Source organism: Brassica napus, chromosome C2 (genome assembly GCF_020379485.1).
Source record: "Brassica napus cultivar Da-Ae chromosome C2, Da-Ae, whole genome shotgun sequence".
NCBI lineage: Eukaryota > Viridiplantae > Streptophyta > Magnoliopsida > Brassicales > Brassicaceae > Brassica > Brassica napus.
The window spans coordinates 57,681,721-57,752,677 of record NC_063445.1 but is presented as its reverse complement, the minus strand read 5'-3'; the positions used below and the strand labels follow the sequence as shown (position 1 = coordinate 57,752,677).

General features: G+C 35.6%; 6 protein-coding genes, 3 long non-coding RNA genes, 1 other non-coding gene and 1 pseudogene across 13 annotated transcripts; 6 read left to right on the top strand and 5 right to left on the bottom strand.

Moving 5' to 3' along the window:
* Positions 1 to 299: 299 nt before the first annotated feature.
* Positions 300 to 3,270, bottom strand: LOC125581606. Its single transcript, XR_007319216.1, has 3 exons — positions 1,104 to 3,270; positions 629 to 944; positions 300 to 542 (listed from the first exon to the last, which is right to left on the bottom strand). It is a non-coding gene; the product is annotated as an uncharacterized LOC125581606 (long non-coding RNA).
* Positions 3,271 to 13,485: 10,215 nt separating this feature from the next.
* LOC106426375 (calcium uniporter protein 3, mitochondrial) lies at positions 13,486 to 15,191 on the bottom strand. Its single transcript, XM_013867095.3, has 2 exons — positions 14,521 to 15,191; positions 13,486 to 14,411 (listed from the first exon to the last, which is right to left on the bottom strand). The coding sequence occupies exons 1-2, from the start codon at positions 15,046 to 15,048 to the stop codon at positions 13,977 to 13,979; spliced, it is 963 nt and encodes a 320-aa protein (XP_013722549.2). The 5' UTR covers positions 15,049 to 15,191; the 3' UTR covers positions 13,486 to 13,976.
* Positions 15,192 to 31,061: 15,870 nt separating this feature from the next.
* Positions 31,062 to 32,169, top strand: LOC125581605 (homeobox-leucine zipper protein ATHB-53-like). Its single transcript, XM_048747345.1, has 2 exons — positions 31,062 to 31,363; positions 31,723 to 32,169. The coding sequence occupies exons 1-2, from the start codon at positions 31,112 to 31,114 to the stop codon at positions 31,966 to 31,968; spliced, it is 498 nt and encodes a 165-aa protein (XP_048603302.1). The 5' UTR covers positions 31,062 to 31,111; the 3' UTR covers positions 31,969 to 32,169.
* Positions 32,170 to 33,539: 1,370 nt separating this feature from the next.
* On the bottom strand, positions 33,540 to 36,108 carry LOC125581604 (zinc finger protein ENHYDROUS-like). Of its 2 annotated transcripts, XM_048747343.1 has the most exons (5): positions 35,485 to 36,022; positions 35,002 to 35,398; positions 34,700 to 34,920; positions 34,399 to 34,497; positions 33,540 to 34,323 (listed from the first exon to the last, which is right to left on the bottom strand). In XM_048747343.1, the coding sequence occupies exons 1-5, from the start codon at positions 35,603 to 35,605 to the stop codon at positions 33,728 to 33,730; spliced, it is 1,434 nt and encodes a 477-aa protein (XP_048603300.1). In that variant the 5' UTR covers positions 35,606 to 36,022; the 3' UTR covers positions 33,540 to 33,727. The 2 variants fall into 2 exon arrangements, with proteins under 2 accessions (XP_048603300.1, XP_048603299.1); XM_048747342.1 differs by having other exon boundaries at positions 33,540 to 34,497; positions 35,485 to 36,108.
* A 1,827-nt stretch (positions 36,109 to 37,935) lies between these two features.
* BNAC02G43970D lies at positions 37,936 to 39,621 on the top strand. The gene is made up of 3 exons (XM_013820010.3): positions 37,936 to 38,510; positions 38,607 to 38,948; positions 39,016 to 39,621. The coding sequence occupies exons 1-3, from the start codon at positions 38,223 to 38,225 to the stop codon at positions 39,493 to 39,495; spliced, it is 1,110 nt and encodes a 369-aa protein (XP_013675464.2). The 5' UTR covers positions 37,936 to 38,222; the 3' UTR covers positions 39,496 to 39,621.
* A 206-nt stretch (positions 39,622 to 39,827) lies between these two features.
* Positions 39,828 to 39,899, bottom strand: TRNAE-UUC. Its single transcript has one exon. It is a non-coding gene; the product is annotated as a tRNA-Glu (tRNA).
* Positions 39,900 to 40,031: 132 nt separating this feature from the next.
* LOC111203424 (succinate dehydrogenase [ubiquinone] flavoprotein subunit 1, mitochondrial-like) lies at positions 40,032 to 43,676 on the top strand. Of its 2 annotated transcripts, none has more exons than XM_022697311.2 (13): positions 40,032 to 40,286; positions 40,518 to 40,911; positions 40,992 to 41,132; positions 41,218 to 41,303; positions 41,382 to 41,474; positions 41,553 to 41,616; positions 41,687 to 41,830; positions 41,970 to 42,157; positions 42,264 to 42,438; positions 42,542 to 42,712; positions 42,802 to 42,871; positions 42,972 to 43,092; positions 43,184 to 43,676. In XM_022697311.2, the coding sequence occupies exons 1-13, from the start codon at positions 40,191 to 40,193 to the stop codon at positions 43,322 to 43,324; spliced, it is 1,884 nt and encodes a 627-aa protein (XP_022553032.2). In that variant the 5' UTR covers positions 40,032 to 40,190; the 3' UTR covers positions 43,325 to 43,676. The 2 variants fall into 2 exon arrangements, with proteins under 2 accessions (XP_022553032.2, XP_022553031.2); XM_022697310.2 differs by having other exon boundaries at positions 40,515 to 40,911.
* A 1,480-nt stretch (positions 43,677 to 45,156) lies between these two features.
* Positions 45,157 to 46,543, bottom strand: LOC106380206. Its single transcript, XR_001276294.3, has 3 exons — positions 45,626 to 46,543; positions 45,438 to 45,501; positions 45,157 to 45,354 (listed from the first exon to the last, which is right to left on the bottom strand). It is a non-coding gene; the product is annotated as an uncharacterized LOC106380206 (long non-coding RNA).
* Positions 46,544 to 47,069: 526 nt separating this feature from the next.
* LOC111202751 lies at positions 47,070 to 48,124 on the top strand. Of its 2 annotated transcripts, XR_002655647.2 has the most exons (3): positions 47,073 to 47,517; positions 47,645 to 47,775; positions 47,874 to 48,124. It is a non-coding gene; the product is annotated as an uncharacterized LOC111202751 (long non-coding RNA). The 2 variants fall into 2 exon arrangements; XR_007319215.1 differs by having other exon boundaries at positions 47,070 to 47,775.
* Positions 48,125 to 51,957: 3,833 nt separating this feature from the next.
* LOC106379094 (precursor of CEP5-like) lies at positions 51,958 to 54,032 on the top strand (the record flags this gene model as incomplete). The annotated part of the gene is made up of 1 exon (XM_048747341.1): positions 51,958 to 54,032. A coding segment is annotated over one exon (477 nt), but the record flags the coding sequence as incomplete, so codon positions are not given.
* Positions 54,033 to 58,865: 4,833 nt separating this feature from the next.
* On the top strand, positions 58,866 to 60,201 carry LOC106379095 (annotated as a pseudogene).
* The last annotated feature ends 10,756 nt before the right edge of the window (positions 60,202 to 70,957 follow it).

The window sequence follows — 70,957 nt, the reverse complement described above, 5'->3', positions numbered from 1 at the left end:
TTTTGTGCTGAATTTTCTAATGACATTTTAAATTTGTATTAATGTATGTGAAACTCTCTTTCATGGTATATGTGATCATTCTAATTTTTTATCAATTAATTTAGTAAAACTTCATAATACTCCCTAAATTAATTGAATAATTAATATAAAATCGTTATTCTCTTGGGAAACAGAGACAACAAAGGTTCCAAACCTCTTTGAATATCATCATATGTTAGTGTAGGATGAACTATCCATTAAAAAATATTGTCATATTTTTTGAATTTTTATCCAAATCTAGGTATCGCTATGAATATATTGAGTTTTACGTTAGACGCTCTATATATTGAAGCTTATACTTTTTAGTGTTGTATTAAAATTTCTAACCACATTCTAGATTTGTATTAATGTATTTTAAACTCTCTTTCATGGTACATGGGCATCTTTCTAATTTTTTATCAATTAATCTAGTAAAACTTCATATTGATCCCTAAATTAGTAGACTAACCATTATAAAGAGTGCATCCAATCAACACTGACAAGATTCTGGTGGGATTCAGAACCTGGAAAAAGAAAACGCATGGATATCGTGGGAAAAGATGGCTTGACCAAAGAAAAATGGCGGCCTGAGTTTCAAAAATATATCTACCTTCAATGATGCCTTACTGGCCAAGATTGGATGGAGGATTATAAAGAATCCCACATGTCTACTAGCTCGCTGTCTCCTTGGAAAGTACTGCCAAGCTGAATCTTTCCTTAAATGCCAACCCACATCATCATCCTTGCATGGCTGGAGAAGTGTCTTGATTGGTAGAGACCTCCTGGTGAAGCAACTAGGCTGGATGGTCGGAACAGGAGAGGAGATTAATGTCTGGGATGACCCATGGCTCTCACACTGTGAACAGGTCAGACCAATGGGCCCGGCCCCAGAGGCTCTTCAATCGCTAAAGGTCTCGGGCCTACTCCTGCCAGAGACAAATGAATGGGACTTAGCAAAAATCGAGCTTACTCTACCTTTCCATAAGGACCAAATCCTAAGGATTCGACCTAGCAGGGTGAAAGCAGTAGATGAACTCGTATGGCTGAAAAATACTACGGGAGAGTATTCAACTAGATCAGGTTACCTGATTCAATCGGAAGCTCACACCGCTGAAGCTCCCACAAATCAAGTTGCTGCTCCTGACTGGCTAGCGAATGTCTGGAATGTAAAAAACTTCATATAATAAACACTACACTCTATACATCATACATGCTTTCCTCTCCAAGGCACGTTTCTCAAGAGTAACCGTTAACCAAGGAACCTTCCCTGCACAGCTGCTTTAACCGCTGAGTTTTAAGCTGATTATTTCAAATTTTCCCTCTTTGGGATTATCCTTCAGTTACAAGCGAGTCTCTGCCTCTTACACGCCGGGTTCTTTCCCCGACCCGTGGTCGGAGGGACCGATGCTCCCTTCATCCTTACCGGCGACGACCCTTATGCATAGCTCATGAAACTGTTTCAACTACCATGCAGTCCAAGATCTATCTCTCTACTTGAAGAATCAGATCCTAGAAAAAGCATTTTCAAACAGCTCCCAACCCTCTTTTGTCTTGACAGGAAGAATCATCTTCTCTTACTCCACACCTGTCTATAACCATTACTCTTCTGATCCGTGTGAGAAGTTATGCATCGAAGACTCTCCTATGCAGAGAAAGGGAAAGGTCCAGTGGAGCCACCTCTTCCCCCACGAACAGCTAGAGTCAGAATCCCCTCTTTCGACACATCAGAACTTATCAGAAAGCATGCTCTTACGCTGGTGGGTAGACTAACAAACCCTAAAGTCAGCAAGTCTGGTCCCTCATACCTTCCTCTCTGACCACTGGAAGTGCGAATCTCGACCTATAGGTGCAGACTTGGGCCAAGGCTGCTTCCAATTCCAGTTTGCGTCAGAAAGAGATCTCTTGAAAGTTCTGGAAAACCAACCATATCACATTGGATGATTATCATTCAAAGATGGGAGCCCTCGTTCTCTCCAACCTTCCCAAGCCAGATCCCATTCTGGATTCAGGTACAAGGTGTGCCGTTACATCTATGGTCTGAACAAACCCTATCATGTATTGCTCGTGATATTGGTACTCTGGACTACTCAGAAATCACCAATACAGTCGCTAGAATGAGGGTATATATATTCTATTAATACATTGACTTCTATGAAGAAACTTCAAATGGAACCAAAAATTATCTTCCAGTTAATTTGATATGAGTCCATAGAAAAAGTTACCGGATGGAAGAAGTAGCGGCCATAACATAGGAGATGGTGGTACACTGAGACATTTCAACCAACACTTAAATTAAATCTGCAGTAAAACCCGTGAACCTTTATCTTGTTTATGAAAAGCCAAAAGTCACTAGTATATACATTAAACTGATGCACCCCCGAAAACAAGGACATGGTCGAATGTATCCAAAACATCATAAGGACTATAATGGAAAAAGAGAGATAAAATTCCAAATGTAACTCGCTCAACAGAAAAAAAAAAAGAATAAGGAAGAAGACAGAAAAAAACTGACCTCAAAAGAAATGAAAGTTAAAAAAAAAGGAAACACCACATTCTGGAAGAAGATGATTGCTTCTTTTTTATTTTGAGGTGCGCTTGTGACTTGTGGTCTCTTTCTTCTACTCTACTGGAGAGAGATGAGAAAAATTGACAAATGACATGTCTGGAAAATTTGTCTGTGTCTTAGAAGTCGACTTCCGTTTGTCAAAGAATCACAAGAGAGATTACCAAAATGTCTCATTTACTATTTTTGAAATGTTAACGCGTAAAACGGTCTTGCAGATTCTATTGCTAAAGCCCATCTCTTGTTGAACTCTGGGTCAAGGCCCAACTAGTTTTCACACCACCCTCTTAATGAATTTCAGTTGCCCAAAAAAAAAAAAAAAAAAAAAAATGTTAAGGCGTAAAATTTATTTTTCTTTTTCTTTTTGTATGTCTTCCTCCGAATATCAAAAAGCATACAAAGAGGTGGAGCAATATTCAACTAGTTGTTATAGAAATTATGTGTGTATATATATATAGAGACACCATTACGTACCCAACCCGGTTCTAGTTTGGAAATATATAATTTTATTCAGTTGTTTTTGATACATAAATATTTGCGATGGTTAAGTTTGGTGAGTTTATGGTAAGAAACAAAAGGGAGTATTGGTAATGCTCAACTAGTAGTATTTACTATCTCCCTCTGTTTCATAATAAGTGTCGTTCTAACATTTTTTTCTTGTTACAAAAAAAAAAATTGTTTTACAATTTTAATGCAAATTACATTTATTTTCAGCTGAAAATTAATTAAAAAATACTTTGATTTTATAACTAATTTTATTTATCTCAAATACTATTGGTTAGAGAAGTATAATTAATAACAACTTACATATATTTCTGCTACTTTCTTAATATGTGTGAAAAATGTCAAAATGACACTTATTTAGAAACGGATGAAGTAGTATTTAGTACTCCATTTGTTCCCGAAAGAAAGATTTTATAGAGTATTCACGCTTATTAAAAATATAATAAATATTTACAACTAAATTTATTGTTTATTTCACTATACATTTCCAATAACTATCAACCAATAGTATTTAATTAATTCAAATATTTTCAACTAATATTTCTTAAAAGTATACAAGTTATCAACATTAACTACTAAAAGTACCTTAAAATTCTAGAAAATCTATTATTTTGGGAAAAAAAATAACTCTAGAAAATTCTAGTTTTGGAAACGGAGGAAATAGTATTTACCACACTACTAGTCTCCTCGATTTCGGAAATACTCCATCACGTTTCATATTAAGTGTTGTTGTAGAGAAATTTTTTTTTTTTTAAACAACGTAGAAAAAAATTTTGTTACAAAATAAGTGTCGTTTTCGATTTTCAATGCAAAATTTATTAATTATATTCATCAATTTATTTTTTCTACTGGTTAAAATATGGTTAAGTGTATAAAAAATATACAAAATTAACTATTTCTTTAATCTATGTGCACAAACTCTAAACGACACAAAATAGACAGGAGTAGCGTCGGATATTTACAATATACGAGGTTTCTGTGTACTCATTTTTATCTCACGTATCTTTAGTGATCTTGAAATATGGACTTTGTTTTTAATTTTTAACGGATTGACAAAAAAAAAAAAAAAGAGTACTCGTGTGGATTGATCTTAATACAAGTACGCCAATGGAAGTTTTTGGTGTCAGACGAGTCCCGCACCCGTAATGGTCACGTGAATTGTGAAATATGGACTTTTCGAAATTTGCTTTGCCTTTTGGGTCTTGTTTCACACAGTAGACTGATGACAACATGACCCATCATCGTCATGTTGCTGGACGCACATATTCTTCTGAGAAAATGCTGAATATTGTGTTAACTGAGAAAATGCATGATCATTAAGGCATCTCCTACCCATAACATTATTTTAAGGCATCTCCTACCCATAACACTATTTTGGTGTGAAAACTATACTATTTTAGTGTCAAAAAAGATTTCATCTCCAGTCATAACACCAAATTTTACACCAAAATTTTATTTTTGGTTTTTTATATTATTTAGTTAAAAATTTTATTATTACTTAATATATATATAAATAAAATTATTATGTAATTATACTGCACAAAAATGTATAACACTAAAATATTTGTTTTAAAATAAATTATTATTATTTTTAAATATAATAATATTAAAATAATAAACTAAAATAAACTATTCCAATAACTGTAATTATTTAATTACTATATAATTATTTGTCTATTTTATATGTGTTTATCTTGCCATTGATATTTATTTAATTATATTTTATTAATAAAAGTAAGTGACTAGTGTTTGGCGTTGTGAATAGTAACGCACCAAACTTGGTGCGGTACAATAGTTTTACACTAAAATGGTAAGATTTTTGCTGTTGTGTTGAAAAAAATTTGGTATAAAAATTATACTAAAATAGTATTCTGGAGTTCGGTTGGGGATGGCCTTAGCATCAGGTCACCCAAAAATCGTTAAAGATAGTATTAACAATTTGCACGCCGAGACGTACAAAAATCATATAATGTCATTTTTCTTCTTCTTTTAAATGATTGAATCTTATGTATGGTTACCAAAAAAATCATTATATAATGAAGGTGGAGAAAGATAGAGTTGAATGTGACGTGTCTCTTCATGTTCATGTAGCTTTATTTCCAGAAAAAACAAACAAATAACTAAAGCCAAATTAACAAAAAAGAGATACAAAGAGAAATTTGCTGGTTAGTTGATCCGTCTCCGTCGCGATTAGTGACCACATAAATCGAAATCAAAGTGATTCTTAATATTAGGTCACTGGGTCATATGGCTTTTGACAAAAAAAAAAAAAAAAAAAAAACTAAAGCCATATGACCCAGTGACCTAATATTAAGAATCACTTTGATTTCGATTTATGTGGTCACTAATCGCGACGGAGACGGATCAACTAACCAGCAAATTTCTCTTTGTATCTCTTTTTGTTAATTTTTATTTGAAATAAAATTTCGCATTTTATCGTTGGAATATTTTTCTTGTTGTCGTATTCAATGATAATGTATATTGATGTATATACATTACACATGCGTCAACCCTAAGATCAAAACACACTGTTCAAGATTAAAGAATTCTATCAAAGACTCCTTCTGCCAATTCGACTGTGCCGGCTTGCATGATATTTGACCAAAACATTTCATAATCTCTCATTACACGCTATCAATTATATTTAACAGGAACAGGAACATATCGTCTGTCATTTTCAAAAGTCTATGCAATTAAAAAAATAGAGAAAAATCGATATTCAATGTCAATGAAAACGAGACAACAGTGTGATATTCGAATAAAATTTAGTTAAACTTTACACAAGGAGTTCGAATTTATTCCAAAAGCAAAGTGAAGATGGATTGAAATTACGATAGACAAAAGAAAGAAAAAAAGAGGAGTGGGTAATCTTATACATATTAGAAGAATCAGACATGGAAGCAAGAGAACAAGAGGATGAGACAAGACTTGAGCGACTTGCCAAATGAGTCACCTGTCTTCTTAAACTTGATCATCTTCTTGTTCTTGAACCACTTCCTCTGTTTCTTGGGAGACAAGTCTGCTTCCTCCTCGTAGCTTTTGAACGTGTAGCTTCTGAGATATTTCTGTCTGTTGGATTTGTAAACCTCTGGGCTTATGAATCTAACGTAATCTCCTGGTGACTGAAAGGGTTCGTCCTTGGCACTAATCTTCTCGGATCTCATGTTTTGAACATCTTTCATCATCATTTTTGTTAGGTAATGTATTCTTCTTTGTGGACTATCCTTGAAGAAGTTTTGTACCTTTTTATATATATCGTGGCCTGCTGAAAAAGAAAAAGAATATAAACTGTCCTTTTGCAGATTTAATTAGTCACTGATTAATACGACTTTGTAGTTGGTACAGCGCGCAGGATAATTGTTTTAATTCATTTTTTATTCACTTGTTTATTTCGAAATATTTTACACGTGGAGGTGTAAATGTGGTTTGAATCAGTTAGAGGGATATACGTCACTGGAATACTATAACGTAAAAATAGTCGGTGGACACAGAGATGTGGCCTAAGAGCACCATAGGAGTGCTTAAGTTGATGCTTAGGGGTGGGCCCCACCATAAGAGAGAAAGAAACGTTGCCAAAAATGCTAAATTAAACACCGAGGCTTGCACTGTTTCGCGGACTCCACTGATACGTGGCGGTCCGCGATTGGTTCGTTTTTAATTTTAAATTTTTGTAATCAGAGAAAAAATAATAATAATAACAAGCACTCCAAATGGGTTTATGGTTAAAGATGCTATAAGAGCCGAGACACATTTAATAATATTAATAAAGTACAAATTACAATAACTATTTGCATCTCGGTAATCTTCAATTATTTCTTTAAATTAACCTATTAGCCATTCGATTGTTCCTAGCCACGAAGGACCCTGAATCTGATCCCTGAGAGAGAGAGACTAAGGAGTCTGTGGATAGAAGCGAAGAGAGGCAAATAGACTAGAGGTACTAATTGAGTTTGGTTACAAGAGGAAAGAATAGTCTATGTGTTTTTTGGGCTTTTTGTGTGCAGCCCAAGGGAACGAAGTTTGTGATGATATGTTCTTGTTCTTGTGTGTCTTGAAGCTGATGTGGTAACTGAATGAAAAGTGGACAGTCTCTGATGCGGCCATCAGATCAGCAACTGAACCAGAGGTCAATCCAAAACTCTACTCAACCAGCCAAGGCGCCAGCCAGGACATACGTGCACTAAAAATGTCATATCTTACAAACTAAGAGGGTTTAAATGACAAGGCTAATTTTTATGGATTCTACATTCAAGAAGGAGTCCAGGACAATTGGAATCGGGACAAAGTATTCACGGAGAAAGAAGTTATGAATTTTACAAGTCAGAGGTTTCTCATTTCGTCCATCTGCAAGTATCCAACTTTAGAAGAAAATTCAAGCCCAATGAAGAAGCGGCCTGAAGCAAATCCCATCATAGGAGTCACGAGGAGTTTATCACCTTTTCAGAAAGCCCAAGATCAGGAGAAATGGCCACGGAATTATAAAGTTATGATCCAATCTCCAAAACCGGCCAAACCAGTTCTACACTTGCCTCAATTGGAAGCTAACCGGTTCAATCAGCTTCAAACCAGACATTGGCGACCAGGAGATCTATCTATTTCAGGAAGTCCATCCAGTGGTCCAGAAGTTCATTCCATGCACCAGCCCACATAGGATCAGGAGGATCCTCATTAACCCCAACTTGCCTTATTTGGAGCTTCTTGCCATCCAGCTTCAACAGCTCTTTTTCCTTCAGATTGGGCACGACCTCAGCACATTCCAAACCATCAAGAAGGTTCCCAGTAAGCTTAGTTATCCCCTCAAACCGTCCAGGTTCAAGAAAGATCAGATTCCTTACTTGGAGCCAAAATCCCACAAAAGGCTCCAACAGCTAGTTTCCGATTTTGTTACTTTGCTTGATTTGTTTCCTTTTCTATTTGTTTTAGAACGTTAGGACCTTTGTCTCTGAGCTTATATAAGCTCCTAGACGTCCATTGTAAAGAACACCCTCAATCACCAAGTTAATAAAAAGTTTATTCAGTTTTTATCAAAGATTGTTCTTTGTATAAAATATCGGTGTTTAGGATTCAAAGAGAGATTCTTTGTTGTTCTATTGATTTCGTGAGTCTAGTTTGTTTGTGCAAATCAAACAAGCTCAGTACACAGATTGAGAGAGTCAATCACATCGTTTCCATCATCCATCAGATTGAGAGATTCAATCAACCATTCATCCGCAAATCCACTTCAATCCATCATTTGATCAAGCTGAGAGTGATACACATCCAGCAGCTTGATTCCGCCATAACTATCCTTTCTATCTCTTTTATTTGTTCATTTTATTCATATCATAAACCGCATCTCTTTTTTTTTTTTGCATTGGTTTCAGGTTTACAACCTTCATCTCATTCATATCGCCCACCCGATCATACTTTTGGTCGAACCATCCAAGCTTCCATCAACCATCTTGCCATCCCTGATTTCCAGCCTGCAACAGTCTCTCCCGGTCCAGACCCAGAAGTCTTGCTCTTATTTGAAGCTGAATTTCCTTCATAACAACTTGAGAAGGCTTGCTTAATGAATTATGAAATCTGGAATTTCGCTCCTTCCATAAAATAGATCACTGCTTGAAATATTAGAAGAACAAGAGGCTTCAGTTCTCTGCAAATTGCCGAGTACCTCAGCCAAGCCTCCACATCTTCAAAGGAAAGCGGTGGGTTCAGTCTTGATTGGTCGAAAAAGGAGCTCCACACTTCTCGAGAGAAGGAACATTCAAAAAATAAATGATTCCTAGTTTCATTTTCATCACCACACAACATACAACCTGGTGGAACCTAAATGCCCCATGAGCTTAGACGATCTCTAGTGGCCAGACAATCTCTGAACGCAAGCCAAGCAATGAATGCATGCTTAGGGATTTTTTGTTTGAACCAGACCAAAGAAAACCAAGTCACCGGGATTTCAATAGGATTTAGGAAATTCCAAACCTTGGAGGCAGAAAACCTATCTGGTGAATCATGAGGGGAGTTCCTCCATATATAGAAGTCAGGCTCTGAAGAATTCAGAGAAGGGAGCGGAGAAGGCATGCACGAGCGTAGCAGAGCTAGAGTCGGATGTCTGCTGCGAGAAGCAATCCACCGTCCTTCATTTAACGCCTCAAAGACATAGGCAGAAAAATATATTCCTGAGACTAGCGACCCTGAGGGTCCCGTTAGATGCAAAAGAGAACCCATCCCAGTCCAATCATCCAACCAGAAGAGTGCATTCCGGCCAGACATAACGGTGCAGGTTATAAATTGTCTTGTTGTGTCCCTATGATCCATTAAACTCCTCCAAATCCAACTTCCAAGATTAGTGAAATCATCAACCCAAAACAAACGCTCTCCAAACCTATCTGTCTCTTTGGTTTGAAAATTTTCAGCTTCATTAGCCAGGTCCATCTTCATCTAGCCTGCTTCACTTGGGTTGTTTTGCTCTTTCACTTTCTTGTATCTTTCTTTCATCTTCTTCTTTTTTCCTTTATTTTGTGCTGTAAAGCTACCCTGAAAAGAAAAATCATGAATGAATAAGTACTTATAAAAAAAAAAAAAAGTTTGTGATGATAGATCTACAATGCATAAAATCTTCGGTCACAGACTTTTGGATAGTTACGAATTGCTACAATTTGCATATGAAAATCCGTGAATTCTTTGAAGGCCAACTTCTTGAAATTTGAGAAAGAGTGAATCTTTTTGTTCAAAAAAAAAGGAAAGAGTTTCTCCTCTTCTAGTGTTGAGAAACAAGATTTGAATAAATATGAAGAAAAAGAGAAGATTGTGAGTAGACAAACAACATCCCTTAAACTTTTGTATAGACTGCTTTCTTCTTTTGTAGTATTTGCTCTTTCTTCATGTTTTCAACAATTTCTTCTTTGTTTTTCGGAGAATTAAGTTGGACACTTCCAACGGTCTTGCGTGTTATACAAAAATGTCTTCTTAGTGCAATTAGTTGTAAGTTATGCTTTGATGGCGAAAACTTTAGCCATGCACATGCCAGCAGCATTTGACCACAAGTTCGTCTTGTATTTCTTAAGATTGTTATGAGAAAGTCCTACATTGAGTGGTATAATGGTTCTTGTTGGGCAATTTATAAGTGATGTGTGACAATCACTCATTCTTGATTTAACTTTTGGGGTGTGAGTCAAACCTATTAATAATTTTTTTTTTGTCGACAACATTACAGACTCATATTGACTCTGTAAACCACACCGGGAGATGTTGATCCATGTGAACGACGAAAGACGTTTGTGTCCTGACACTGCGTGCTAGGTTATCCGCCTTTGTATTTTACGTTCTTGGTACATGAATAATCTCTTATCGTATGAAACTCTCTTTCGGACTCTTAATATCTTCCAAATAACTTGCAAAAGCTGGCCATTCTTCTGGTTCCGAAACCATCTTCACCAATTGAGAACAATCCGTTGCAAACGTAACCTGAAATTGTCATAAGTTTCTCATACATTCCATAGCCCATATTAGCGCCTCCATCTTTGCATGCAAGGGAGTTAGAGTAGCCCGTACATTCCTTGCTCCCATCAGTCCCTCAAATCTTTCTAAAGTACTGAACCAACCCTGACCAGAGAAAATATCACCCTCTTTCCATGATCCATCTGTAAAACACCATCGTCCGGGAATTGACGAAAGAGTCGTAACCTGTACATGTGTTCCCGTTTTCTGTTCATTCAAAAGTTGTGCCTCTGCCCAGAGTGTGGATTCCCTTTCTGCCAATTTAAGAGTGTCCCTAGGATCCATATCCAAATTACTAAAAACTTTATTATTTCTTCCTTTCCAAATATACCATAGTATCCAAGCAAACTGATGATCCTCCATCTGTGGAACAACTCTTCAAAAAAGATGATCCATATTCGTAAAAAGAGAACTCGTTGGGAAAATGACTGGATTTGTTGGAATCTTTGAAAGAGCCCAAACCTGAAGTGCTGGAGGACATTCAAAAAACACATGGTTAATCGACTCCTCATCCGCTCCACATCTTGCACAACATATATCTCCTTGCATCCCTCGCGCCTGCAGATTCTTCTTAACTGCTACACACCCTGATACCAATTTCCAAAGAAAATGTTTTATTTTTGGTGGGCACCGGATTTTCCAACAAAATGCCTTCAGAACATCAAATGTAGGTCCCATCAATAATGGTGGTCGTTCCCTATCTGGGTAGATCCGCTCTACTTGGTATCCTGATTTAACCGTAAATTTTCCATTGTTTGTGAAATGCCATCCTTACCTATCGACCATCTGATTTCTGCTCAATGGTATACATTCTATGATTTTCACATCCTGTGGATCTACCAAATCCCGTAGGTCCTGCGAATTCCATCTTCGCGAAGTGGAATCAATAAGTGAGTCCACTGTAAGGTCTGGATACAAATTGTGTTGATTTTTATTGGCTGGTCTCGGGCGAGTGGTTGGGAGCCAAGGATCGTTCCATGCAGATATAGAAGATCATGTTCCCACCCGTTTAATTAGTCCTTTGCTTACCAGAGATCTAGCAGATACAATACTCCTCCAGCCATATGACGGAGAGTATGAACGGATCGGTTCAAGGGGTGAGGCATGCCTATAATACCTACCCTTGAAAACTCGAGAGAATAAAGTGTTTGGCTTCTCTATCAGCCTCCATAACTGCTTACCAAGCATTGCGGTATTGAAATCAGTTATATCCTTAAAACCTAAACCCCCGTCTTCCTTACTGACACATATTTTGTCCCATGATTTCCAATGTAGTCCTCTTGAACTACCACCAGGACTCCACCAGAATTGTGCTACAGCACTCGTCAATTTTTTTTTGGTTGCCTTAGGTAATCGATAACACGACATCGTATGGTTCGGCAATGCCGTAATCACTTATTTAATTATCACTTCCTTTCCTCCTTTTGTGAAAAACTTAAAAGTCCAACCATTGACCCTATTATTTAGACGATCCTGCACAAAGCCGAGAACTTGAATCTTAGAACCTCCAACATTTTCCGGTAATCCTAGGTAAGATCCCATTCCCGCCAAATTCTGTATACCCAAAATAGCTCTTAGCTTCTGCCTGGCCGATTCCTCAATCTTATGTCCAAATTGAATCGAAGACTTTTCAAAATTTATCAGTTGACCTGAAACCACCTCATACTCCTTTAAAATCCTGAGAATAGTGTGACATTCTTCCTTTTGAGCTTTGTAGAAGAACAAACTATCATCCGCAAAAAGCAGGTGGGAAATCGGTGGACATGCTCTGGCTACCTTAATTCCTGTTAATTGTTTCCCTCTCTCCGCCTTTCTGATATTTGCAATGCCTCAGCACACAAAATAAATAAATATGGGGATAACATATCTCCTTGTCGTAAACCTCTCTGTGGCACAATGAGCCCCCGTGGTTGTCCATTTAGGAGAATCCTATATTGAACCGAGGATATGCACTCCATCATTAATTTAATCCAATGCTGGTGAAAACCCATCTTCTGCAGTAATGCTTTAATAAATTCTCATTCTATCCTATCGTACGTTTTACTCATATCCGTTTTAATTGCCATATACTTTTCTTGACACGCTTTAATTGTCCTTAATCCATGAAACATTTCTCGAGCTATAAAAATATTGTCAGAGCGCCCTGCCACAATTGCTGATTGAGTCTCCGAGACGAGAGAGGGTAAATATATTTTCAACCGTTGACACAAAACCTTCGATATTATTTTATACCCTACATTACATAGACTGATTGGTCGCAACTCCGTCATCCTTGTAGGTCTTTCTGTCTTTGGAATCATACAGATATTAGTAACATTTAACCTTGAATCCATTTCACCGGAGACCAGAAAATTATTCACCATCTCTACCAAATCACTCTTAATAATATGCCACGAATGTTGAAAGAAAAGAGTTGTCATGCCATCCGGTCCTGGTGTTTTTTCTGGATGCATCATAAATAGAGCCTCTCTGACCTTATCCTCAGTCGCCATTCTCAGTAACCATCGATTCATCCGAGGAGTAATCTCCGGTGTTATCTCAGTAACCTATTAATAATATGATATGAGAGTCTGTGAGTTGGTTCACTAGATAGTAACATGTATAAAAATATTTTAGCAAAAAACAAAACAAAAAAACATGTATAAAATTCATATTGTTATGGTATTTCTGAAATATTTGGTTTGAGAGATTTCCATTAGACCGTTTCATACTTACATCTTAAAAAGTTGTAACTGGTGAATATAAAATGAAATTAGTAGAATGAAAAGAAATAAAATATAAAAAACTGAATACATTTCTTTCTATTTATTTATGTTCTAAATAATAATATAATGATTTTTCGTTAATTTTTATAATTTTTTATTGATGGAATAAACATTCCATTTCATTCATTATAAATGGTAAAAAAATATTAAATAAATGAAATAAAAAAATTCTATATTATTTGATTATAAAAATTGACAATCCAGTTGCAATCTTATTAATTAGAATATCTCACATTCCACAAGAGTTGTGGAATGATGATACTTAGAGCAATATATAAATGATGTGATAATCCTTCATTCTGAATTAGCATTTGGATGTGGACTACACCCATTAATAATATATTCAGTTATGATCAGTCTCCATATCTCTTTACGTGCAAATTTTTAGGAGCTCCTTGGCATGCCAAGCGAGTCTCCACTAGAGATTAAAATTCTCTCTCCAAGCGAGTACAACTCTCTCTCTCTCTCTCTCTCTCTCTCTCTCTCTCTCTCTCTCTCTCTTTATATAGCTAGGTGCAAACCAAAGTGTGTTTTGTGAAAAAGAAAAGATCCTTCTAAGTTTATTTAATCTCTATAAAACTTTTAGACGTTTATACTTGTAATTGGTATCCGAATTAGAAGATAATCAACCAACAAAAATATTACGATCAACAACGACCAGATTTAGTAAAGTCTGGACGATGCATCTTCTGTAGCTTGGTAAAGCGGTCGATATCGAAATCAAGCTTTTTAATCAACCGTTTCTGCTTGGTCTGGAACCGGCTTTTGTAAAACCCTTGGAAGGTAGGTTCCTTTGCGGTTCGGATGAAGAAGGCGTAACCAGCCATGAAATACGTGGAACTTACGTAGTAGCATATGGGCTCCATCACGTCCCAAGACAGTTCCCAAAACGTCAACCTAAAAAATCCAATCGTTTGGGCCACAGCAAAGCCTAGTCCGGCCATTAACTCTCGCCGCACCATATCATCGGCTCTTTTGTCGATATCTGCTTTTATAATCTCAAGTTGCTCGAACTCTTGTATTGTCGCAGCGTCGCGAGTGGGTTCGTTTGTCGGAATTAGGCCAGCCACGGCGCTTGTTAGCTATACAAAATTAAGAAAAATATATATATATTAGATTTTTAATTTTTAATCAGCAATTTAATTGTAATTTGGTGTGTAAATGTGCATGCATGCATGCTTAGGAAATTACCTCTTCGGGTTTAAGGCAGACGAAATTTCCCAAAACGATGACGTTTCCAGCTTGGTCGAGCATATTGGCGACCCGGTTACCTTGTTCAGGATCCGAACTGTTTTCTCCGCATACTCGGACAAACTCCGACAACGGAACCCAGTTTTTCCCAATCTCTCTCAGCTTCGATTTCACCATCTCCATTTCCGCTGCTCTCATAAGCTTCTTCACGTCATCCACCGTAACCGCCGGGAAATTTGACGGAGACGTCTTCTCCGGCGTCGGCGGCGGTAACATCTCATCAAGGCGAAGCCGATTGTTCGATAAAGTCAGCTCCCTGAGTTTCTCCATCAGATTGCCCCCTCTTGGAACAAAATCCGGCGAGGAAAAGGCCTTCTTGTGGAGAAATCTCCGGCGGATTCCAGAATCTCCGGCGTCAGGAGTAATGCCCGGTTTGGTCGGAGGACGCATTCGGGTAAGACCCGAGATCCGGGAATATGTTTTGGAAATGTTGAAGAGATTTCGAACTAGTGTTTTCTTCGACGACATCGTCGATCTCTAAAGCTACCTACGGTTTTAGAAAGAGACAGAACAGAGAAAACAGGCTTTGTATTTTGGTCTGAGATTGAAACTGAAGATTTGAACTTCCTTTTATAGGTATCATCGTTGGTTCAGACAATGACGCAAACAAACTGGAAGCAACAGTATCTTTATCGCACCATATATATATTTTAACACGACAATTACACATAGGCGTTGCTTATCTATTTCTCGCCTTATTAAACTATTTTAAACGTTAGTTATGATACAGCTAACTATATACTCTATTTTAATTAACGTGCCTAATAAACGCATCTATAGCTGACAAAGCAAAACGAATAGATAGAAGATAGGACCATCTAATATTGATTACCTATTAGTGCAATAACGCATTTGGTTTATTCCTTGGTGTGAATACACTCGATAGACATCTCTGATATTTTTAAAATATAAATCATTGAAGAAGGAAGAATTTCGTTCGCATTTTTAAATCATGCAGGCATAGTAATAATAATATATATGATTAAAACGTTAACACGAAATTATTTAGATTAAAAAGAAAGAAAAAAATCCTCGTTTTTGGCGAGTTTGGATAATTAAATTGAACAATTCTCTCATGAGAGCAATATATGAGCACAATAAATATTGAGATTTAATCGTTTAGTCATGGGAATTACATTAGAGCATACACGTTTGTAATATTCTAATAGATATCTTATGATTAAACAAAGTATAAAATAGTACAAAATAAGATTAAAATTTTATCTGAAAACTTTTTTAAAATATATTTATGACACATGCATGTGTTTATTCTAAAGGTTTCCTTTTTATATTAAATTATAACTAAAATAAAATAAAATAGTGATAATTGTACAAATGAGATCGTTGAAAATTTTGCAAATGAAAGATTATGCCACGAATGAAAATGTTTTTATATCGGTTTAGCTAAGGCTAAGCTTCCGACGTCATGAGTGAGTCGCCACGCATTGCCGTCCGATCTTTGGAGAAAAGGAAAATCTTGCTGACACGCGAAGTCTTTCAAGAACTACTAAAATATTCATCTAAATCATCAAATTGAAAACCCTTATTTATAATTATACGAAATCTCTTCAATACTCTAAAACAAAATTTTGATAAAAAAATGTGTATTATCCTTTAGAATGCGGTGTTCCATAACACGTAGATTTAGATAAGTGCAAGCATCACTTCTGTATAATTGTAGGGTATAATTGTAGGCTGATTTTAAAAAATGCGGTGAGTTCTTTTTCAAACATTAAGCCAAGGAGGAATATTCCAGTAGTGGATTACGAAGACACGAGAGAACATATTCCTAACGTAATAATGTATTGTTCGAGAATATGCAGTCATCATCTTCACAAAAAAAACAATTCTTAGTGGAAGGCAACGATATGTATATATGTTTATGAGCAACATTGTCAAATGTAATCTGTACATAAATATTGTAGTTAATTGTAAGAAGAGAGTGTTTATAATAAGAAACTAGAGTATAGCATAGTTCATCGAATAATTATTTCGGGCTACTTTAACGTAAAACTGAGGTACGTGTGTGTTTGAGAACAATTTGACCTGCGTGTCGTCGGAGAATCTCACAATTAACACACACCCCAAGAAAGAAGAATGGAAAACACAGAATATGTGAGAAAGGAGGAGCAGTTGAGTAGCTAATAAATGAGTGAGGACACACGTAAACAAGTGGCCACGTAAACGCAAGAGGAGAGTTTGGAATCGATGAGTGTATGTGCATAAGAGAGTGTTGGGGAGTTGATATCTAAGGAGGGTTTCTTTGCTTTTTGTTTTTAGTTTACCAACCAAAGCTCTCACGAGAGGATCCAACTACTTTAAATTTCTTGTGGGGTCATTGTTTATGTGATAAATAACAAAGAAGGGTTGACTCTTTGCTTTTTACGAAGCAACCTTCCCCAGCTGAGTGAACGTTACTGTTTTTATTCACCCACCCACTCTCCCTTTTCTTGACCGTTAATTTTTATATATTTTTTCCATATTACCAAGTAAGTTGTAACCGATTCTTTTCCCTACTTTTTCAGACGGGTGGACAATCAGTTATTTCAAATACAATAATATTGTCAATATTTTTATACCCGATCTTTAGGTGGGTGGGTAATCAGTTATTTCAAATGGGCAAACTATAGATAGTATAGCAGGCCTGGAAAACCTAACTTAAAAGCCTATAACCAATTATACAAGCCCCAGTCTTAAGTGAACAACCTGCTCGATGGACATCCATTGCTAACATTTTTACAAGTTCCCGAGTCTTAAGTGAACAACCTGCTCAAACGACATCCATTGCTAATTGTTTTACAATTGTGGTATAAATTGTAACTAAAATTATGATTTGCCATATTGTGATTGGTGATTTTAGATATGTAGACACTTTTAATGGTTTATTTACCAATTTTTATAAAGTACAAATTTGTTTTTATAGAGCGATATTTATTAATATTTGTTTGAAATTTATAATAATTTTAAACTTATAAAAATAGAATTTATTCCTTTACATTTTTATTTTTATGAAACTTTATTTAAATAAAAATAGAATTTTTTGATTTTCTATATATGTTTATGTGTGTTTATAAAACTATATTCTTTTTAATTATTACTATCTAGTACTTATTATTCATAAATTTATAAATTGTGTTTATAATTATACTTGTTGAATTGTACGAGGTGTTTGACGTTTTCCTCTAATTGTGTTTTGAAATTTGTATTGTTATGTTGTCTCTATAACACTGGTTTAGCTTTCTAAATCGGTGATAAATTTACAGTAGTTGTCGTGTTCAGAAAAACAATTTTTTTTTACAGTAGTTAAGATTATATGATATTTATGAAAAAGTATGTGGATTGCAGTGAGTGACCTGCCTCGGTCATACTTATATATTTTTTACCAAGGGGAAAAGGGAACAGAGAAAGGTTGTAAAATTACCGCTAACATAAAATAGGTGGAGAACAAAACAAAGGTTGAAAGTGTTTGACTAAAGCTTGTTCGCGAAATAAAAGGGACTCAAAATTGAAATGTTACATTCTTATCGTCTAAATATGAAGATGTCTGGCTTACTTTATGAGACTGGAGAACCAAATTAAAGGCATTTTCTACTTATGGTAGAGATAGACGAAGCTGAAGACAAAGAAACCAGCCATCTGCATTGAAACACACACAAAAGATAAGCTCCTTTATCAGTTATGTGTGAAAAAAAAGAGAATCTGCATATATCATCATTGTTATTTTTACTGTCACATGTCTTTTTGTCTAGAAAGTCAGCAAAAACTCGAAAGAGATAGTTTACTCACCTGCTTTGAAAGAGATAATGTAGTGTAGCCGAGCTTTTCATATTCAATTCCTTAAACTGGAATACACCATACACATCAGGAACCTTGAAAGATGTATGAAACATGTCTTGCAAAGTAGGCAACACAAAGCAAGCTGAGTTGTAAGAAAAAAAGAAGAGAAGACTATGTTTTGGAGCTCAGAAATTAAGTCACCTTCTTGTCTGTTGACAAGGTTTTCAGGACATATGGGCACATCATCAGCTACATACGGTTCCCAGCTCTTCCGTGACCCACTCCAGTATCTCCACCGAAAATTCCTGCCATGAAATGACACATTATAAGCTTTGCCGCAGATTCACACTAAATCACCCGGCTATTAAAGGACAGAAAACTTTGGGAGAGTCGGAAGAAGTAGAAACCATACCAGGTCATCCTTAATCCTATATATTGGTGGCTCGTCTGCTTCTCCAACCCTGTGGTGTACAAGACTACCAGCCTGCACAAATGAAGGTTAAAGTGGTGAGTAATTAAACAAACAATCTCTATCTAACAAGGTTTATAGGAGAGTGTAAAAAGACAATGCATATACCTTCAGATGGCCTCTTTCGTGGAAGACCCATTTGCTTAGTTCAGTCACAAACTGTTCGTTGCCAGATTTGTGGAAAAAGTTTTACATATGATCATCAGTTAATCTTCTTTCAAAACAAAATAAGATATCTATCATTGTTAAAAAAAAAACATAGATCTTTGTAGCAAGAAACAGGCATGTTCATGGACTCACCAGATTGTTTGAAGGGTTCAAAGAATGTGCACGGGAGCCTGTAATCCGAAAACCATACACATCATAATGAACAAGAGAGGAGCAGGGAGATAACCGAGGGGAAGAAGAAGCAGACCCGACGAGACGACGATCGTAGTAGTTAACACGAGGCGTTGACGACCATCACGTCTTCAACAAATTGCTCGAAACATTCCCCAGACATTTTAAAAACTACGGCCCATATATCAGGAAGCGGACCCACAAAATCAAAGAAACCTGAACCCATAGAAGCCTAATAAGGCCCACTCCAGTTGTTGTTGGATAAAAAGAAGACCGGCTTCTTTCTCATTCCCACAAATCTTATCTTCGCTAGAGACATGTTCTTAAACCTGATCCAGCACGTACCACGTTCTGTAATTTTGTACGAGACTACAGTTTGGATTAATAATGTTTATATATACACGTGGACGATGGGATCCATGTGACACTTTAATTTTAGTACGGGTCTCTTTATACTAATGTTAATTTATGCAAGACTTAGAGCATGATTAAGAGAGGATTTTTAGGGTGAGGTTCTTAGCGGAATATAAGAACCCGTCTCTTAATTTTCAACTAAAAAAGCTAAGAACCGGCTCTTAAATAAGAGATTTAAGAACCGGCTCTTAAATAAGAGATTTAAGAACCGGTTCTTAGCTTTTTTAGTTAAAAGTTAAGAGACGGGTTCTTATATTACGCTAAGAACCCCATCCCAAAAACTCCCCATTGATCATGGTCTTAGTTTCTTAATCACGGCCAAGTAGACAACACTTGGTGATGCTTAGTAACTTTAATTAATCTTTACGGTAATAGACAAACTTTTCCAAACACAATTTTTGTTTTTTTTTGGTAAAATGTTAAGATTATATTATCAAATTTTCATTTTTTTACAGAAGAACATAGACACAAAATAGCAGAGTGCAAGAATTAAAACTAAACAGAGCATCTAAAGCATGGTATAACTTTAAACAAAAGAAGATGATGTCCGGAAAGGGACTGATGTTAATACAAATTTGTACATACTGAATTAGTTTTATGCATTAAAAGTATTGTCTAGTCTATATATGCAAGACTCAAATAAATACTATAAAACCGATTTTGCAGTTGCTCAAATAGTAAAGATTACATATAAAATAATAGCGAAACGACTCTAATTTATATTCAACTCTGAGATTTATGTAATATAAATATATTTTAAAAGCGTGCAATCTGACTTTTAGTCTGTATTTATCTTTTTAAACATCCGATTTATGTAATATAAGTTAGTCTGTATAAATTAGTTAACTATGACGTTTTTGACTGAGTCTCGGTTATTATTTATTCGATTGTTTAAACATTTAACCGAGTCAGTCCAATATAGCATTCCCTGGGTTCCCAATAAGTTCACATTGGGGAATAATTAATTACTAAAAGAATCCCCTAAATCGTGGCGTAACCTAGGGGCAACCACTTGTCAATTTTAGCCATTAAGGAGGTTAAGGTTGTGAGTTGTGACATTCGCATTTTTTAAGTTTGCTGAACCATCAGATTGCTTTTAGTATTTGCTGGTAAAATGGTCAAATGTGAATTAATCTTGATCTAAAAAAAGATAGTGTATGAAAAACTACAGATCGAATCTTGTATATCATGGTTTTGGATATTAGGTTAAGTTGTCCATATCCTTGTAGCACTTGCATCAAAATACTCTTACTGCATAAGTTCATTAGCGGTAATCAGTCGCCAGCACGATCATAATATAATAGGATAGTTATAGTACGAATTTGTTGATTGATAAGCTTTTGATTAATTAAAAGAAAGCAAAAACGTATGGAATCTTTCTACCCACTTATCTATCTGTTACGCAAAACTGAGAGTTGGAAGTACGGGAAACAAGGAAGGCAAATGTTGGGATAAACATGACATTTAATTATTTTAATCATTTTGCTTTAGTGATGATTAATTCGGATTAGTTTTTTTAAACATACATTATTATATAACTAAAAAGGACAAATTAATCGGAAGTCCCAACTCAAAAGCATATGATAAAAGGAATCTATCCCGGGCCATATGCGCATCTTCTTTCCCATTGATCAATAAGAAGTATTTTCTCTCCTTTTCCTCCTGTGAATGTAAATCTACACCTCTATGAATATAAAAAATAAACCCTAGTTAACGACTGTATGATTTTATCGTTACTTGCAAACTAGAGTTTGACATTGTTGCTTGGGTCTGAATGCCTATCTCACATTTATTACAACTTGTCTTTAATCCCATATTAAGACAAGAGTAAACAAACCTACGCGAACTCCAAATCTTATCCATATAAAAAATTTAAACATTACATATGCCACTAAACTAAATTACTTTACCTACATATCCACCCACATAAAGTCTATCAAAACCACATATATCGCTTAATGGCTAAGACAATAGAGTGTACAAATTCAAGGTGGTGCATGTATCTCTGTCTTTTTGGGTGATTTTATTATGTTTTTCTTTATAGATTCGACTTTAGCTTTTGTGTGATAATGTTGTAAATGCGACTAACGATCAACTTAGTTATGTCAAACATAAATAAACATGGACTGGTATTTTGTAGCCTCAACTTTGAAGGTATTTCCATACCGTGTTGTTACCCGTATAGAGTTTTTGGGGGTTTTAAAAAGTTCGTTATATATGAAAGGAAACTTCTGAAGTCAAACGATATAATATCAATTGAGCAATTTTCACCAACCATACGTCTTTTTATAATATTTTGGATCTGGCATGGATCGATTTCCCCCACACAAAAAAAAATATTTCCCAAAAAAAAAAAATTGTTTCAAAATATACATAATTTTCATATTTCATTGTAATTTTTTATTTATTGGATGTTGTGTAATCAATTAAATAATATTTTTTTAATAATTAGTTGAATTTATTAATTAGATATTTTGAAAAGGTAACAAAAAGTATTTACGTTATTCCTCCTAAACACACTCATTCATTCATTTGTATTCTATACATTGTACATGTGTAAAATTCAGTTATTTTATACTATAAGAGGATGGTTTTATATAATAAAAAAACAAGATTCAATATTGGGGTACTAATCAGTAATCAATAACCAAACCCACTTTAATGTTGAAAAAAACACAGAAAAAATAAACAAAATGCAATCGGTAAAAGTCAAACAAAGATGGAGGAGGAATCTGTAGAAAGGAGAGGCCCGGAGAAGGAAGGAACGTGAGAGGACACGTGGCAGAAGTAGAAGTGTGACCCAAGGAAAAAGGAGTATTAGGGAGACGACACGTAACAAAATTAGTAAGCATGCCCATGTGGCCTCTAAATTTACATCACTCCTTTCACTTGCGTGGAACTCGTCCTTGTCAGCCACTTTCATTCCTTCCTTCGTCATTATTCTTTTAATAAGTACTTACTTACATTAATAGTAGGATAACTATTTGTTTGTGTAAATAAAAACAAGTAAACAACAACTTCAATCTCGTTTATGTAAACATAACCGGAAAACTTGCAACATAACCGGTTATGTACACCTCTTATCTGATCTTGATCGTACGTGTAATCCATACCATATTATTATTACATGCATGTGCTTCCACATTAACAAATACCGTTCTTTCACGAAACTATCTAAGTTTTATCTACAAACACGTTCGAGTTGAGATATACGTGTGTATATATATCTAGATTAAGCGAATCAAATTATAGAATGCGACGTAATAAACTTGTATAAGAGACAATATGATGGCCCGACAGTGGACACCATTTATAAAATCACATTTATACGTCTGGAAAAGAACTTTAACATATGTGAGTTGTATGATGTGTCTCCCTCCTATTGTGAGAATAGCTATGGGGGGACTGGGGAGGGGGACATACAACCAACAGAACTTTATCCGTTTCATATTCTAATTGGATGAAGAAAATCAAACTTACATTACCCGAATATCTTAATTCAAAATATCAAAGACGACATGGTTATATCGAGATAAATCTTTTATACATGGTTTAAATTAGATTTTACAGTCTAACTCATCTTTAATCTCTTGCGCCTTCAAGTCGTATTTTGGTAAAAATAAAATAAAATACCGAGTTACGTGAAATATTTTTGACACTTCGATGATCTCTTATTGTTTTTTAACCTGCAAAAAAAGTACAGTAGCTAAGTTGAATTTTATCGTCGTCCCCTTTTGAAGGCCTCGTGAACCTCACGTGCATAGCCGTCACTCAATGTCGGAATAAACTTTCCTTATCTTCTTCTGCGAACTATTTATTTCTTCCTAATTATATACCTTCCTATGATTCCTGTTCGTTTCCTAGTTCTTTCGCATTACACACCTAAAAAAGGCACACTCTATAACCTTTATTCTGTTTTTTACCAAGTGTCCATTTTTCTACAATGAAAGTGTAGACTACTATTTCTTTTCTTTTTAACAACATGTACTATTTAAAACCTACAATCATGTCAACTATATATATATATATATATATATATATTTGTTTGGAACCCCTTAAAAGCAGGCGCAATGCATGTTAAAGGAATATACAAGTTCACAAAGCCTTCGTTGAATTTGTATTTGGCTTAGTATGCGTATCATTTAGATATATTTTCCTTACAACTTTGAAATACTTTTATGAAATATGACCGTAGGTCTCACACACCTTTAACGTTCGATGATACGCGCAAGTCCCAAAATATTTATGTTTTTAATTTAAGGTAACATGATTCTATATGAATTTTGTCTTCCGGCGTTATGATAATTTATGACAGAAGAAATTCCGTTAGCCTGATGAACAGAAGAGTGTTTAGTGGTTAGCATGCGCATACGTACAACGCAAAGGAGGTCATGTTCAGTTAATCGCACCGCGGATTATTATAACACTCTTGATGAAGCAAAATTCAGAATGATGATGTTTCAAATAAATTAGTAAAAAAAGAAAATCCGGGAAGATTCGTGGTTATAGATTTATAGTCACTACATAGTAGGTAGTGTAAAATAATACTCAGTAGGGAAAACGGGAAAAGGAGGAGAATATTGCTTTTCAAATGGAAATGAGTGGTCTCGAGCTCCGAAAACAAAGAAAAAAAAATCCCTATAAAATTGACTAATTAACGGTATGCTAAAACAAGCAAAGACAAAGACAGTTTGTGTATACAGATTGTAGACAAACATGAATTATATAAAAGACAAAACACATTAATATCCAATAGTTATCACATGATCGAATCACTTGATACTTCAGAATTTGGTCGCCTTCGGGATCCACACCACGTCTCTTGTCCTGAATAGTCAGCCACCTTATTTCTATGTTTTACAACTTCCGTTATAATGAAAATAATGATGAAATGCGGGTTTCCTCTTATTTTCTTATCATAACGAGAATTCATTACACATCTTATATCTAAGAGCATGAAAATATTTATTTTAAATTTTTTGATTCAATTAATAAAAATCAAAATAAATAATTTTATTTTATTTCAAACACTTTTGTTAATCACTTATAGAAGAAATATATAAATAGTGCTAAAATATGATTTTTTGTTTGTTTTCTTATCTTATGTAAAAAAATTATTATATGCTAATGTTTAGTTTACATTAAATAGTAATTATGCTACTAAGACAAATAGTTGAATAACATTAGTATATATGAAAAAAGTGAAAAGGTTATTATTAATTAATAATAAATTGGATATAGAATTTATTTAGATATTTTTTTACAAAGAGAAAATGAAGCAAACATTTGAAGTAAATGTTGTTTCATTTTTTTCATTTTGAAGAAAATAAACTTTGAAGATAAATATATAGTCAATCACTCGATATGTGCTAAAAATATCTCAATAACTTGAATATAAAATATTTTTTTTCTTTTTGAACAACAGAATATAAAATATCTATATTTGAACATGTATATCATACTCACAAAAGCATTTTATATTCAACGCACTGTCCTAATTAAGGGAAATAAATAACAGATGACATAAGTGTAAATAAAGCAGGGAAAATAACTCAAGAATAATTAAGGTCATAATCTTCCAGCTTATAAAAAGCATCTCATAGGACTCAAACCTTACCAAAGTCATATCCTATTGTATCATTCTCCTTCAAACATAGTCAGAGAAAAACAGCAGCTCTTGTCTGAAAAAAACTAGAGAGAAAGAGAGAGAGAATAAAGAATGGATCATACGGTACTAAGCTCTCAAGTGTACCCATACACGATCCAAACCCAAAGCGAGTGCATCATCGTGAACCAGATCGATGGATCATCATCAGGCGACGGATCAAAGCCAGTGAAGCGGCGGAGGAAGAGGAGAAGCAAAGAGTCGTCAGCCAACAACGAAGATGACGTAAGTGATAATTTGTGGGATTATGAGAGCTTCTAAGTGTTTTAACCGTGATGAAGCACACGAACAAAGTAAAAAAGGAGTGAAGTAACCGTAAGTATTTGAGAGAGAAGAGAAATTTGAGAATTTAAGAGAATGAGAGGATTTGTGAGATTGAGAGAATGAAAGAAATGTTTGTATTGAATTGTGTGTTTAATTGTGTAACATACATGGTGTATTTAAAGGAAACAAAAGCAATAAGCACTCAATGGTGGAAGAATAAATAACTAGTAGTGGACTAGCCACTCCTCCCCATTTGGTAAGTGATATGGCCACTCCTCCCACTTCCTCCACTAACTAGTAGTGGACTAGCCATTCCTCCCCATTTGGTAAGTGATATGGCCACTTCTCCCACTTCCTCCACTAACTAGTAGTGGACTAGCCATTCCTCCCCATTTGGTAAGTGATATGGCCATTTCTCCCACTTCTTCCACTACTTCCCTTTGTTTAATTCTTCATGTCAACACTCCCCCTCAAGCTTGACAGTAGTGAGTGTCAAGCTTGGAAAGCCATGAAGTATTCCCTCATTAAAACCTTTTCTTGGAAAAACCACTTGGGATAAAAACCAAGCAAAGGAAAAAGAGTAGAATACTCCACGGTGAGGAGATCATTGACATGGAAGGTTTATGAGTCCAAGTCTTGGAAGAATGGACTCACAAACTTTGCTACTGGCCGCCTTGGTGAAGATGTCAGCCAGCTGATCCGCACTTCTTGTATAACATGGGAGAATCACTTGCTGCTCCACTGCTTGTCTGACCTTGTGGCAGTCTACTTCTATGTGCTTTGTCCTTTCATGAAAGACTGAGTTGGATGCAATGTGTATTGCGGCTTGGTTGTCACAGTGCATGGTCATGGGAGAGGTGATCTCAATTCCCAAGTCGCCTAAAAGCCCCTTTATCCAGATAAGCTCACTGGTTAGCTTCCTCATTGATCTGTACTCTGCTTCTGCGCTTGAACAAGATACTACTTTCTGTTTCTTGCTCTTCCAAGTGACAAGATTCCCTCCAATGAATGTACAATAACCGGTGGTTGACCTTCTGTCTACTCTATCTCCAGCCCAATCTGCATCACAGTATCCTATCACCTCAGTGTTCTTGTTGCAAGCCATCCATACACCTTGTCCTGGCGCTTCTCTTAAGTATCTTAGAATCCTCTCCACCATGTTCCAGTGATGAACCTTGGGAGTTTGCATGTGCTGGCTCACTTGATTAACTGCGAAACACACATCTGGCCGAGTGATGGTTAGATAGATCAGCTTCCCAACCATCCGTCTATACTGCTTGACATCTTCAAATGGAGTGTCTTCATACTCCCCCTCTCGCAATACCTTGTAACCTTCTTCAAGTGGTGTCTTGGCATGTCTTCCTCCAAGATCTCCTGCCTCCTTTAATATGTCCAGGGTATACTTTCTTTGGGACATGAATAATCCTTCCTTTGATCTGCACATCTCAATGCCAAGGAAGTACTTCAGTTCTCCCAGGTCTTTGATGTCAAATGCGGCCTTGAGAAATGTCTTGGTTAAACTGATCCCCTCCTTGTCACTACCCGTGATGATGATGTCATCCACATAGACTAGAATTACCGTAATTCCTTGCTTGCTGGTGAGAGTGAAGAGTGTGTGATCCGCTTGAGACTTCACAAATCCCCTTCCATTCAATGTAGTGCTTAGCTTGTGGTACCAAGCTCTTGGTGATTGCTTCAAGCCATAGATTGCCTTTCTGAGTCTAAGAACATTCCCTGGTTTCACCATTTCTTCCATCCCCGGAGGTGGTTTCATATACACTTCATCTTCTAGTTCTCCTTGCAGGAAAGCATTCTTCACATCCATTTGCCAAAGGTCCCATTCTAGGTTCACTGCTAATGAGAGTAGAATCCGGATTGTATGAAGCTTGGCCACTGGTGCAAAGGTGTCTAGATAGTCCTCTCCATACACTTGTGTGTATCCTCTTGCCACCAGTCTGGTCTTCTTTCTTTCTGGCTTCCCATTTGCAAGATACTTAATGGTATGTATGAGTCTGCTGGTCACGGCTTTCTTCCCTTTTGGAAGTTCTGTCTCATACCAGGTGTTGTTCTTCTCCATGGCCCTCATTTCATCATCCACCGATATCCTCCATTCATCATCTTCCATAGCTTCTGCATATGTTCTTGGTATCCATTCCAGGTCCAATGAACTCATAAAGACTTGATGTTCTTCTGGATAGTGAGCTAGGGAGCATAATCCACTTTCTGGATGTGCCACAGCTTGAGCATTGTAGTAAACAAAATCATTTTTAACCCAATCTGAGGCTGGTCTTCTGATCCTTGTACTTCTCCTTAGGACTTGTGTCTGCTCAGGTTCATTACTGCTGCTTGGTTCTCCTTCTTGAGCTTCAGTGTCTGGTTGTCCCATCTCATCTTGATCATGAGATAATACTGGGTTTTCTTCAGGTTGAGCTTGCGCCGGTTGATCTTCATTCCCCCCTTCATGGTCAGGATGAGAGTCTTCAGTGTTATGAACCATGGTCTCTTTATAAGGAGTAGTGTCCCGCCCTTTCTCTGGTTCCTTTTCTAGGTTAATGCCGAGTCTTTCCATAAGAATCTTCAGGTTGTTAGCTCTGTCCGAGGCAGAATGAGATAGATCTTTGAGTTCCTCCCAACTCTTCTCATCATAATAGGCCTTGGATTCCATGAACTTAACATCTCTGGATACTAGGACTCTCCTTGTCTCTGGTACATAGCATTTGTACCCCTTTTGGTGCGTAGAGTATCCAATGAACATTGCCTTTGTGCTCTTTGCCTCCAGTTTGTTTCTTAGTTCTCCTGGAATCAAAACAAAGCACACACACCCAAACACACGCAAATGATCAATTGATGGTCTAGATTTGTTTAGTACCTCATATGGGGTGGCATCAAAGAGGACTCTTGTAGGTGTGCGGTTGATTAGGTAGGTGGCTGTGACTACTGCATCCCCCCAAAACCGCTTGGGTACATTTGTATGGAACATCATACTCCTTGCCACTTCCATCAAGTGTCTATTCTTTCTTTCAGCCACACCATTTTGTTGGGGTGTGTAAGGACAGCTGGTTTGTTGAATGATTCCATGTGAGGCTAGATGTTGTTTGAAGGCTGTGCTAGTATATTCACCACCATTATCTGATCTAAGAATTTTAATCTTAACATTGAAATGGTTAGTAATATAGTTCTGAAAATTTTTAAATGCTTCTAGCACCCTATCCTTAGATTGCAACAAAGTGATCCATGTGTATTTAGATTTTTCATCAATGAATGTCACAAAATATTTATGTTGTTCTCTAGATACACATGGAGCAGTCCACACATCAGAGTGAATCAAATCAAAGCAGTTTTCATATTGGGTTTTTGATTTAGGAAACACAGTTCTGCAATGTTTTCCTAATATACACGCTTCACACTCATTTTTAAAAGAAATACTAGGCAACAGGATGTTCAAGGCACGAGAATGGGGATGTCCTAGTCTAGCATGCCAGATTTCATCTTTAGGGAATTCAGAAACAGAATGAAACACACACGATAATTGAGATACAGGTCTTGTGTCCTCAAGTAAGTACAAGTCTCCCTTGGTAACACCTTTGCCAAGCAACTTACTAGAATCAATATCCTGAAAGTATACACTGTTAGGCGTGAAAGTAACTTGACAATTGAGATCATTAGTTACTTTTTTAACAGACAGTAGGTTTGAGGCAAATGTAGGCATATAGAAAGCTTTAGATTCTTTATCAAACAATCTAAGTTCACCTACACCTTTTATTGGAATTTTATCTCCATTTGCTATCATCACATTTCCTAAAGCCGGTTCTATGTTCTTAATCAGTTCTAAATCACTTATCATGTGATGAGAAGCACCAGAGTCTATAACTAAGGGCTTAGCCGATTTAAAATTATTCATAGAACCATTTGCATTGTGAGAAGTATTAAGGGAGATACCAAGAGTTTTAGATATACCAGATTCCTTGAGAGCCTTGATGAGAGCGGTTAAGTCAGACTTCTTGATGGTCTCATCTAGATTGGCTCTTGGCGTGGCATAGCCTGATGTGGAGGCAGTAGCTCTTCCCACACCTAGGTTGCTTATACCCATGGTGATTGGTGTTGTTGGCTCAGCACCATCAGTTGAGAAGTTGGCTCTTGCATCTTGGTATTGAGGGCGGTTGTCCCTAAATTTGTTGGGCTTGAGGTGCGGATGTAGTATCCAGCATTTGTCCTTCATGTGGCCCTTCTTCTTGCAGTGATCGCAGGTCAAGTTTTTCTTCTCATCTAGCTTGTAAGCTGCCTTGTTTGACACGGCTCGTTCAGCTTGATGTGCCATGTTTAAGTCTCCCTTGCCTCCAAATAAGCCCACAGAGCCTTCTTCCTTCTGAATTTGAGCGCATACTTCATCCAGGTCAGGTAACTTGTCAGCTCTCAGGATGTGCTTGATTAAGCTCCCATAAGATGGATTAAGCGTGAGCAGTAGTCCAAACACTCTGTCCTCTTCACGCCTGGTTAAGAGAGTGGCGGGGTCGGTAGTATGTGGTCTGAGTAGTTCCATCTCTGCCCAAAGAGACCGGAACTTGCCAAAGTGAGGCTGGAACTCCATATCTCCTTGGTTGAGGGTATTGATAGCTCTTTTTACTTCAAAGACCCTTGTAAGGTTGGAGGTATTTCCATACACTTTGTAGAGTGTATCCCACAGCTGCTTGGTAGTTTCACAGTAGGAGTAAGACTCCATGATGGCGGGTTCTAGGGAGCTAAGGAGCACTGTGAGAACCATGAGATCTTCCTGAGCCCATTTGTCTTCATCAGTAGCTACCACAATCTCCTGTCCATCTTCTCCTTGGGTGGTTTGTTTTGGAGCTGCTTCTGCTGAGACATGACTCCACAAACCCTTTCCTCCAAGGGCAATCTTCACCATCCTGGCCCACAAGAGGTAGTTAATCCCCTTCAGGGTCACAGGTATGCTGATGCGGTTGTTGTTATTGTTGTTGTTGTTCTCCATCTTGGGGATTTACTTGGTCAGAGGTAGAGTTTAAGAACTAGAAACAGAGTTTTGATTTTGCGGAATTTAGAAAGGTTTCAAGATTGTTGCCGCTCTGATACCATGATAATTTGTGGGATTATGAGAGCTTCTAAGTGTTTTAACCGTGATGAAGCACACGAACAAAGTAAAAAAGGAGTGAAGTAACCGTAAGTATTTGAGAGAGAAGAGAAATTTGAGAATTTAAGAGAATGAGAGGATTTGTGAGATTGAGAGAATGAAAGAAATGTTTGTATTGAATTGTGTGTTTAATTGTGTAACATACATGGTGTATTTAAAGGAAACAAAAGCAATAAGCACTCAATGGTGGAAGAATAAATAACTAGTAGTGGACTAGCCACTCCTCCCCATTTGGTAAGTGATATGGCCACTCCTCCCACTTCCTCCACTAACTAGTAGTGGACTAGCCATTCCTCCCCATTTGGTAAGTGATATGGCCACTTCTCCCACTTCCTCCACTAACTAGTAGTGGACTAGCCATTCCTCCCCATTTGGTAAGTGATATGGCCATTTCTCCCACTTCTTCCACTACTTCCCTTTGTTTAATTCTTCATGTCAACAAAGGGCGACGGAAGTGATGTTTAGGAAGAGGAAGTTGACCGATGAGCAGGTGACTATGCTTGAATATAGCTTCGAGAACGAGCATAAGCTTGAGTCAGGGAGGAAAGAGAAGATTGCGGGAGAGTTAGGTCTTGACCCGAGACAGGTGGCTGTATGGTTCCAGAACCGCCGTGCAAGGTGGAAGAACAAGAAACTCGAGGAAGAGTACGCTAAACTCAAGAGCCAACACGACTCAGTCGTCCTCGGCCAATGTCAGCTCGAGTCTCAGGTATACATTTTTTATCTTCATCATTTATAGATCAGAGAAATTTATGATCTCTGTGTTCATGACTCTATTGACATTTTTAGCAAAAAAAAAAAAAAAAAGACTCTATACATCATAATGTGGTTGTTATTAATTAGGATTGTTAAATATTATAGAGATGTGAAACTTAATAAAACTGAAACCCTGTATAAATATTTCAATCCGGTAGGCTTATTTATTATAGGACCTAGGAAGCGAAGGCCCACAAATAACATGAGTGGATTGGTTCGTCATTCTTTTATCTTATCCGAAACAGTTCAGTCCGTACAAACTCTATTGGGCTCGTTGATACTAATTTATATGTTTGCATATTATTTTTGCAGGTGCTAAAACTGACAGAACAACTGAGTGAAGCTCAGAATGAGATACGAAAACTTTCAGAACGACTTGTTGTCCAAGAAACATCAACTTCAAGTTCGTCGTTTTCTGTTGAAGCCAATGATGCACCAACTGATTTCGAATTTTCACCAATGGATACAATCAATTACAACATTCCATTATACATGTTGGATAATAACTATTATTTACAAAACATGGAGTATTGGGATGGTTTGTATGTGCAATTTTAACAGCTTAAGTAATTTGAAGTCTTAAGGATGAAAAACATGTTCTAGAGGTAATGTAGAAATAGATGTTGGCCACACTGTTGTAAATGTAATGTTTTAAGTATCTATTTTAATAGTATAGATATAAAATGGTTATTCTAGTTTCTTATTTTTCCTCTAGTTTCATACATATAAAAATCTGATTTATTGGCTAATATACATAATGAAGAGATGCCTACTTCCAAAGCATGCATAATTTAACTTTCACTGTTACCAAATTGGTCTTTAAATCCAGATGAAAACAGTAGGCATACCATTCATTATCTGGTGTGGGGGGCTCAGTTATTACCGTGACAAAAGCAAAAGGAGGAGGAGTCAGCAGTAGAACGATGTTTGGCCTTTGAGGCTGGTGTAACGTAAGAGACGACGGCGGTGATGTCATCAAGCTTTCCTCCTGCATCCAGCCTCCTGAGCCGCGGCTGCGAAAGGACTCTGCCGTTTTTGGTCAACAGCTCTAGAACGTGCCAAATCCGCAATCTTCTGAGCCGTAGCTTTGGGGTCTAATCCGGGCCTAACGGAACTAACAACCACAACTGTGATCTCATCGTTGTAGAGGTTATCATAGACGACACCATCCGTTCCCGCCACAATCACATCTTCAGCCTCCACATCAATCATGAATACCTGATTCACCACCAGTTAAGAGAGAAATGCGTCCTAATGTGGAGGAGCCCTTTGGCTGTGGTTTGAGAATGTGCTTTCTCTAACACCATTAACGGGTCAACAGAAGAATCCTTCTTAGCCTGTTCTCTAATAGCTGATACAGAGTTCGCGTGAAAGCAAGCCAGCCAGAAGACTACGTACTTGACTTGTAGAAGAGAACCAGAAGCAGCAGACATGAGGGCTCATAGAGAGAGAGAGAGAGAGACCAGTTGAGAGGTTTAATCTGGATAGACAAAGTGGTAGTAGCTGACATCTGATTCTGAATAAAAGATAAACATCTTCCACTGCTTTTGAAATACCGACACACTTTAAATTCAAAGAGCTACATATTACCTGGCTTTTCAGTCTTGAGAGAGATAGGTTTTATTAGTTTACGATAGAACAAGTATGTTATTATGTAGATTGATTTTACCAGATAAATATCTTCTAGGTAGATTTGTCTGTGTATATATGTCATGTCTTCTCTAAGTCTTGAAAACAAAAAAAAAATAATAAGAGATGCCATGGAATGGATAACTCCTCCTATTATGGATGGACATGGACCTACGAACGATCAACATTGTTTGGTCGGTCGATTCTCCCAATCAAAATCACTGGTCAAGTCGATTGGTACATTTCATTGGATTATCTGTCCAAAATTAGGAGTTTTCGAAAAATTGTCTATTTGGTAAAAATGTCCCCACACCCAACAAGCAAAGATACAAAAGTAAAAGTCATATCTCATCTCCTTATTTTTCCCTCATCAGTGCAAAAATTCGATCCCACCGTCGTTTTAGGACCAGCAAGCAAACATCATACATTTAATAACACAAACTTCAATCCTCACCTAATGTTTGTCACTCACCATCGTATCATGAGATGACCCCCGAAAAAATCGAAAATCAACTTTGTTGTTGTTTCTGCTAAGCTATAAGCTTTATGTGTACTTATATGATTAAAATTCACACTGGGGGAACAACAGCACTAGAGCTGCCTGCTGCTTTCACTATTAAACAAAAATACCAAAAACATACTTATAAACTACACTCTTCTTCTACTTTCATGTCTCTCTCTCTCTCTCTTAGGAACTTCTTCTACCAATGTCTTTGCCTGAAAACTCCCCCGCCGTCCCAAACACATTCATTCCACCCCCGCCTCCGATCGACGTTAACAGAGCCGACAACCCTCCAACGGGATTACTACTTCCATTACCAACAGCTCTCCCCAATCCAAGAAAGTCAAGCGTCGTCTGTTTCGGACCAAACACGCAAGAGTTCCCCAACATTAGCTCTTTCAGCCCCCCCGATCCTCCTCCGCTACCACCGCTGCTGCTACAAGGTAGTAGTCCCAGCCCAAGATCGTGACTGCTGAGTTCCATCGATGACGACGAAGCACTCGACACTAGGCCTAACCCGCGAAGTAACGAGCCACCCGAGCCCGTGGAACCCATTTGGGCAGCTTTCTGGAGCAATGCGGTTGCTGACATCGCTGGCTGGGGCGGAGGAAGACTCAGAGGGGTTAGGAAGTGAGGTGGTGGATCTTGTGCCATCGTGGGTCGTCCGAACAAAGAGGGATTGGTGGAGAGACAGAGAGAGATGGGTTCCATGGATGAAGATGGTGCGAACAGACTTGTGGAAGGAGGAGTTGAGGATGCATATAAACTAGGCGAAGCTGTCGATGATGCAAACAAGCCTGCGTATACGCCCTTGTTGTTGTTACTACTATGATCATCGCTCGCATTGAAACCGATGGTTCTTGGAGTGCGGCTATGGTCATCGCTCACGTTGAAACCGATGGTTCTTGGAGGTTCTTCGTCCATGATGACTTCAAGAGGGTTGTTTTCAGGAGATTCTGGAAACAGAGGAAGGAGTGGGTCATTCACATAAATGTATGAGACTTCTTTTCGATCTAATAAAAATGTTAAATGTATAAACTATAAACTTAGAAGGATATAACAGCGTGGGCTAGAGACAAAACAGTTGTTCATGTGTGTAGTAGAGACAAAAGTTGATCCAATAATTAATGCCAAGCAGAGAGTTTGTGTAATATGTACCTGAAGAACTCTCAACCGGCAAAACCGAGGGAGATGAGATTTTGGCAGGCTCATTCGAAGTGGGAGGCGGAGTAAGAGGAGCGGCGGAGGCTGGAGATTTCAGGTCAGGTTGGAGGACGACGGCTGTTTGAGGACAAAGTTGATTGGTATGAGTATGATTCATGGCAGTCTCTTCAGCCAACACATCACAGAAAGCTCTGTGCGTTATGAAGCTATCTTTCCTGCAAGCAACCAACACACATGTTAGTCTCAAAGATGCAAAATTTATTTATTAAAAAAAAGAAGAAGATCCAAAAGGGGACCTGGAAAAGAGAGTTCCACAGTCGCATCGATACTCCTTGGTGCCGCAAATCTTGGAGTGAGCCTTCCAATCAGACTGAACAGCGTACTTCTTGGAGCATTTCTCGCACTTGTATTTCTTGTCGCCGTGTTTCCGACAAAAGTGTTTCTTGATCCCAGTGAGATCTCCGAGAGCACGCGCAGGGTCGTGGTGAACACAGCCGGACACAGGACAGACATAGACTTTCTTCCTCACTTCCTTGCTCGATCTCTGACGAAGCTTCCAGGGTAGGTTGTGACCCCGACGGTGGAGCTGGAGGTTCTGGTCTCGTTGAAAGCCTTTGTTGCAGATTTCGCAGACGAATCGGTTCGTTGCCATCAGAGTTTTGGGTGACAAAGCTATCACCTCCGCTTTTGGATCTGAAGAATATGGAGTGAAGAAGGTGAAATAAACTTTAAAGAAGAAAAAAAGTTTGGATTTAAAAAGAAAAAAAAAAAGGGGGTACCAGGCATTCCGGGGAGGTTCCGTTTCTTCTTAGGAGGTTTATTATGGTTTTGGTTTCCGGTGGACGAGACGCTTCTTGCATCCCCGGAAACCGTTGATGAATTATCTAAATCTACCGGCATCTGCAAAACCTCAGCTTCTTCCTACTCTGTTTTTTTTACTATCGTCTTTAATTTTTCAGCGATCAGCTTTTCGTAAAAAACAAAACCTTTTTTTCCACCAAACTTTTCTGATAACTCAACTCTTTTTCTTTCGTTCTGACCTCTCTTCCCCAGAAAAGATCAAAACTTCATTACCCGATAAATATTATTATTTAACCCTCAACTCTCTCTCTCTCTCTCAACACGCTTCCTCCATCCACTGATCTGTTTCAATGGCTGAGATTCCACCGGTGTTTGATCCTTTCTTTCCCTATAGAAGCACCGAAGGCGGCTTTGGCTTGTGAAACTTCCTTCTTTTTTTTTTTTTTTTTTTTTTTTGTGAAAGCTTCGATTTTATTTCGTTTCTTTTGTTTGTTCCAGACAAAGGATCTTTCTTCCTCTTCTTCTTCTTTCTCTCTCTCGATAGGGGACAATTATACTATTTTCTTTTTCTCAACTTTTCTGCTTTGAAAATTTATATTTATTTACTACCTACAATTTCTTTTATAATTGTGTCGGCTTTCCCATTTTTTTAATATTATGATTTTTGGATTCCCATGCACAATTTTTTAATTAACACAACCTCTCTTCTTTTCTTTCTTTTTATTTTTTTGACGACGGTGTACAAAATAAAATCATAGCATGTGGATTTATGCAGTGCCCCCAATAAATGCAGTATCAGGAATTTTATTGTTTTTCTATTATACATGTTACGTAATCAACTGACCAAGTATTTAATATCCCTTACTTTATTGAAATTTTCGTTTTCGTTTCTTTTTCAGTGTAATTCTAATACTAAGTTTTTTTTTCACGACAGAAAAATAAAAGGAAGAAGCGATTATTTACTTCTAGTGGTGATAATAATAAGAAATAGCGTTTTGTTTTAGCGTTTACATGCCTTGTTGGCATTTGGGACGCTTAGATGTTGCCACGTGAGTCTGTTTATCTGAGTTGCATCCGCTGGATAAACTGGACGATGGCATGTGGAAAAATACTAACCAGCTTTGGATTTTGCGTTCTGTTTACACCGCCACATCACTCAACATATTTTTTCCATTACAAGAAAGTAGTTATTTTAGAATAGAAAGGGGCGAAACTTATCGAGCGATATATGGAATTTACTGGATCATCTATGGATGATACTGTATATATATTGCATTATATGGCTTGTCGTGTTTGGAAAGTTGTAAAATCTTGTAGTAATGTTTCTTTTATACAAACGTCCATTAGAACTAGCATTTGACTTTGCAAACATATAAATTAATTAATTTGGACCCCCTTTTATTGCTTTCCCTTGTTAGTTTCAAAGGAGGAATTATTTAGGCCCATGGGTCCCTCCACAAACACACTATTCTGCCAGCTTACAAATTCCTTAGCATATGGTCCAAAATAACAGTTCCAACCACTAGTATCCAATAATCTTAACATTATTAGCGAACTATCATCGTTCAAAATCTTGTATTGTTGTTTGATGATCTTGATACATATTAGTTGTAAACTTATCCTTAGTAGCATTTGAGGTTTACAAGTCAGCATCATGATTTTCTTAAATTTAATTATTTATTTAAATATATTTTAAATTAATCAACAGTTATTCAAATTGTGATATGTAAATTAAGACTTTTGTATTTTCATTTTTGTTTGAAATTTTATTGGGTTGGACCAATTATTGGAAAGGACAAGGCTGACGCTGGTTTTTAATGAGTAGCCCCCATGGACGTTACACCACTCATTATTCATTCAAGATTTATAAATATATACGTTGTCCAGAGAAAGATATGGTTCAAATTGTTTGTCCAAAAATAGACACAGGAATTGTCTCTGGTTTTACACTAAGCATGACATCATTGCATGTCTATTGAACACTAATGGAAAATTTTACACGAACCCAAAAGAAGAGGGCAACCCAAGACCAAAACAACCAGTTTAAACAGTATGCAAGTAGGAGATATTTGTTTGTTTACAAAGAATAAATTTGTATAACAAATCCTAAAGACGAGGACAACCAAGACCAAAATGAAATTTAAAATAATATTTATTTCTCTCGATCATCACAAGAAAAACACAATCCCCAAATTTTTGTTTTCCCCAAATTTATATACCAGAGAAAAATCATTGAGTGAATTATACAGACGAAAACTATAGATTTTAATTTGTATGGAATGGTCGTCGATATAATACTGTTTTACACTCACATAATATACGTATCGCATGACATGCATATTACTTGTGGCTCGCATATAATATTGTTCTCAAGATTTGACCAAAAAAATATTGTTCTCAACAACAACATTTAATTAATTAAGTTATTTTCAAAAAAAAAAAACATTTAATTAAGATTAAAAAAAAAATATAAGAAACTAAAACAAAGGAGAACCACAAATATTAACTGGAAGACCCTTCTAAAATAATTAAACACGAACGAAGACAAAGTTTCGAACTAGTACCACCAATTAACTAAAACAAAAACAAAGAAGAGGTTTCATGAAATACAGGCGTGCTGACAATCTTTGAGCCATTTGTAGGTTTTGTTCAATCGATCGCTCATAGAACAAAAGAAAATCACAAGAACAAGAAGAATCGAAGGAGTGGGAAGTGCATGAGGAAGCTGTGTCCGAACGTAGACAGAGACGATGGTTTGGAGACGGTTTTGGAAATTCCGATACCAGAGGAGCTGTTCTCCGGTATGGGCAATAACGTTGCATTGAGGTGTCAGAATATGATGACGTGGATGAAAGCTCAAACGTCTGATAAATTGTCGCAACCGCTAATCGCTGCTCGTATCAACGAGCTTCGTTTTCTGCTCTACCTCGTTGGATCGCCTCTTATACCTCTCCAGGTTCAAGTTGGTCACTCTGTTCATAAGCCTGTCAAAGATTCCTCCATTGTAAGTCATTAGGCCCCGTCTTAGAGACCAGTCCATATATAGTTTAACTGGTGAGGATCTAATTAATCAGTACTCTCACTTATTTAATTTAATTAGCAAGCTTCGACGGCGAAATACATAGTGCAGCAATACATAGCGGCGACGGGAGGACCTGCTGCGTTAAACGCCGTGAACAGTATGTGCGTTATTGGGCAAGTGAAGATGACGGCGTCAGAGTTTCACCAAGGAGATGATTCCAACGTTAATCTTAAAAGCAACGATGAAATGGGTGGTTTCATATTGTGGCAGAAAGATCCAGATCTGTGGTGTTTGGAGCTCGTTGTCTCTGGATGTAAAGTCATTTGCGGAAGTAACGGTCGGCTTTCGTGGCGACATTCTTCTAACCAGCAAACACCGTCGTCTACCGGTACACCGAGACCTCTCCGCCGTTTTTTACAGGTACCAACACGTTCATAAATTTTTAAGGGTTATGTTGAACCGGTAATGGTTTATTAATTGTTACTAGGGTTTAGATCCTCGTTCGACCGCGAATATGTTCCTCGACGCGACATGCATTGGAGAGAAGATTATCAACGGCGAAGATTGCTTTATATTGAAACTTGAGACGAGTCCGGCGGTTAGAGAGGCTCAAAGCGGTCCAGATTTCGAGATCATTCATCATACGATATGGGGTTATTTCAGCCAGAGATCGGGACTGTTGATACAGTTTGAGGACTCGAGGCTTCTGAGTATGCGGACCAAGGAAGGCGATGTATTTTGGGAGACGAGCGCCGAATCGGTGATGGATGATTATCGGTACGTGGATGATGTGAACATCGCTCACGGTGGGAAAACTACAGTTACGGTTTTTAGGTATGGTGAAGCGTCGGCGAACCATCGGAGACAGATGACGGAGAAGTGGCGGATCGAAGAAGTTGATTTTAACATTTGGGGTCTCTCGGTCGATCATTTTCGTCCTCCCGCCAATTTGCTCACCGGAAACTGATTTTTTTGTTATCCGTTCCATTTCGCATTATCCGATTTCCATTCTTTTTTTTTCTTTGCTACTAGGTTTTAAAAGTATCAACCAGCGAGCCGGTGTAATAAATTAATATTGATCTTGATGACTGAATCTTGCGTTACAAGCTAACAATAATATTTACAAGGTTCTATACAAATGTCATACTTTGTACTTGTAGTATAGTGGACCTACTAAACTGTTCTATAAAATAAAACACTGCATGGAAACATAATAATTCACTGAACTAGAGTGTGTTGGAATTGGGTTTTTTAGTTTTAGGGCCGATTGATTGATGAAGATTTGAAAATCTAAAAAACCTCCGTTGCCGGGAATCGAACCCGGGTCTCCTGGGTGAAAGCCAGATATCCTAACCGCTGGACGACAACGGAATTGATATACATTAGTCTCACTGAGACTTCAATTGACAAATTTGACCCATTTACAAGTGCACAATCTGGGGAGGTAAAGCCGTAAATATGGTGGGAGAGTGAGGGTAGTAAAGGGAATAGAAAGAGTTGATCGTTTTCTATTTTTCTTAGTGAAGGAAGAACCTCACCTCGGTGGCTCTCTCTCGCTCGCGAGTTGTGAGGAAAAGCACACTATATTTGTCTGTTCATTTCTACGGAGGAGTTGCAGCATACAAGTCATTCACGAAGAAGAAGAAGAAGAAGAAGAAGAAGATGTGGCGCTGCGTCTCTCGTAGCCTTCGTGTTCCTTCCTCAAGGAACTCCTCGCTCACTGGATCTCGCTTCCCTAGATTCTTCTCCTCCGCTTCTGTAAGATCTCTCTCTCTCTCTCTCTCTCTCTTCCGATTATTAGTTTTCCGTTTCGATCGTATGTGGAAGCTCTCTCTCTCGAGAGAGATAGAGTTGTGAACCTCACAGGGCGTCTAGTTTATTCACATGATAGTTTTGTTGAAAACCTGTCATTCTGTTAGGTTTTATATTTGGATGGGATCGCGTTTTGTAGAAATGCTTTGTGCTGATTGATAATGCATGATGCAGCAGACCGGTGATTACACGATAGTGGATCACACCTATGACGCGGTGGTGGTGGGAGCTGGTGGTGCAGGGCTTAGGGCGGCCATTGGATTATCGGAGCATGGCTTTAACACCGCTTGCATCACCAAGCTTTTCCCCACACGCTCCCATACCGTCGCTGCTCAGGGTGGTATTAATGCTGCTCTCGGAAACATGTCTGAAGATGACTGGAGATGGCACATGTATGATACAGTCAAAGGCAGTGACTGGCTTGGTGATCAAGATGCTATCCAGTACATGTGTAGAGAGGCACCTAAAGCTGTCATTGAACTTGAGAACTACGGCCTTCCCTTTTCTCGTACTGAAGAGGGTAAAATCTACCAGCGTGCCTTTGGTGGTCAGAGTCTTGACTTTGGCAAAGGTCTTACTCTTTCTCTCTCTCTAACGTCTTTTTGTTTCGAAAGCTTCTCATATTTGGCTTTCTTTTTCTTTTACCATCAGGTGGTCAGGCCTATCGTTGTGCCTGTGCTGCGGATCGGACTGGGCATGCTCTCTTGCATACCCTTTATGGACAAGCTATGAAGCATAACACACAGTTCTTTGTTGAATACTTCGCTCTCGATTTGCTCATGGCTAGTGATGGTATGTGTCTGAGAGCTTTTTTCTTTCTTTTTTTTTTTTTTTGCTGTCGGTATTCATGCAACATTGTTACTTCATTCATATGCAGGCAGTTGCCAGGGTGTTATTGCATTAAACATGGAAGATGGAACACTCCATCGTTTCCGCTCTGCACAAACAATTTTGGCCACTGGGGTGAGCTAGTTTTTATGTAAGACCAAGTTTTCCAGTAGTGCAAATATGCTCACCTGAAGGCTGGTGTTTTTTTCCCAGGGTTATGGAAGAGCATACTTCTCTGCAACCTCAGCACATACATGCACAGGAGATGGCAATGCCATGGTTGCACGTGCTGGTCTTCCACTCCAGGTTTGCCACCGCTTTCGTTTTGAGATAAATGGTGTATAAAGTCTTTGTGTGCTATTCTTGTCTAATAACTTTGTGCAGGACTTGGAGTTTGTTCAATTCCATCCAACTGGTATATATGGAGCCGGTTGTCTCATCACCGAAGGTTAGCATCTTGTTGTCCTCACATGCACTAATTTGAAGATTTAATGCGTTTGTCTATTATACAATTGCAGGATCCCGAGGTGAAGGTGGTATCCTTAGAAACAGTGAAGGTGAACGATTTATGGAACGATATGCTCCAACTGCCAAAGATCTTGCATCAAGAGATGTTGTGTCCAGATCTATGACTATGGAAATCAGGGAAGGTCGTGGTGTAGGTATGCTTCCCTTTAAACTAGTTTTCTTTTTTTTTTTTTGGAGGAACTCTCATTACATGTCTTTGAGCTGTATCCGTGCTTGATTTTGTGATACTTTAATACTCTTTTTTTTTTTTGGATCTGTTGCTAAAATCGCCAGGACCGCACAAGGATCATATCTACCTCCATTTGAATCATCTTCCACCAGAAGTTCTAAAAGAAAGGCTTCCTGGAATCTCTGAGACAGCTGCAATATTTGCTGGTGTTGATGTCACCAAAGAGCCTATTCCAGTCTTGCCCACTGTTCACTACAACATGGGTGGTATCCCAACAAATTACCACGGCGAGGTAAGAATAGGAGAAGCCCTTTTAGAAGTTTTGGGTGAAATTTGTGTAGATGAGATGCATTAAAAGTCTCGCAGCCAAAGTAATTCTTTTCATTTTTGTCCTGCAGGTAGTGACCATAAAAGGAGATGATCCAGATGCAGTGGTTCCTGGGCTTATGGCTGCTGGGGAGGCAGCTTGTGCATCTGTTCATGGTGCAAACAGGCTCGGTGCAAATTCTCTCCTCGACATTGTTGTGTTTGGCCGTGCTTGTGCAAATAGGGTTGCAGAGATAAGTAAACCAGGTTAGTCATTTTTTGAGGATTTCTCAGGACTGTAGTATCATTTTATTAGAAAAGGAATCGTTTCTTCTGATGTTATTTATTGCCTTATTTTGAACGGGTGCAGGTGAGAAACAGAGACCTCTAGAGGAGAATGCAGGAAAGAAGACAATCGAATGGCTGAACAAGTTAAGACACTCAAGCGGGTCGCTTCCTACTTCAAGTATCAGGTTGAACATGCAGAGGATTATGCAGAACAATGCAGCTGTCTTCCGCACCCAAGAAACATTGGAAGAAGGTAAAGTAGAAGTCTTGACTTAGTATACTGAAGTTAGAGCTCTCTCTCCACCTGCCAAGTGCCACCAATTCTGAAATAATTGATCACAGGTTGTCAGTTGATCGACAAGGCATGGGAAAGTTTCGAGGATGTCCAAGTTAAAGATCGGAGTTTGATATGGTAAAAAAAAAAGCGATTCTTTTACAAATGTGATCGATATTTTAAATTATCTTTGTTCCAAAAAGCGTTTTGTTACTAAACTTATTTTATAAAAATGCAGGAACTCTGATTTGATAGAGACAATAGAACTGGAGAACCTTTTGATAAACGCTTCCATAACAATGCATTCAGCGGAAGCACGAAAGGAAAGCAGAGGAGCACATGCTCGGGAGGACTTCACGGTTTGGTTCCACTTCCTCGTTTAACATGCATATATATGATTTAACCTCTCTCAAATAATAGTAATAATATAATGACTGTGGGTGGGTGCAGAAAAGAGAGGATGGAGAATGGATGAAGCATACATTGGGGTACTGGGAAGATGAGAAGGTGAGGTTGGAGTATAGGCCTGTTCACATGGACACTCTCGACGATGAGATTGACACTTTCCCTCCCAAAGCTCGCGTCTATTAATTGATTCCCTTCCCCTCACACACAAGCAAAGTAGCAGCCATATGCTTTATTACTTTTTATGTCATCAGAATAATTAATAACAATATCAGGGGAAGGAAAATGGAATTAGAAGAAGACCAAAAGAAAAATATTGTTTTCTACTTGTTACAGTGTTGATAAGCTCATGATGGAGGACAAAGCAGCGTTCGACGTCATCATCTGGGTTTTTACATTTTGACACCTGAAGTGTGTAATAAAGTGATTACAAACAAAAGAAAACTTTATTTGTTTGATATATTTCTCTTTTTTTATCATTTCCTGGAACACTACACTTTGTGATATAAGCAGTTTTTAAATATGATTTTCTTATTAACTCTGGATCAGTGGATGTATGTTAATAAATAATTAGACTGGAAACTAGAGATCCAATTGTGTGTGTCCATCTGAAGAAAAGAAAACAGCAATAAAAATAGGGGTCTGTCTGATCAAGCAAAGACTAGATCAGTCTGGGTTTAGTTCAAAACCCATAAAGAAGTGAAAAATTAAGAATATACCTAATACAGTAAAAGTATAGCAGCGACTGTAGATAAAGTGTATGTAAAATTACATTTAGAACCCTTTGATATATTGAGTTTGTAGGTCACATTAGGTGCCCCGTAAGTTTAAAAATATTATAAAGATTTGGTAAGATTACGATTTCTAAAATTTAAACAAAAATTTCATTTTTCTCTCTCATGGTCCTTACCTGCTTCTTTATCTTCCTCCTCTGTTTCTTTTCTTTTTTACAGAATCCCGACCAAATTGTGGTGCCTTTGTGTTCTTGTTTTTGTCTTTGAATAGTCTGGCTGTATCGTGGTAAGTGGGAGAAGAACGATGAACAAGAACGACATCACTGTGCTTTGTTCCTGAACCTCCTTCTTTCACTGTTAGTCAATCTAGTAGAGACAATCGTGGCTCCGGCGGAGGGGAACCTCGCCTACTGTTAAGAAGATGAGAGGATGACCTACTGGTTCTAGCAAAAGACAAAAGCTTCAAACCTTATGAAAAATAAATAATTGTGTGTTGTTGTTGTTGGTTGATTGTGTTGGTTAATTGGATGATGATTAGAACAGAAGATTTTTCTGTCCCCGGAAAAGGATTTTTCTTGGTTATCTTTATCTAAGTGATACTGAATCGAGAAAAAACAAAATCGTTTTATGGCTATTAAAATTGTTAGCCGTTTAACAATAGGTGTTTGTGGTATTAAATATGTTAGCAATTTTGATAAATTGTTATAATTTATTAAATGTGTCTTGACTTTCGTTTGTTGGACATGAGATATAATGTTCGTATAATAGTTTTTTGTTCATTTGAAATGCAGAAAAATTGTAGCTCATATTAGTTGTCTTGCGTTTGTTTTATTCGAAGTGAACTAATCTTATAATACGGTTTTGAAATGTGTTTGAGAGTTACAACCACTTCTATTTCTATATCAAAATGCAATGTCCTGATATTATAATAATTAGCTGGCTAAAATAATTTATTAAAAGTTAAATAATAGATTATATATAAATATTTAGTTTTAAATTATTTTGCACTAGATTTGACGGATAACTTAATTGTTATACATAATTAGATATGTTAGCCGACTAACAATAAATATATTAGTCGTCTACCAATGTATTTGAATGAATAATTCGAAAGATAGATTATTATGTATAATTAGATATGTTGGATAAATATATTGTTATATTTTATTAGATATTTTAGCCGTGTAACATTTAATCTTAGCATCTAATTCAAATATTTATTACTGTTTGTTATTTATGGTTTGTTACGACACACCAAGAAATTATTGTAGCCGGCTAATTCAATTTACATTACAATCTCTTTATTTATAATCCGTATAAATGAAACCATATATGTATCGGTTTTGTCAACTGGTCTTGGCATATAAAATAATATCCGGCTAAAATTTGTATTGTCTCGAAAAAATGTAAATGTCTATCCAACAAGAGCAAACACTATCAAGCCAATCACTCGTTAGATTCCCCTTTGTCACGGTAACTTGCCTGCAAAAATGAACCAGTGTGAGACGTGGTAGAATGTCAAACAATGAACTTACATGAACAAAAGCTAATGGAAAAAATTAAACCTTCCAAAAATCGTAGCACATGCTTGACCATTTTCATTTGGCTGAGAATAGACTACATCAGATCCTGAAAAACGCATCACAACACAAGCCATAGTCACTAGACAAAATAACTATAGATCGTTCTTGAAAATAGGTTAATTAGATGGTTAAGTTTTGAGTTATCTGTTAGAGGAGACTGAAAAGATTACCAACATAATAAAAAAATCTTTGCCAGCAGAAGAATGGGAAACTAAGATTGAGGCTTATAGAATTTTGAGTCCCTCATCATGTTTCTCTGTTGTAGAATCAGCATCCGGTACAGTTGGCGGGTCAACTTGAGTTAATATCAAGGGGCAAACACCAATTGATATAACAAAGAAAAAAACATTTATTGGAACGTTAGACACCACACCACTACATCAAAACTTTCATCGAAAATCTACTAAAGCAAGAAAACAATCAAGTAAGAAAATACAAAGCAATCAAAGTAAATAGTTGGAAAAAAAATTAAAGAGTGAGTTTTGACCAAAAAAAAATTAAAGACTAGGCAAAAAAGAATACAATCCATAGCGTTTTTTTCAGTGGACATTACCAATCTTCAAGATAAAAATTGTTGTTCTTTCTCTCTTGCCTCCATGATGCTTATTCTTCTACCATCTCTTCACGCTTATTCCTCCCTACGAGCTTCTCGAGAAACAAATGGAGTCGAGCCTGCGCGTTGGGGCAGAGATTGAGGAGCGTGAATACACGCGCCACCGCGAGCTCGAGGAAGAGGAGGGAGAAGGTGGGGGTTTCTTATTCAGAAAAATCCATTAAACCTTTTGAAAATCAGTAATATGACACAACAATTACAAAGTATCAAGCTGGGTATAAGGAAGAGAGAGTACGGATTTGCAGAGATAGAGGGTTTTGAAAATTAAAACAAGTTTAGTAGAGGAAAGAGGTGAGTGTAATACAAAAAATAATTAATATCTTTGACATGGGAATAGGAAAAATGATTTCGTTCGAGATATGTTGTGAAATTAAATTTTTACTAAAACTATAAAAAATTACAAAAGATTATTAGTATTTTGGTAGCATAATAACGTTAGGGGTAGAAGAGTCCAAAACATTTATCAAACAGTGTCACACAGTATTTTAGGGTATATAACTAAATACACTAAAAAACTTTGGTAAGGAGTGCAAATACTCTTTAAGCTTTGTGGCTGATTCACTTTTAATGACCACGATTTTCAAATCAACACACTGAACTATTTTGGATTGGGTCGGTAGCAAAAATCTGATAGGCCGAATAGCTGGACCAGCTTACTTGGGTTTTTTATTAACTTTTCTTTGCGGCTCAAATTGGTAAGATAGGATTTGTCACTGAAATATAAACCGTCGCATCGTGTGGTATGGCATCTCTGACAAACACCTTAGTCGACTCCTTTCTTCGCCCGCCACATGTCATCAGAGCTCCACGTGACGAAAGCTTGGCAAGACACCGTCGTACTAGGGGAAACAGAGATGCTTAATTAAAGCTTTAGTCCTGACGTGATAAAATTCGATAACTCCACCTTTTATAACCTTTCTTTATTCAAAATGCACCACGTAGTACATAATGTACATTAACTCGTATCAGTCCCCTAGTATTAACTAGTATTAAGTAGAGAGTTCTTTAAACTTATAATCTTCTTGTAAGAAGTAGAAACTACTTCCTCTCTATAAATTCAAAGGCTTAAAAAAAAACCTCAGAAAGGTGAGAAATGATCTACGTGTTTAAGACTATCCGACCACTATCTTCAACAACTGTCTCTTTCTTGTCCCCTCGGCGTAGAACGGGCAACAAAGTTACCGGGCTTAGTTTTTTTTGCGACCGCTTCTGACCAGCAAAAGATGGATAAGAAGCCTGAAAATCCAAACGAGGAAACCGGTATTTGTCTTGTCCACTTTGTATGTGTAATAGCGTTTGGAAGTTATTCTAATGTTAACCAGCGGGGTTAGCCTAGTGGTACTTGAGGGAGCTTCGGCCCCAATACGGTCCCGGGTTCAATTCCCGTTGGCCACCGAGGCTTTCACATGGGTTCTTCGGCCCGGGCCCGAGGAGAATACGTGGTCTGAGGTAACTCCTCTAAGCCTACTCCGTGGCTAGTCTGGACCACGTGGGGCCAGGACACTCCTCCTAAATCTCAAAAAAAAAAGTTATTCTAATGTTTTTGCTCCATTATCTTTGGATGAAAATGGAGCAGGGACGTGATGTCGCATTCGTTTGGAGAAGGGTACGCAACGAGGTCTGATGAAGAAGGGTTTGGAGGAACCTATGGAGGAAATCAAACTTTCCAAAAGGACAACAATGATAAGGTCCATGAGAACCACCCTGGTAATTTCACAACACTTTATTATATGTACAATACAAGTAAATATCTCTTAATCGACGGTGATTGTTTACGATTATGTATGTATTTTCATTTTGGGAAGATTACGACAAAACTCAAGGTAGCGAAGCCAAGGAGAAGCAGAAAGCTAGGAACCAGACGTAAACGATTTTCGTTTTACTTTTCTATTTAATTTTATAATAAATGAAATCAAACTTGTACTATGTAGATTCTTGCTCAAGCTTTCTATTGTGTTTTTGGACCCGGTAATTTTGGTTTTTATTTTTATTTTTGTTACCATCATCACTGGGTGTATTTGAATATTAGAAATAAAACGAATGATTTTTTATGGAATAGGAAAATTTGGAATGATATTAAAAATGGAATAAAAACTGAAATTATAAATGGAATAGAGATTCCATACATTCTATTCATTCACGAGAGTTTAGAATATGAATAAAAGGAATGATTTTTACCAAAGATTTATTTTTTTGTTTCATTCCAAAAATAGAATAAGTGGAATTGTGTTTGGAAACTATTCATGATAACTGGTAACTAGTTTATGGAATCCCGATTCATTCCAAATGATTTTATTCCAAAAAATGACATTCCAGTTGCAGCCACTGAGATATATCAGTAAAACTAGGACACTTGTTTATCCAAGGCATATGTAATTAACTCACTCTTACTGATTCTTCTCAACTGAGGGCATTTCCAATCTTACTCCATTTTATACTCCAAATATTATTTTGGAGTAAAATCTTCTCCAATCTCATTCCATTTTCTGTTGAATTTTTTTTTATTTGTGAATTGGTCCTTTAAATCTTTAATGTTTTTATTTTTTTATTTAAATAATATTTTAAAATGATACAATAACATAAATAAACAAGATATTCCATTATTTAATAACTTTACATAAAGATATATATTGTAATTAAAAATAATAATAATATAAAATACAGATAACATAAAATGATCTACAGTTGTGTTTCGCTATTGTGAAAGGACATGTTCGATTTTGGGAAAAATGTGTTACATGACATCATGACTACATGTATAATTTTACATAACATAATAATTGAAAATGAGCGTGAATTCGATGCACCAACTGAACTTGGAAGAGAAGGTACACCTCCATATATCAAAATTGCAGAAGATGAAAATGTACGATTTCAAAGTTTTCTTGTTCGATTTAGGAATATCAAAAATAAAGAAGTTTATGTTTCATTACGAAATGTATTAGTTGATCATTTGTGAGAAAAATATTCTTTAAACCAACTTATATGTTGTCTTTTATTTTATTTTTATGATTTCTTGTACTTTTTAATAATAAATGTTTATTTTAAATAAATAATATTTTAAGGAATTTTTGTAAGCATAAAATAGTTGGGGTTAATTAGTAAATTTTTATAAATATAAGGTATTATTAACAATTATTAATAAAATATATTATTTTTGGAGTAGAATATGGAGTAATACATTGGAGAAAAACCTTACTCCATTTTGGCGTTGCACCATTTTAGAGTAAAATCTGGAGTAATACACTGGAGATGCTCTAAGCGTGGCTCATGCATGCCACCCGAATGTCTACATGTGTAGTCGCCGCCTTCTATCTTGTTTGGCCTGTAATGAAAATTCATAAATAGATATAAACGCCTTTCTCAATTCATAGACAAATCTCGGTTTTTTTTTTTTTTTTTTTTTTTTTTTGCTATCTACTATTTTTTAATTAGAGGTTAAGGTCCAACTGGACCAAGCCCGAAACTATATATTACAACCCAAGCAAAACCCCACACCTACATTAAGACACCATTGGCCACAAAAGCCAAAAATAACTAAGCCCATTACACCATCGAACCAAACCCGGATCCTCAACAACGAGGCCAACACGTGTAAGTCATATCCCTTCATCTTCCCCACGGCGGAGAAACCCAACAGTGTTTCGCCGGAATCACCCTGAAACCCCACATGCATCTTCCACGAACAGCCTCCAATCAAAATCTTCGAGATCTCATCCCGAGCCAGCAAGCCACCAAACACCAGATAAAACTAAACCTCCATCCAGATTGTCTTCTTCACCATAGCTTCGTCTTCGGAGAGCATCTATCGATCTATTCAAATCTCATCCAAAACCCGAAGCCGACAAATCAGTAACACATAGAACTAAATGTGTTGATAACCTAAAGCCAGTGACGATGGAACTGACAAAGCTCCCACCTCCCAGAGTCAAAAGAGTTGATCATATGGAAACAAAAGTTGGAAGGAAACAACGGTCCCTCTCCCTCCCTCCAGAACATGCAAATCGAAAGAAATAAAAACAAAAACCGGACCGACGGTGGCTGTGGAAGCCCACTCCGTCGGCTGGAAGACACTATTCACGTCGGAAATCAGAAACTAGAGAGAAGACATAGCAAACTTTTTTTGTTATAGCTCTACAAAAAAATACTACTAGCTGGTACCACACTACATTTACTTTTTTTTTCTCGGTTTTATTTTATGAACCGATAAGCGTTTAAAACCCAAGTAAAACAATGAATCTACTGTATATATTTTCACCGGCGGTTACGTAAATGCCAATCACTCAAAATGTCACGTTAGGGGTGGGCGTTTTATCCGATATCCGGACTCAACCCGTAAAATATGAAATTGCAAGATACCCGAAAGATACTCGAACGGATATTGAATTAGGAGAGATTTGATATCTGAACCTGAACGGGTAATATCCGAACCCGAATGGATATGTGAAGCTAACCAAACATACATGGTCAAAATCAGACAATATACATATAATTATAGACAAAATCATTTGATACTCATTTAAAATACAAATTAAACTTTTGGTTTTTACATTAACAAAAGTTGCATCTAAAATTTTAAAATAATAACTAAACTACTATCTTTATGTTTTAAAGTTTTATCTTCAAACCTATCAATAATTTAATCTATTAAAAATTAAAAAAACCAGTTAAGTTAATATATATATATATTTCAAATACAAAAAACTTAGACAATGAAGAATTTAATTTTTTTTCTTTCAAAATCTAAATATTTGAAACCGATCATTTCGAACCCCACCCAAAATGTAGAAATATCCGAACGGGTTTTATACTTTTAATTTATACCGATATCCGATCCGAATCCGAACGGGCACTTATCCGCCAACCCCTACGTGACATAGCCTTTGTGTTCTTTTATTTTAAATCACGACGTCGATGGCATTGCTGCTTCTTCTCCGGTAAGGAAAAACCAACCCACCGATGCCCTCCCGCAGCAAGGATGGATTCTACACAGAACCGATAGAAAGACAACACAACCGAAGTATTAGGATTTTTTGGCTCTGCCGAGGTCTGATGCAAGTAGCTTTTATCACAATACAATGGAAATGCTGAGGCTGTAATTCGACAACTTTTTGGTTAAACCAAAACCGAACTAAACGGATTAGAGCCGAACTTCTTTTAGTTTATTTGGATGAGTTATTATTGTTTTTTCTCTTCTGCATTTAGTGTATGTGTGAATGTACAGTACTTTACGGTAGGTACAGTGGTGAACAAAGAAAAACAAGTTTTAACAAAAATTGTTTTACAAATAAAATATATCTTTTGTTGTTATCATTTCAAAGTGTTCTAATACTATTTATTCTAAACACTAATATATATAATTTCGATATACCAACCGGCCCTGACCAAAACACTAATTATTCTAATATAAATAAAAATTAATTTTAAATAATTAATCAATATATAAAACTATAAAAATGAATATTTGTTTAAAAATATCTAAAAAGATAAAATCTACCAATTAATTAAATCGTTTAAAATTAATACATTTAATTACAAATAAATATTTATAAATAAAGTACTATGATTATAATATTATTAATTTGTACGGATACTGTAATTAAGAGACTAAAGAGTGAATAGCCTCCTGACCCCTAGTGTCTTGATTCGGAGTCGGACGAACTTTAATGGTTGTAGAGCTATTATGCTTCGGCGATGTCTTTTTCTATAATTGAACATTATTTAGGTTTTTTGCAAAAAAAAAAAAAAAAACATTATTTAGGTAGCTTAAATTTTCGATTAAGTGAACTGCTTGTTTTTCTTGCAATCATTTTATTTTGAAAGAATATCACTAGCATGCGACCTACTTTGTAACAATTCTAATAAACAAAATATATCGACTTTAATTCATTAGTTTATTTGCAACAATTAAGCACGTACAATCTCTATATAAATGCCCCCATAGAGCAAGTATTACTTCACACCACCTCTCAAATATTCTTAGAGTCCTTAACACAGATATTTAATATCTCTCTCTTTTTCTGTTTTCTTTTCCATCCCCCATTTTTTTCTCCAGCGGAGTCTTCTATGGGTCAAAAGAAAACATTGTTCGTTTGCGTTTTTTTCGTGATGGTGCTTTTTAATGGGTTTAATTGCGTCCATGGACGAACCCTAAGAAACATGAAAGTTGATGATAAGATGAATGTTGGTCATGATGATAGCAAGACGATGAAGGCTATGAACAACGATCTGATAGTTGATGAAAAGGCGGTCCAGCTCTCGCAGCCACCTCCTTCGCCAACACCGGAAAGTAAAGATGCAGAAGATTTCAGGCCTACAACACCTGGTCATAGCCCTGGGATTGGCCATAGTTTATCGCACAACTAAACATTTTCATGCAATTGTTATTCCACATATGCATGTGTATATGTGTATTTGTGATTTGTAAACGTATGATTTACTATTGTATTTTAATCATGTTCATGCAGTTCCACTTATAATACGTACGTAACGATGTTCGATGAAAAAAATCTTCAATTTGCTTCTTGGAATACAAATGGTTTAGGTTTTCTTTTCCAGTCGAGGTTGAGTACAGATGATACCTCATCATTCGTATATAAGAATCATTCGGAAACTACATATATGTAGATCCTAAAATATACATTAAGTATTTGATAGTGATCGAAAATTTAATATAAGGAAGAAAAGATGATGTAGGCAACAATATCTTTAGAACACAACGATATAATTAGATTCCAGTAGGCAAAGATAGATTTTATTGATGAATAAGATTGAATACAACGAATGAAATGAGATCGAACGTTACAAATGAGATCGAACGTTACAAATGAGATCGACAAGAGAGAATACTTAAAGTTAGGTGAAAACAAGATCGAAGTATGAGTGTAGCTCTCTCCAGGGTTTTCAACGTATCTATCTTCGTATCCATCGATCTCTTCTTATAGTGGATCACTCCGCGATCTCCGTAACCGCTCTCTCGATCTCCGGGCCCTCTATCTCTTTGAACAGCTCGTAATGGGCCTCTTACTCGTTCCGCGTCGCATGGTCCAGACCGATGCTGGACCATTTGGCTTATGGACCAAAATTGTGTCCAACAATATACACATTGTTAAATATTGGCCACAATAATTAATCATAAGAACTGGTTATTAGTTTAAAGTTTTATATAAATATTTGAAGTTTTAAAACGCAGATGCAACGTTTATGACTTTTAAACATTGCTAAAACTATCTACTTAAAAATCTATAAAATTTGATATAATAACGATCGAACTTGTTTTATTAATTCCAAAACATATATCTATAGAAATATTGTACAGTTGTAATTTGAAGTTTGAACTATTACTAACTACTCCATCTGTTTCGATTTAATTATCGTTTTAGGTTTTTTCATACAGATTAAAAAAATATTAATTTTGTATCTTTTTAATAGAAACCATCATTACCTATACATCTAATTATATTTCAATCAATAGAAAATTTTAATATGAGATTAAGATTAATAAATTTTGCGAACTTTAAAACGACACTTATTTTGTGACAAAATTTTTTCTCGATAAATAATTCAGAACGGAGGAAGTAATAAATAAAACAATAGCTATTGTATGTATTTTGTATGCGTCAGAAAACTTTTAAAAAGCATATATTTTGTCTGCGTCAGAATACTTTTAAAAGATACTTAGGCCATGTTCGTTTACGTGTCGCGCGACCTGCGACTTGCGACTAAACCTGCGATCTGTGACTAAAACTATGTTCGTTTACGTGTCGTGCGACCTGCGATCTGCGACCAGTCGCACGATCAAAATTTTCTTAGCTTTCAGTCGCTGTTTTTTCTGGCGACTTGAATGGGAACCGGCGAGTGGTCGTGCGATCAGTCGCGCGACATCAAAACGAACAACAATCTACGACTTGCGACATGCGACCAATCGCAGGTCTCATTTTACGCGACAGCAAAACAAACAACGACCTGCGATCAGTCGCATGTCGCATATTGCAGGTTGCGCGATAGGTAAACGAACATGAACTTATATATTTTGATAGATTGAAAAGATATATTTGAATCACCCTAAAAATCAATATATATATGTATATAATTTATAAAATATAATTAACTCTTTTTGACTCTGGATGTTAAAATGTCAAAGAATCAGCACGGCCTCACATGCAAAAAGACCTTACAAACTGTGGTAATATCCCAAATTTTTGAATATTCGTACTACTATGCCCTAAAAGTTGTGCAGGCATATGATGACATGTTAAAAGGTGAGAAGGTTGTTCTATTAAAAAACTGTGGTAAAATTCTTTTTCGTATAATTTTTTCTCTATGTGACGTTCTTATAGTCAGATCTGCTTATAGTATGTGTTATGTGGTGATAAAGCAACGGCAATGGTGCTGCGGTGAACTGATGGTTTACAAATAACTAAATGTTTACTTTGAACTTATATTATAAATAAAGACATCTCTTGGTAAGTTGGTGTTTAATTATTTAATCATCATAATAAAGTTATAACTGTGATGTTGAGGTTGAGATTGTAATGTTAATTACTCTACTTTTTGTCATCGTTATGAAACAATAGCAAATTGCACTTCTACCTCCCAGCCTTTTGGCTTTTATCACTTCCTCTTTTTTTTGTCAACTCTTTTATGACTTCCTCAAAAAATAATTGTGGTACCTTTCTCAAAAAAAAATAAAATAAATACTATGGCAAATGATTTCTCGCATAAAGAATACAGGTTTCTGTGCAAAATATATTGAAAGTAAAAGAAAAGTCAAGTGGTAGGAGACTGTGGTAGGCCCCTCGAAGGACTTCCCTGCTTGTCGGAACCAACCAAATAATTAATAAAAAACAACCTTCTCACTTTTTAACATGTCATCGTATGGCTGCATACATACTTTTAGGGCATAGTAGTACGAATATTCAAAAATATTGGATATTCCCACTACCAAATGTATAGCACAATTACAAGTGATACAAAATTTTCAAGTGAAATTGTTTCAATCAGTTAATGTCACTTGAAAATTTTGTAATGTTCCTTCAGTGAAATACTTTGACGTAGATTTCTCTTAATTTTGAAACACGCATAATAAAATATAAATATTTTTGTATACATATACTGATACATTTGAGAGATTGAGGTTGAAAACCCCCATTAAAAATGGTTGAATCTAAAATTTGGTTAAAACTTATTTGATAATTAGGACACTTAAGATTTAAAAAAAAACTTTTATAAGATTAAAAACAAAACTTTTATAATGAAAAACCTTTTTGGAAAGGAATTATAATGAACGACAAAGACAGAATGAGTGGTAGGGAAGAGTTAGTGGTTGAGTTGATGGCGATGGAGCCTTTGACTTGATACTCCTTGCTAGTTGACGAACTAACTTTTCCTCTAGTTCGTTTTTATATACAAAAATATGGCTTTAATTTATATTTAATAGTATTTTATTACAAGCATGACGGCGTTGTCGGTCACATTAATATTTTAAACTTGATAAACAGAATAAAGGACAACAAGTGTCGATATAAAATTTTCAAGTGATATTCATTCAACCAGTTAAACATTTCAAAGTTTTGTGAAAAAGCCTCGACTCAGACATTTTACATGTGATTGTCTTTAAGAACTTACGCTAGAATGAAGGAATAGTCCGTTTGGATTGATTATCATTTTCGTATATAAAAGAATCGAGTTATTGTTCGAATTAATTTCCCTATTGACAATACACGTTTTCATATGTTTTAAACATCTAAAACTACATAAAGAACTCTAATAAACATATTTCTGTTTACAAGAGAATTTCAAGAAACTCGACGGCTTGTTCCTTTATATGGATTTTATTTGTCTTTTTTTTTTTTACTTTACCAATTCCAATATTTTATTTATTTCTACCTCTTCCTCTGAAAAATTGGAAAGAAACAATCGTTCTAGACCCATGTAAGAAAACAATAGTGTGCAATATGTCGGATCATAAACCAAGATGAAGCGAATGTGGAAACTGGAAATTATATGGTGTTCGCTATTAAACATTGGATATCTTTGCTCCCTCAATTTTCTCTCGGTATGTCAAACAGGTAATGTAATCGAGCGGCATATCTTTTGTCGAAGAAAATACATGATGTGTCTTTATCTTCTATAGCTTATGATGTACCGCCTCAATGGCTTATTAATCTTTTGTATTGGCCATATACAAATTAAGCAATAATATTTTTTTTACCAAAAAAACAAGAAAAGAAAAATGACTATCGAACGTCACAAGTTACAATCACCAAGAGAATACACACTTATGCATACAGAAAATCAGTCATATACAAGTCTAGAGAAAATAGCTAAGTGTATTGTATGTACTCAAATCTTTGGAGTGATTACTACGGTCAGAGAAAACATATATATCATATAATGGTTTCAGAAGGCAAATAAAAATAATACGAAAACATATTGGGAATTTATATAATGATTACAAATATTTTTCGTACGATACTATTTTTTTATAAATCTGACCGATGGTAACCAACCCTTTTTGGTAGTGCAGAAGATCTTGTATTTGTGAGTGGGGAGGGGAGTTCAATTTTTTATAATATATATACTTCTTCATGAGTCATGAATTTGATCATATAATATAACTAGGGAATCTCAAGAATTGAAATTTTGCTGTACATATCCAAAATGTTTTTGGGAATGTATCTTAATTTTTTTTTTAACACTAGAGTCGACTGTCTTTTTTTTTTAACACCAGATTGTTTTACTAAAAAAGTTGAAGTAAAACTAGTGAGGTTTCTTAAGAATTCAACTTAAAGAAAGAGACACTTTCTTAGTCAAAAAAAAGAAAGAAGACACATTCCAATTCGCAACAACCATGCATATACATATATATATATATATATATATATAACTTTTGTTTTTATTATATATCTATAACTAAAAACCGGGATTTCTTTCAGGATTTGTACTTTTTAAAGTATCAAAAGTATATATAAAGGTTATATATATATTATCTATATGGAGATGGCCAGATGTGAGAGGGTCCTTCTAACATCAGTGTCTTTCTATGGTTAGGGAAACTTAGTTAGCCTTTCGAAATTGAGAGTTTTAATGTAAACAGTTCATTTCACCGCTGTTAATAAATAGTCGTCGCTTAACAAAAAAGATAATAATACCATTTTAATATGGAAAATTATTTTATTTGTTTATGTATAGTCACAATGAGTGAAAAACATGTTTAGTCCTGATTAGACCAGTGAAAATGTTTAGTGGTTTTAGGATATGAACCGATAGTTAAAATCTGAATTGGCACACACTCTGTTCATCACCAGCCGTGTTTTTGCTCATTCTTCTTCTTTTATAATAATGCACAACTGTTTATAGTAATTTTATTGTTCTTTTTCGTAAAAAAATTTCAAATAATTTTTAAATATTCGAAAATACTTAAAAATAATCCACAAATACTCACAACTAAAAGTAATAAATCAGAACAAATAACTTGCAAATAACTTTTTTGTGCAAATACTTAAAATAATTAACAAATAATCATTTTTTAACAAATCAGGTATAAGTCCAAATTTTGATTAATTGTACAAAGTAAATTAAGTATCAAAGTGCTGGGCCACAAGCTTTGCTAGGCCTGGGCGTTCGGGTACCCGTTGGCATTCGGATCGGGTTTTTTGGGTTTTCGGATTTTCGGATTTATGCTTCTAGGTCCCATACTAACATTTTATTAGTACGGGTCGGGTTCGGATAATAACACTTCGGGTTCGGTTCAAAATTGTATTGCATCATAAAACCCATAAAGTAATCATATATCGTATGGATTCGGGTTATATCGGTTTGGTTCGGATATAACCAAAGTAAAAAACAAAATTTTTGAAGTAAAACATAAAGAAAAACATCTAAATTAAATAAAAATTAATCTATCACATATAAAATTGATAAAATAACAATAAAATATTAAATCAAGCATGAAAACAAACATCATTTGTAAAAAATATGTATTGTCTTATAGAGAGTAGACTTTTTATTTCAATGAACAAATTATAAAATACTTATTTATAACTAATTGTGTACTTAAAGCATTTATTAGAATTTTAATATTTATTATTATATATAATATTACCACAAATATTGAATTTAATAATTGGAATACTTATATATATTTCAAAATATTTATATTGACTATTAATTTTGGATTTTTCGGGTTACCCGTTCGGGTTCGGTTAATAACACTTCGGGTTCGGATATTTTTTGTACCACCCTACAAGATCCGTTCGGGTATTTTTACGTTTCGGGTCGGATAACGGGTCGGGTTTTTCGGTTCGGGTTCGGTTCGGATTTCGGGTTCCGGATTTTATGCCCAGGCCTAAGCTTTGCTATATGCCTGGCATATGTTTGATAATATCCCCCTCACCGTTTATTTATAATTTACACTGCATTTTCTTATGGTTTTGGAAAATGATATACGAGCGGTTCAAATTAAATCACTGTGCTCATTGTAAACTTCCACTCATATTACAATTATAAAAACGATCTATATTTAGAAGTAAATTAAAACAACCTCGAATGGTTCACTCTATTTAAAAAAAAAAATAGAATAACTTCATAATATAATTTAGTTATACTCTAATAATACTTTATTATAAAGTAAAAATAGTACAATTATAACATTTTCACTCTTCTATTTTATAGTAAGAAATTGAATACCATTAGAGATATATCCCCCTAAGATATAACCAAAGTCGTTTGATCTACATTTTCTTCTCTCATTACCCTATAAACTAATTCCACACAGAAGAAGAAAAACAATTAACATGAAGCTGTCAACTAATATCATTCTTACCATTCTCTTCATTTCTATGGTATCTTTTAAAATACATACACTGAGGCAAGACAGTTGCGCCAAACTGACGGTGATGATCCTGATCATCATACCTCTGCCGGTTATACCGATGATTTTGGGCCTACTTCTCCCGGTAGTAGTCCGGGCATTGGTCACAAGATGAAAGAAAATAATGAATTTGTTGAAGGGTTTAAAGATAATTCCAAGCCTAGGACACCAGGGCATAGTCCCGGCGTTGGACATGCTGTCAAGAACAATGAACCTAAAAGCGTTAGAAAATGTTTTAATAGTTTACCGTACTTCTTCGTGCTTTACTTAATTAATATGTGTCTTTAACTATTTTAATTGTTGTTTTAAGTGATATTTTAACTTTGTTCCAAAAAGTTATATTTAAATTTAGTATCTGTACTTTATGATATGCTATTTGTAAGTTGGTCGATTAAGAGTTACATTAGCTCATTAATTAATAAAGTTAAATATAATTTTCTGCGCTTAATTGATTTGAAACTTTGTTTTTGCATGAGTTTGCATGTTAATATAAATACAGATACTTCGTTGTGAGCTTCTTAATTACTACTTGCCCCCATGTGCAAAAGGTAGAATTGCGAAGCACATGAAGAAAGGCTCTGGAGATCCTTTAGATTTATATACATATTTGAAAGATATATTATACTACGTGTTTGGATTTCTTAAATACAATAAAAATGGTTGGTGGCGCAAAAGAAAGGTTTAAAGATTTCCAAATTAGGGAGAAGAAAACGACCCAGGTGAGTTCTATTAGCTACTACAACTAATAATTAAATAGAGCTCATCTTAATAAAAAAGTGATTATAAATTTTACTTTTTTCATTCATGCTCCCTTTAGTTAAAGTTGACACGGTACAATAAATATAGAAAATGATTGTAATAAAATAACTAATCTAGTGTTCTTTGTTCCAGTTGGACTGATGAAATTTAAAATTAATATTTTATATTGTTTACCACCACAAATTACGCAAGGCAATTATTTTGTTGAACGGTGAAGTAATGCATTTGGTGAGGCTGAAAATGACGAAAAAAAAAGGTGAGGCTGAAAAAAAGGCAACGAGATTAGAACCATTCTCTTTTCACTAATATCAATACTATTAAAACAGAAAAACTTTTTATCTACTTACAAATAATCTAGGTTAAACCATTACATTTATTTAACTTTATATTATCTTTCCTACAACTAATTTAGTTATTATTAAATATATACCATATTTAACCAAATATTTTAATATTTTTAAAATAATATATCTAAACAATATTCTTAAGTATTTTTTCTAAGATTTCGTTTTAATAATATCTTTTAATACATTTTTATTTAAATGTAAATATACATTTATTTTTAATATTTACTTTACATAATAAAATTCATAATAAATAATAACTATAATTATAAATTGAATATTAATTCATTTTTGATTTATAGAATAAGAAATCACATTCCTATAATATTATATATACATAATTTATATTCATAATTAAATTACTACAATAATTTATAAATATAAAGTAATTTAATCAATTTATTAACTTTATAAATTATAAATTAAAGAATAACATATATTCATGAATTTTATAAAATATTTTAAAACAAAATATTAAAGAGAGATATATAAACTAATAAATAATTTCATATTTTAATATACATATTTAAATTAGAATATTAACTGACATATATTTAGTTTATATAATAATCAAAATAAATTTTGACCAGTATAAAAATTTAAAATAAATTTGTTCCATAATTTAAGCTTTAAAGTATAAATAAAATTAATAAGGGACAGATTATGTAAATGAATTATCTTATCTTCATAAAATTATGTTCATGTAAAATTTAATATAACTATCTATACGTTAGGCATAGGCACTTTACCCGATATCCGAAGCCGCACTCGAACCCGACCCAAAAAAATCAAACCGAAATCCGAACCGAAGTAGCAAAATACCCGAACGGGTATTGAGTTGGGAGAGTTTGGATATCCGAACCCGAACGGGTAATATCCGAACCCGAATGGATATCCGAAGATAATCGAACATACGTATAATTAACCTTATATTTTTAGTTTACTTCTCTCATTTTATTCAAAATATTTATATTAATGCTACACATAGCTTAAGATCAGATAATATACATATAATTATGGATTGTTACTCACTTAAAAAACTTTTCAAGCTTCTTATTTTGTGCATTAACAAAAATTGTATCCAAAATTTCAAAACAATAACCAAATTAGTATTTTTTTAGTTTTAAAATTTATATTCAAATCTATTAATCATTTAATTTATTAGCTATGTTTAGAAGTAGAAACTCTTTTAGCTTGTTTCGGTTTGTTTGCTTAATCTATGAACTTTGTGGATGTTTTCACTATGTTTTTGGACGGATTACTGTTGTTTTGTTCTCATTTCATGTGTTTTAGACTATTTATATTATTGAACGAAAATGTTGATCAAAATACGGCGATGATTTATGAATGTATACGGCGATGGCGATAGCGATTTACTAGGGCTTCATGGATTTGCAAGGTTGGGATCCCGGAGATCAATGGTTACTACGGGGCAATTGGAAGGTTTTAAGGTACAATCAGAAGGCAGATCTACATCCCTATGACGTTTTCTTTGGTGGATGGAAGCTAAAAGGGGTCGACTCTCGAACGAATCTTTGGAGTTTAGGAAAGTTTCATCCGATAAGGCGAGGAGAATCAAAGGGATCTTCAATATCGTTCCGGTTAAGGGAGTTCCCTTCACGCATCCTCCAATCACGAGATCTCGCTCTCATTAAAGCGAGATCGCAAGTTCTAAGTGGTTCAAGGTTTAAGGGGCGTCGAATGGATATTATAGGATCGGCTTTACAAGGGAAATGGCGACACATGAGGCGATCTTGGCTTTTCAGGATCTCACGACGTTGGGATTCTGGGGCGGGAGGCACGGTTTGGTGGGGTCTAGTGGATTGGCAAAGAGTGTATCAGGGGAATGAAAAGGAATTGCTTTTGTTTCTGCAAGAGAACAAAAGGGAACTGCTTTTGTTTTGTTTTTTGGCTCATCGGGTGAGTCTCTTCACGGTTACTTTGCAGGTTTATTTGGGAAATTTAGGGATGCTTGGTTTGTATGGAGGTATATTCTGGAATTCGTGGGAAAGATGGATCAGAGACAGATACAACAATACCACTACTGCTTGTTTTTTTCTTAATATTATTTTGGTATGGAGTGTAAAAATAAACAGATCAGTTAGGGTGTTGGAGATGGTAGTAGAGGATATAATATTCTTGGTATCAAAGTGGTATGAACAAATGATAGATTTATTTGGATTCTCATATCTTGAAGTGAACTCCAGGGAGAAGCATTATACGTATACTAAGATGAGGCTTGGTGTGGGAGAGTTGATAATACAATTTAATATCATTGTCTGGTCAGGAAATTTTGTTGTTGTTAGTTTGAAATCTTTAAGCTTTAGTTTGAAAGCGGTTTCTCTTATTAGAGAGTCCTGGAGGTATTGGAGTTCATGGTTATTGAAATATAAATTGAACTTGGCTGGTTTAAATAATAAACATATGTGGCCGGAATGGATTCGTGGTGAGGTTTGGTTATGGATACAATGGTATACTAATTGGAATCAGCATGTGGGATTGCGACAATGTGAGCGAGGGTTTGGCAGGTGTGTGTGGAGGTGTAACATTGGTTGGTTTCTGGGTGGCATCACACCTAAGCCTTTCCGCTTAAAAATATATTTTTTTATATGAAAATACTAAGCTGGAATTGCAGAGGACTTGGAAGTCATTGGACCATAAGTTATTTACGGGAAATACGGCAAAAACATAAACCAGACTTTTTGTTTTTATCGGAAACGAAACAGGATTTTGAATTTGTTCAGAAATTTCAATCTCACTTTGGATACGATAGTCTGGTTACGGTGGATCCGAATGGGAGGAGTGGTGGTTTAGCTCTTTTTTATAACAATGAGTATCAAGTAAAGATTCTTTACTCTAGCAATAGAATGATTGATATTGAAGCAGTGAGCAATGGAAAACAAGTTTTCCTTACCTTTGTTTATGGAGATCCGGTTCAAGAGCTAAGAGAACATGTATGGGAAAGATTGACTAGGTATGGACTCGCAAGGTCTGATCCTTGGTTTGTAATTGGTGATCTAAATGAAATTACCGGGAATCATGAAAAGGATGGGGGACCTTTACGAAGTGCAACCTCTTTTATTCCTTTTAATAATATGATAAGGAACAGTGGTTTATTGGAATTCCCAGCTCGTGGTAACAAAATGTCATGGCAAGGACGGAGAGGTAAAGGGAAAGGAGCTTTTACAGTCAGATGCCGACTGGATAGAGCCTTGGCTAATGAGGAATGGCATACACTTTTCCCATACTCTTATACAGAATATTTGAGGCTGGTGGGCTCAGATCATCGACCTGTGGTAGCTTTTTTAGAAGATAAATTAACAAGAAGGAGAAGAGGACAGTTCAGGTTTGATAAGCGATGGATTGGCCAAGAGGGACTCATGGAATCAATTGTATCGGGTTGGACAGAAAATCAGGAAGGATCATCAGCAGATTTTATTACTAAGATTAATAATTGTCGGCATGAAATATCTTCATGGCGAAAAAACAACCAACCATATGGAAAAGACAAAATTCAGGATCTCCAAAAGGCACTGGAAGAAGTACAAACAGATGACAATAAAACACAAGAGGATATTATTGACATTTCCAAGAAATTACAAGAGGCCTATAAGGATGAGGAGGAATACTGGCATCAGAAGAGTAGGAATATGTGGCATTCATCTGGGGATCTTAATACTAAGTTTTATCATGCTTTGACAAAGCAACGTCGGATCCGAAATAAAATAGTGGGTCTCTATGATGAGGCGGGTAATTGGGTTACAGAAGAAAATGGTGTGGAAAAGGTGGTGGTAGATTATTTTGATGGTTTGTTTAGTTCAACTAACCCGGGGGAGTTTGATAGTTTTTTGGAGGAGATAGGACCATCAATTTCCCCACAGATGAATCTTATGCTACTGCGAGTAGCAACGGAGGAAGAAGTCCGTCAAGCTTTATTCATGATGCATCCAGAGAAGGCGCCAGGCCCAGATGGAATGACGGCTCTCTTCTTTCAGCACTCCTGGAATGTCATTAAAAAGGATGTGGTTGAGTTGGTAAATAATTTCTTGGTTACAGGAAATATGGATTCACGGTTGAACATAACTAATATCTGCATGATACCAAAAATAGAAAGACCTACAAGGATGACGGAACTGAGACCGATAAGTCTATGTAACGTTGGTTATAAGATTATCTCGAAAGTGTTGTGCCAAAGGTTGAAGAATTGTCTTCCCCATCTAATTTCAGAAACACAATCGGCTTTTGTGGCAGGAAGGTTAATATCGGATAATATTCTTATTGCACAGGAAATGTTCCATGGTTTACGAACCAACAAATCCTGTCAAAATAAGTTTATGGCAATTAAAACGGATATGAGTAAGGCATATGATCGGGTAGAGTGGGATTTTATCGAGGCTCTTCTTCAAAAAATGGGATTTGATTCTCATTGGGTTAAATTAATGCGAGGGTGTATATCTTCAGTTCAATATAGAGTTCTTCTTAATGGGCAACCGAGAGGCCTTATAATACCTCAGCGGGGATTACGTCAAGGAGATCCATTATCTCCTTATTTATTTATTATGTGTACTGAGGCTTTAATCACGAATATAAAAAAAGCGGAGCGGGAGAAACATTTAACTGGTATGAAGGTAGCAAGAGCGTGTCCACCAGTTTCTCATTTGCTATTTGCAGATGATAGTTTGTTCTTCTGTAAGGCAAACAAAGAAGAGTGTCAGACTATTCTTAGGATACTAAAGGAGTATGAGACTGTATCAGGACAACAAATCAACTTTCAGAAATCCTCAATTCAATTTGGACATAAAATTGAGGAATCCAATAGGCAAGAGTTGAGAGATATTTTGGGGATTCAGAACCTAGGAGGTATGGGTTCTTATTTAGGTTTGCCAGAAAGTTTAGGGGGATCTAAGGTTCAAGTGTTTGGTTTTGTACAAGATCGTCTGAATAATAGGGTGAATGGCTGGACTCTTCGATTTTTTACAAAAGGGGGAAAAGAGGTGATTATTAAGTCGGTTATCACGGCTCTGCCAAATCATGTGATGTCGGTGTATCGACTACCGAAAGCTATAGTGAAGAAGTTAACGAGTGCAGTAGCTCAGTTTTGGTGGAGCCCAGGAGGAAGTACAAGGGGTATGCATTGGAAATCATGGGATAAATTATGTGCCCATAAGGATCATGGTGGGCTAGGTTTCAAGGATTTGACGGATTTTAATACAGCAATGTTGGGAAAGCAGCTGTGGAGGCTGATTGAGAAGCCAAATTCTCTTTTCTCGCGAATCTTCAAAGGACGGTACTACAGGAATGCTTCACCCCTGGAACCGATTCGCTCATATTCCCCGTCGTATGGCTGGAGGAGTATTATCTCTGCTAGATCTCTGGTTTGTAAAGGACTAATTAAAAGGGTTGGAACAGGGTCATCTATCTCAGTATGGAATGATCCCTGGCTCCCATCCACTCGCCCGAGACCAGCAAACAAAAATTTTCACGATAGCTACCCGGACCTCACAGTGGATTCCCTCATTCATCAGGAATCCCGAACATGGAATTTACAGGCAATTAGGACTTTGGTGGAACCCAATGATGCAAAAATGATTGAAAGTCTTCCTCTGAGTAGAAATCTGTTGGATGATAGAAATGGATGGCATTTCACTGAAAATGGAAGATACACGGTACAATCAGGGTATCAAATTGAAAGGATATATCCTGATAAGGAGAAACAACCAGAATTTTATGGACCCAACGTGGATATTCTTAAGGCATTCTGCTGGAAAGTGAAGTGTCCTCCAAAGTTAAGGCATTTTCTATGGCAGTTGTTGACAGGTTGTATAGCAGTGACCAAAAATTTAAAATCACGTGGAATACAAGGAGATACAAGATGTGCAAGGTGTGGTGATCCGGAAGAATCAATAAATCATGTGTTTTTTGAATGTCCTCCGGCACGACAAGTGTGGGCACTATCTAAGATTCCATCGAACCCAAATATTTTCCCTTTGGGCTCGATATTTGCTAATATGGATCATCTGTTTTGGAGAGTTAATCCAAAAATGGAGGATCATCAGTTTGCATGGATTCTATGGTACATTTGGAAGGGTCGGAATAATAAAGTTTTTAGTAATATTGATGTTGACCCGAGAGAAACGCTAAACTTAGCTGAATTGGAATCAACACTTTGGGCGGAGGCACAAATTGTTAATGATTCCAGGATGGCCCCTGAAGCGCAGTTCAGAGTTAACTCACAGACTACAGGAAGATGGTGTTTCATTGACGGTTCTTGGAAAGACAAGGATTATTTCTCAGGACAAGGCTGGTTCAGCACGCTTCCGGAGTTTGAGGGTTTGTTAGGGGCAAGAAATGTAAGGGCAAGTCTTTCACCTCTTCATGCGGAGTTGGAGGCTCTAATTTGGGCAATGGAGTGTATGAAGAACTTACGACAGTACCGGGTCACGTTTGCAACGGATTGTTCTCAATTGGTGAAGATGGTTTCTGAACCAGAAGAATGGCCGGCATTTGAAAGCTACCTGGATGACATTAAGTTTTTGAGAAGAAGCTTTACCAACTCAGAGATTGTTCATGTTCCAAGGACGGAAAACATAAAGGCGGATCGCTTGGCACGTAGTGCTCGGACACAACCGTCTTTCGTCGTACACATGGATGCGGAGTTACCACATTGGTTTACAGAGTCTATATGAGTCTGTAAATTTTCTTGCTGTCAAAAAAAAAAAAAAAAAAAAAGACTATTTATATTATTAGGAATGATTTGAAAACATAACAGAACATTCTTTTCAATTTTTTTTATGTCTTGAGTTCGGATATATCCGAAATTACCCGAACCCGAAGTGAAAATATCCGAGCCCGATCCGAAGTTAGAAAATACCCGAACATGTTTTATACTCCTATACCAAAATACCCGAATCTCCGAAATACTCGATCCGAACCCGAACGGGTATCCGTATAGTATACATTTTAAAAAATAGGCTCGATGATTGTCTTCTCAGTAGCCACTTCTTCGGTGCACTTTTTCGGGTTTGGCTAATAAAATTTCGGATTTGAATATGTTTTTTCTTTCCTACGAGACTCATTCTTACATTTCAGACTAGGTACAAATCAGAATTTTTTGTTTGGATTCGATTCAGACTTCAGAATACAGATGTTATGAAGAAAATCTATTACATAAAATTTTCACTGAATTATTATCCCCCGCTTTGAAATTGCGGGTCAAAATCTAGTTTATTAAATGTATTTTATTAAAACTAATAACACATATAATCTTTGAATTACTTAAATCATAATATATTTTGATATCTTTTCATTTTAAATATAAAAATATATATTAAAAAAATCTAACAAATCTGTTTGAAAAGATTTTAACAAGATTTTAATTTTCAAAAATTAAATGTAAATATTTACAGTAATTTCATAATTAATTTTACAATATTATTATACATTAATATATTCAGTTATCGTTTATAAAATAAAAAATAAAAATTATATCTTATTTTATTTATTATATAATCATAATCAATTGTATTAAAAGAAGATTATTATATTGAGCTAAATATGGTTAATTATATTAAATTTGTATATAATTGTTTTCATAATTATAAATATTTATGTTCAAAAATATAATACGTTGGTAAGACGGGTTAGCATTAACAAACTATATAATACAATGTATATAAATTAACATGTATTTCATTAAAGCTAATTATATAAATATTTGTAACTACTTTAATCATGATATCTTTTCATATATATATATATATATATATATATATATATAAATATATTTGAAAAGTATTCTAACAAATCTGTTAATAAATATTTTAACAATATTTTAATTTTCAAAAAAATTATGTAAATATTTTCACTTATTTTGTAATTAGCAATGAATTATTATTATGCATTAATATATATTCACTTATCGTTTATAAAATAAAAAATTATATCTTATTTTTATCTATTTTATAATCATAATCAATCATGTTAAAAATTATTATATTGAACTAAAAATGATAAATTTATATTAAATTGATAAATTTATAAATTTTACATTTCATAAATATAAAATATTCATGTTAAAAATATAATACAATGACATAACGACTTAATATTCGCAAACTATATAATACATTTATAAAATTAATATTTTTCTATATACAATAATATATTATCTAAAATGTATAAAAGTAAAAATATATTGCTAAAAAGAAATCCAGCTTTGAAAAGCAAGTCAGAATTTAGCATAAATTAAATGCAAAATAATTTTTAAATATTTGTTTCATGCATATAGTAATTTTTTTTAATAACTAAATGCAAATAAAATAAGATAAATATATAATAAGAAGCAAAAAATACATATGACGGTTTTAAACAATTGATTAACTATAACATATAAAATATAAAATAATTAAATTATTGTATCTGAAATAGTTATATAAACATTTAAATATATGATTAAATTTTTTAAAATGTATACCATTAATGATCTAAAACAAATGTCTACCTGAAAACAAACACCACGCGGTTAAGCGGATCGAGATTTAGTAATTTGTTAATTGTAAAACAAACCTGCAATATGAACAAGGAACAACTAAAACTTGCCAAAAAATTACATATTCAAAATACATGTATGCACCAGCCAGGAATGGAATCCAAATTTGTATCGTGGTAGGATATTATTCTACCATGCACGAGACCACTGATTTATTTAACTGTTACGGTGCATTGATATTTAGAAGTACAAAATATTGCAATCTTGTTTTCATAGTTTAGGTTGTTAATGGTTAATAAATCAAATATGATCTTTAAAAAAAAAAATACAGTTTAATGGTTTTGGAATTAATTTAGTAATTTTTTTGGGTTTTGGGGGATTCTTAAAATTCAATTTTTTTTTGTCTTCTAAAAATACCACAAAAGTATAAACAATTCTAATAATGTGGTTTGGAAAAGGATTATACAAAGAACATAATTTTTTGGTATCGTATAAATTTAAAAAGCTTGGTTGTATTTTTTCAAACTATCATAAAATTGGTAAGTTACAAGTTACAACCAATACCTCGCGGTTATATTGTACCGTACAACATGGTTCTATTTCTAATTTTCTATATAGTAGCAAACCCTTTGGATTACTGTGATATTTTACTCGGCACACTGAAGACTCAGCAAATTGATATAATATTTGAGATACGAACTAACAGTCTAGTACTACTGCTTTATTTGTCAGAAATTAAACTATAATTTACACATGATGAGCACACTATGTATCAATTATAATTTAAACTCTTGAAGTTCTACACTATATCAATAAATAAAACTACATAGGAAACAAATCACATGCATAAGCACAGCCGCAAAGCACCGGAACAGGGAGATCCAAAAACGATTCCTATGCATGTGCAATCAAGGACACTAATCTAGTGCCAATTGTCTGAATCACGAGATTTCGTGAGAATCTCAAAAAGTGAAAGTAAGAAACTGAAAAACATATATAGTTAAAAGGACGTAGCACTCCTTCAATCATGACAGTCTAAACGTGCACCCATTTTCGTACTCTTTTTAACGAATGGCCACTTTCATCACAAATTGGTTTGAACTAGTATGAAGTCCGACGAATACACTTGTTAGTATTCAGTGCAAATATTCACCGAGACCATCATATACCTTTCTGTAATGATGAGATTCTTTTGATTTAAAGTGGACACAATATTTAAAATACAAGTTTACAAAATAATTTAATATGAGATCAATAAATTGCAAATACCTGGTTAGCTCAGAGAATATTTATTTTCCTATATGTCAAATATTGTCGTTGTTCAATGGTTTGAAAAGAAAAGAAAAAGAAAACATGGGGGGGGGGGGGGGGGGGGGGGGGGTGGAGTTTGTTTCAACTATCTCTAATATGTTTTGTTATTCTTTTTTTTTGTAAAATAGAAAACTATAAAATAAAATTGAGATTTACTCCGATCTCTAATATATTTTGTTATTTTTCTCTAAAATAAAAGAATGGTATAATAAAGTTAAGATTTACTCCTTCGTATTTTTTTAAATAGAAATCTCTACATATAGAATAAAAAATAGAAAATATTATTTTTCTGTATTAATAGATAAAAAATAAAAATCTCTAGTATAGCCAGAGATCACTTTCAAAGGTAACTCAAGTAAAGCTTATCTGCCGTGATGTGATTGAAAAGTCTTGAACCATGTAGTGAGATATGTTTCTTCCTATCTGGAGGATCCCAACAATGATTTTGGTCAGTTACTCCTACTTTTACTGTTTTTACTATTTTGTTAATTTCGTTATTTTCCATGGTTTTTCAACAAATTACCCTTTTAAAAGTAATTAGATTTTGACACGCCCTGCGCGAATTTTTTGAATTATAAACAAAATTAGAAATGAATTAATATTTTGAGATTGTTGTACATTATTATGTTACAATATTCTATTATATCGAAGAATAGTTTTTTTTTAAATATATAATTTATGAATTAGTTTATTTGAGATTTTGTATATATATTATTGTGTAAATTTTTCTTAGGCATGGGCATTTTACCGAAGCTGAAAAATCAAACCAAAACCGACCCAAAATACAGATGCAGTTGAGGTCCGAGTCCATGGCAAAGTACCTATCCATTATTTTTTTGGACATGCGGGTCTTTGTTTGAGTTCAGATCCTATCCGAAACCAGATCAGATATGTAAAGTACCAGAAATATTTTGTGTATATTAGGTATTTTTGGATATTTTGGATATGTTTTGGCATTAAAAATAAGGTTTTTGGTTATAGTTTGGGGTTCAGGGTAAAATTACAAAATTTTTAAAATAAATTTTGGGTCGGTAAAAATTTGGCTATTTCTATTTTCTTCGGTTAGACTACGGGTAAAATTTTGTATCTTTTGGGTAACTGAATATTTTAAGG

Excerpts from the sequence above, each read along its gene's own strand:
- LOC106426375 (XM_013867095.3), bottom strand. The coding sequence starts at position 15,048 with ATGTCGTCGAAGAAAACACTAGTTCGAAATCTCTTCAACATTTCCAAA. Across the intron at positions 14,412-14,520 it reads TCTGCCTTAAACCCGAAGAG|CTAACAAGCGCCGTGGCTGG; the intron begins GTAATTTCCTAA and ends AATTTTGTATAG.
- LOC125581605 (XM_048747345.1), top strand. The coding sequence starts at position 31,112 with ATGTTTAGGAAGAGGAAGTTGACCGATGAGCAGGTGACTATGCTTGAA. Across the intron at positions 31,364-31,722 it reads AATGTCAGCTCGAGTCTCAG|GTGCTAAAACTGACAGAACA; the intron begins GTATACATTTTT and ends TTATTTTTGCAG.
- LOC125581604 (XM_048747342.1), bottom strand. The coding sequence starts at position 35,605 with ATGCCGGTAGATTTAGATAATTCATCAACGGTTTCCGGGGATGCAAGA. Across the intron at positions 35,399-35,484 it reads GAACCTCCCCGGAATGCCTG|ATCCAAAAGCGGAGGTGATA; the intron begins GTACCCCCTTTT and ends CATATTCTTCAG. Across the intron at positions 34,921-35,001 it reads TGTGGAACTCTCTTTTCCAG|GAAAGATAGCTTCATAACGC; the intron begins GTCCCCTTTTGG and ends GGTTGCTTGCAG.
- BNAC02G43970D (XM_013820010.3), top strand. The coding sequence starts at position 38,223 with ATGAGGAAGCTGTGTCCGAACGTAGACAGAGACGATGGTTTGGAGACG. Across the intron at positions 38,511-38,606 it reads CTGTCAAAGATTCCTCCATT|CAAGCTTCGACGGCGAAATA; the intron begins GTAAGTCATTAG and ends TAATTTAATTAG. Across the intron at positions 38,949-39,015 it reads CTCTCCGCCGTTTTTTACAG|GGTTTAGATCCTCGTTCGAC; the intron begins GTACCAACACGT and ends AATTGTTACTAG.
- LOC111203424 (XM_022697310.2), top strand. The coding sequence starts at position 40,191 with ATGTGGCGCTGCGTCTCTCGTAGCCTTCGTGTTCCTTCCTCAAGGAAC. Across the intron at positions 40,287-40,514 it reads GATTCTTCTCCTCCGCTTCT|CAGACCGGTGATTACACGAT; the intron begins GTAAGATCTCTC and ends TGCATGATGCAG. Across the intron at positions 42,439-42,541 it reads TGCAGAGATAAGTAAACCAG|GTGAGAAACAGAGACCTCTA; the intron begins GTTAGTCATTTT and ends GAACGGGTGCAG.